Source organism: Amblyraja radiata, chromosome 7 (assembly GCF_010909765.2).
Source record: "Amblyraja radiata isolate CabotCenter1 chromosome 7, sAmbRad1.1.pri, whole genome shotgun sequence".
Taxonomy (NCBI): Eukaryota; Metazoa; Chordata; class Chondrichthyes; order Rajiformes; family Rajidae; genus Amblyraja; species Amblyraja radiata.
The window spans coordinates 19,516,905-19,588,993 of NC_045962.1; the positions used below are offsets into that span (position 1 = coordinate 19,516,905).

The window sequence follows — 72,089 nt, forward strand, 5'->3', positions numbered from 1 at the left end:
TAATTCCTTTACAAATACCGTGCCTGTGAATGTAGGACGTCTTTTCATTTGATGTAAAACTGTGATTTGGATTTTTCGGAATGGCACTCAAAAGATCTCAGTGAAAATCAAGTTTCTTTTCAAAGAAACTATGCAAATATAAATTGTCAGAACAACACGTTAGACCAAAATTCGCTTTTAATTGTTCGTTTGTGCGGCCAACCTCTCAAAAGAATGGCAATTTCATCTAAGGTAATTAGACAGCAAGAAATAAAATCATATCATGCTTTAAGATTTTGTTAAAGTCTTTGGTAACAACCCCCTGTGTTGAAGCATACTCCCTGCAATGTGCCTAGCTGTGGGAAACATTTAGTGATTACTCCGTGTACATTTAAATATCACATATATCATTTTAAATTTAATTCTAGATTTATTGGCAATGAATTGTCGAACCAAGGGGCCAGATATGCCAATCTGTGCATGGAGTTTGAAGTCTACCATTTATCCTCTACCTCCTAACCACTGTAACTGGCATTTTCAGAGCAATATTATGTATGGGAGAATACAGAGTGCTACATTTCAGATGCTTGAAACGGTATTTTTTAGAATGTAATTTTAGGAAGGTATCGCAGATGCTGATTTACATCGAAGATAGACACAAAATGCTGGAGTAACTCAGCGGGACAGGCAGCATCTCTGGATAGAAGGAATGGGTGACATTTCGGGTATGAAGAATGGCCTTGACTCGAAAGGTCACCCATTCCTTCTCGCCAGAGATGCAATACAATACAATACAATTTATTGTCATTTGAGCCTCAGTGAGGCTCAAACGAAATTCTGTTTCCACAGCCATACAAACAAAGACAAATCCTAGACATACACACAATTTAATTCACACAAACATCCATCACAGTGGACCCACTGTGATGGAAGGCAAAGTCTTTTCTCTCCACTGTTCTCCATGTCTCTCCCGATGTCGAAGCCCCAGGCGGGCGATGATAAGTCCCACGGCCATTTTAGGCTGTGCCGGGCGATTTACGGCCCCGCTCCCGGTCTAAAAGTCTCGAAGTTGGAGCCCCCGGCGGGCGCTGGAATGTCCCACGGCCATGAAGCCGTGCCGGGCAATGTATGACCCCGCTCCGGGTCGTTCCAACCCCGCGACACGGGCTGGAGAAGTCGCGTTGCGGGAGCTCCGGGCAGCGGTCTCTCTCTCCCCCCCGGACCCGCGAGCTCCCGATGTCCCAGTCCACCGGACCTGCGGCTGCGTTGCTGGAGCCTCCGAGCCCCAGGAGTCGAGTCGCAGCAGCGAGTCACCACCGCTCCCCACGCTCCGAGGCCGGCCAGCCCCATGATGGTGAGTAGTCCGCAGCTCCGCAGCTCCGCAGCTCCGCAGCTCCGCAGCTCCGCAACTCCGCAGCTCCGCAGTCTCCCGAGCCCCCGGGTCGTTCAGGTTGGAGGCTGCTCCACGGTGCTAGGCCCCAACGACAACGGAGACCCGACAGGGAAAAGGTCGGGTCTCCCAGACAGGGAAGAGATTTTAAACGGTTTCCCCCCTGCCCCCCCCCCCCGCCCCCCCCATATACACATTTAAAACCAGTGTTAAAAAACACCAAACACTACATTTAACTAGACAAAAAATAAAAAAAAGACAGACAGGCTGTAGGGACCGCTGCAACGGGTGAGTCGTGCCGCTGCCGATGCCGCCGCTGCCGATGCTGCCTGTCCCGCTGAGTTACTCCAGCATTTTGTGTCTATCTTTTTTTAGAATGTAGTTGTTTATGACAAGAGTGGTTATATGTCATTTCTGGGAGAGGCTTTTAAAAATTGGAGCTATGTCTTCCTTTTTTAGGTTAGCTATTTTTAGTCCCACAAGGTACCTTGATTGTTTGTTTACGTTGGCACTGTATTATCCTTTTCCCATTTCCTATTGCTGAATTCAGACTTCATTTTGAAGCAGAAATAGCTCATGTTTATACCGAAAGGGTGCAATGTAATTATAGCATAGATAAAAATAGTTTCAATAATATGTTCACCGTAGAATCCTTAAAAAAAAAAAAAAATTCACTCAAGGGATATGAGGGACACTGCCAAGGTTGGCATTTAATGATGATCCTTATATTGCCCATGAGACGCAGTTTCATGACGGTACTCCCACAGATCTGCTCGGCAGTCAATTCCAGAGCTTTAAGCCAGCGATGCTGAATGATTAGCAATGATATTTCCAAGCCAGGATGTGTGAGAGTCAGAGGGGAACTTAAAATGTGCATTGAAATAAATAGCTTCGGTGCCTTGAGTAAATACAAAGGCAGATTGATTTGCTAGAAACACGTTTTAATTACTGGTCCACATCTTATTGGATCACATTCAGAACTGCCAGCAGCAAGTATCGGAGAAAAACTGCGAGCAATTTACATTAATAATAATAATTTTTAAATGCCTCTAAATGTCAGAAGCATTTAAAAATATTGTTAAAAACCATCACATCTTTCATAACAGGCACATTTGAGGGATGGGCTTTGCATTTCGCAAAGACTCTTGGGGGTGATTTGGGAGAGGGCTTTGTCCCTGATGCAGGGACTAGATCTCTGGTATCTGGAGACACAAGGAACGGCAGATGCAGAAATCCTAAGCAAAATACAAAGTGCTTGAGCAACTCAGAGGGCCAGTCAGCATTCATGTGACCCGCTGAGTTACTCCAGTACTTTGTGTTTAGCCCCTGTTATCTGGGGTTGCTTTGGCCCAGCAAGTTTGGCTCTCTACACTTGAACCAACTCTTTGTGAACAGGAGGAAAACAGGCACCATTTCCAGGGCGGGATGATCTTATCAGCAGTATCTGCCCCCCTATGTCATTGCAGAGAAGGACTTTTTTAGAATTATTATTTAATTTCTAAATATACCAAAGAGATTCATCTGCAATTTAAGTTGCAACCTGGTCACACCACTTCCTCTTCTCCACTCTCCTATGTGAAAACGCATACCTCCACATTCAGGGACTGTTTCTTCCCAGCTGTTATCAGGCAACTGAACCATCCTGTCAACAACTAGAGATTGGTCCTGAGCTACTATCTGCCTCATTGGAGACCCTCGGACTACCTTTAATCGAACTCAACTGGACTTCATCATGTACCAGTACACTGTGGATGGCTCAATTGTAATCATGTGTAGTCTTTCCGCTGACTGGTTAGCACACAATTAAAGCTTTTCACTGTACCTCCGTACATGACCATATACTAAACTAAACTAAGTTATTTTGCTTTTGTTTGCTCAGTTGCTACTTCAAACTAAGGCAGGATCAAAAAAATTGTCTAAAACTCAGGTGCAAGACCACAAACATTTATCCTTGATACATGACGCAAACTGTTGGAGTAACTCAGCTGGCCAGGCAGCATCTGTGAAGAACAAAGATTGGTGATGTTTTGGGTCAGGTGACAGGTTGCTGCCTGACCCACTGGGTTACTCCAGCACTTTGTGTCTTGTTTTGTAAACCTGTATCTGCAGTTCCTTGCATCCTTGAATCATGATGGGTTAATATTTATTATGTTACTACAATGAGTGTTTGACACAGATTATTTATTCTCAGGGACCCTCTGGCAGTTTTGTAAACTGAAGACATGGAGAGGGATTTCAGTGCCTCCACTGGGCAGCAGCAGGGTGGTTAGGGATTAAAATGAAAGGATTGAATATGTTTATTTTCTGGCACACATTTATTGGGCTCTTTTATTGGGTGGCTTAGGCATTCTACCTGCATTTTCTATCATGAATCCAAGTCTCTGTGACAAACTTACAACCGTGACCAAGTTTCTTTTGTTCTACCGGATCGACATTGTGAAACTTGACAGCATCTTATTGAGGTAGATCTTGTTATTACTGGTGGCCTATCCATTGTCTATGCATTTTCCTGCAGAATAGTGTCGTGCACGGATCGCCTCTCTTAACCCAACTGATGAGTTAAAGCACCTGCTTCTTTGCTGTTACTCTAAACTAAAACTCATGCATATTCAAATGTCTACTACACACTCACTTAAAAATAGCCAAATACATTTAAACTGGTTTAATTTGTATCATAGAAACATAGAAACATAGAAAATAGGTGCATGAGTAGGCCATTCGGCCCTTCGATCCTGCACCGCCATTCAATATGATCATGGCTGATCATCCAACTCAGTTTCCCGTATATGCCTTCTCTCCATACCCTCTGATACCCTTAGCCACAAGGGCCACATCTAACTCCCTCTTAAATATAGCCAATGAACAGGCCTCAACTACCTTCTGTAGCAGAGAATTCCAGAGATTCATCACTCTCTGTGTGAAAAATGTTTTTCTCATCTCGAGACATCAAATGTAAATATTTATTTACCATTCTCTACCATTCTCCCATCCATTTCAATCAGCCTTCTGTGTGTCTCGGGATAACCTGTCCAGACTCTGCAAGCAGAATTGGCAGCTGTGGGCTGGGAAATCTAAGAAATTTACACTCCATGTCGGTCTATTGGAGGTTGACCATTGTAGCACAGGTAACCTTTTGAGCATATGGTTCTCCTTCGTAACAGCCCAGTTCAAAGCTCATCTGCCAGCTAATCCAGATGGATCTCAGTGGAAGATCTGCCCCCTGACATTCAGATAAGGAGCAGAATGCTGGGATCCACAAGAGTAAAAGGAGGGATTGTAGTCGTGGGGCTCCCCATTCCAACCATAGCCTTCCGCAAACTCCTTGATGCCTTCCAGTGGTGAACGTGCAGCATGCTGTTCTTTCTTTTATCAACATACTTTTCTCCATGTGTAGGAACAAACTGCAGATGCTGGTTTAAAGTCTGAAGAAGGGTCTCGACCCGAAACATCACCCGTTCCTTCTCTTCAGAGTTCAGTCTAAAGAAGGGTCTCTACCCGAAACGTCACCCGTTCCTTCTCTCCAGAGATGCTGTAATGTCCCGCTGAGTTACTCCAGCATTTTGTGTCTACTTTTCTCCATCCCGTTTGTCTATCCCTAATGGGATTAGGGCAAATTTTCCTTGCAAGTTCAAAGTTGGATAAAAACTTGGACACATTCCACTCGAAAAATCAAATGCCAATAGGATTCAATTTTCTGGTGTAGGCTTATCTGGATAATTATTCACAATGCCAATGATGCCCACAGCCTCGAAAATATAACGTTTCCTGACAGGGCCATGGTAGACTTTGTTTGAGCAGAGGGGAAGATTGCATTCATGTCAAATTTATAGAGAAAGAACAAGAGTGAAACCGTAGGTACACAAAATTGCTGGAGGAACTCAGCGGGTGCAGCAGCATCTATGGAGCGAAGGAAATAGGCGACGTTTCGGGCCGAAACCCTTCTTCAGAGTGAAACCGTCTTGGATGAGGAGAGCCAGCTGTGACAGGTCTCCTGCTATTGCTACACCAAGTGCCATTGTAGATGTCTGTCAGGAATGCTGCTGCTTGGCACACTGCAAGCTGTGGGAGTCCATGCTAAGAGATGCACTGAAGCATGGATAGACACAAAATGCTGGAGTAACTCAGCGGATCAGGCGGCATCTCTGGAGAAAAGGAATAGACGACGTCTCGGGTCGAAACCCTTCTTCAGACTGAGAGTCAGTGGGGATAGAAGCTAGAGGTATGGAAAGGTTCAGAATAAATCAGAGCCAGTGCCGATAGCCGAGGAAAGGTGGAGCCCACAATGGTCCATTGTTGCTGTGGAAGAGGTGATAACAAAGGGATATTTGGATGCAAACTAGCAGATTATTAGGGTGGGTGAGGGGCAGAGAGAGAGGGAGTGCAGGGGTTACTAGAAATTAAAGAAATCAACATTCATACCGCTGAGCGAGACCAGGCGCAGATTGGGCAAACTTTTCGTTAAACCACCTGCGCTTTGTGATTTTCACATTTTAACTCCCCTCCCTGTTCCCATACTTACCTTTCTGTAAATTGGAGGAACAGCACTTTATATTGCCCTTGGGCAGCTTACATACCTCTAGTTTCCCTCTCCCCTGACTCTCAGTCTGAAGAAGGTTCCTCCAGAGATGATGCCTTACCCATTGAGTTACTCCAGCATTTTGTGTCTATATCTTCAGTATCAGTCCGTAGAAGTATGAAAAGTATGAACAAATCAGAGCCGGCACCAGTCCATTGTTGGCTGTGGAAGTGGTGAAAGTGAATGGATACAAACAGCAAGATGACGTGTGGGGGAGGGATGGAGAGAGAGGGAATGAACATGGATAGGAAAGGATTAGTGGGATATTGCAGGCAAATGGGACTAGCTTATTTGTGACACCTTGGTAGGCATGGAATAGTTGGGCTGAAGGCCTATTTCTGTGCTGTATGGTTCTATGAATCTAATGTATTGACTTGATGGACTTGACATTGAATGTAAAGAAAAACATACTTTTTTAATTGTATTTTTTGTACATATTTTTATGAATAATATTTATTTTTGTACAGATAAAAAATGAAAAGGATAGTTGGAAAAGGATGCAAAGATCTTTGTCAAGTTTGCCCCAAGTCGCTACAGAACTGAAGACTATAACTATGTTATTTCTGCCTTCGTGCCATACTCAGTTATTCATGTGGATTAGTGTCATGCAGGAAAGAGTGCACCTATTCTTGTCTGACATTCAAGCAGGAGATTCTTAATGACTTGATCATGTGGGAGCACAGAGGCTGATGTGATGTCCAAGCATGGATTGGTATTGAAGGATATGTCCTTTGCTTCCAGCTGGAGGAGAGGAAATTAAGGGGCTGGTGCCCATGTTAACTGCGTTAAAGGAAAAATAATGTCCTTCTGTGATCTCCTGGGCTCTGATGCCCATTTGTTCAGAATGTTTGTCGGCACTGGGCTTCTACTCGTTGGCGTTTAGAAGGTTGAGGGGGGGGACCTCATTGAAATTTGCAGAATAATGGAAGGCATAGATAGAGTGGTTGTGGAAAGGATGTTTCCACTGGTGGGAAAGTATAGGACCAGAGGTCATAGCCTCAGAATTAAAGGGCGCTCTTTTAGAAAGAAGGTGAGGAGGAACTTCTTTAGTCAGAGGGTAGTTAATCTGTGCAACTCATTTCCACAGAGGACTGTGGAAGCCAAGTCAGTGGATATTTTTAAGGCAGAGATAGACAAATTCTTGATAAGAACGGGTGTCAAGGGTTATGGGGAGAAGGCAGGAAAATGGGATTAGGAGGCAGAGATCAGTCACATTGAATGGCGGAGTGACCTCGATGGGCCGTACGGCCTAATTCTACTCCTATAACTTGTGAATGTGAATTTTAGTGGTGACGATGTTGGATTGTTCAGTTGCCATGGAAGCAGAGGCATGAAGAGTAATGCAACATCTTACCTGTTGTAAGTCAGGTTTTCAGGCAGGAGTATTTGGACTTTAGACATTAGACTTTAGAGATACAGCGTTGAAACAGACTGTTGGCGCATGGAGTCCATGACAATTTACAATTTTGCAGAAGCCAATTAACCTACAAACCTGCACGTTTCTGGAGTGTGAGATGAAACTGGAGCACTCTGCAAAAACTCATGCGGTCACAGGGAAAACATACAAACTCCATACAGACAGCACCCGTAGTCAGGATTGAATCCGAGTCTCTGCCTGTGACAAGCAGGAACACTAACACTGTACCACTGAACCCTTTACATATCTTCAATGCAATATATTTGTAATAGAACATAGATCGATTGCTCACATTTCAATGCCATCACTATAGCAAGTAATACTTTAAACAAGCATTATGCACATTGAAATAATTTCTGTGGAGTAGGGTCATATTTGTGCTGCTTGCAGGAAATTCCTGATTTAAGCCGAGAACTGTTCTCATAATGCAGGAACAATCACAGGAGAAATCCCCCTGCAGTCTCAGACACTGTTTCAGAACTGAAATGAGCAGCTAAAGAACTACTGCAGTCAGCATTTGTGGAGAGGGAAAATATAGTTCAACATTTTTATTTGAGGACACTCATTAAATTACTAAATCAGTCTGAAGAATGGTTAAGACCCAAAAATTCCCCTATTCCCTTTCTCCAGAGATGCTGCCTGATCCGCTGAGTTACTCCAGCATCTTGTGTCCATCTTCGGTGTAAACCAGCATCTGCAGTTCCTTCCCTCACTCATTAAATTACCAACTCCCTGAATAAGAGCAGTATAGTCCTATCCTTAATGAAGAACCTTCTCTCAGCAGTGACAAAGCTGAGATTTATTCATTTATTGGTTCAAAAACTTTGTCTGAACTGGGGGTAATGAACACAGAAAAACTCATTAACGCATGTTAGTGGAACATAATCTGTAAATTAAAAGATAATGTAATTCCTCCCCATTTTTGACAGCGCAAGGTGGCGAGCAAAGTATGAGTACTTTCATCTTGACCTCACTTAATCAGCAATACCGGTCATTTCTTTTCCATACAGGAGCTGCCTGCTGAGGAGGTGGAGCCATCAAAGCTGTAGGCGTCTGTTTTACTGCACAGCTTATTGATTGCCTCCATGATCACCAATTCCAGTTGCGGCCAGCAGAGACATAACACAACTGCATCTGTATTGTGCTGCCGTCTGCATGCTTCTCATGACTAAAATATTCCTTTTAAGTTAGGTTTCTCTTCTTTAAAATTGATGATAATTATACCATAAATCGAATGAATAGGTCCCCAGATGATACAGATTCTCCTCCTGCAGAGATTCTATCTCAAAATCCCATGTGTGAGAGGCCGCTGAGGCCTTCAATGCCTTGCCTTGCATTGCCTTGCTTTGTCTTCAAAGCCGTGCCTTGCTTCCAATACGGAAGCAATACTATATTTAAGAGGGAGTTAGATGTGGCCCTTGTGGCTAAAGGGATCAGGGGGTATGGAGAGAAGGCAGGTACGGGATACTGAGTTGGATGATCAGCCATGATCATATTGAATGGCGGTGCAGGCTCGAAGGGCCGAATGGCCTACTCCTGCACCTATTTTCTATGTTTCTATGTAATACCTTGTCTTGCCTTCAATGCCTTGTCTTGACTTCAATGCCTTGCCTTGACTTCAATGACTTGAATTGCCTTTGCCTTCAATTCCTTGCCTTCAATCTGAGAGCGAGGAGTGAGACCTGCACCACCAAGAACGAGGTGGACCACCGAGAGCAATCTAACGGGAGGCCGCCAAGAATGAAAGGGGACCCAGTGGTGGGCTGCCGAGAACAAAGAGGGACCCGGCAGGGGGCCGCCTGTGGCCACATGTGGAGGCTAGCCTGACTCTCCACTGCGAGAAGAAAACAAGACTGTTCCATGAACCTTTTGTAACTTAGTCAGCGCCAGAATCATTGCGACTCTGTGGTCTGCCTAGGTGACATCTGTTGTATGATTTGACTGGATTGTATGTAAAAAACAATGCATTTTACTGTACCTAGGTACATGTGTCAATAAAGTATCATTGAATAATGTATTTCCTTGACTTCAAGATATGTGAACCAATGGACAGCAGCAAGTTTCAATGTATCTGGATCCCTCTGAATTGTACAGAGATGCACATCATGATGAAGTATCATTCAACCTCCATTCACAGATTCGCATGACTGGTGACTATTGATATTCATCACAACCGGCTCGGAACCTGCAATGGAAATAATCCAATATCACACACCTATGGTGCTGAAAAATCATTCAGAAGGCGAAGCTGTGGCCAAGTTTCTTCTTCATAAGTCAGGGGTCTGAGACCATGTCAAGTGCTGCCAGAGGCACTCCACTGAGATGAACAGGTTCAGGGCAAAGATTTTGTTTGACTTGTCTACATGTATATTTGATCAAAGGTATTTGTTTGTGAAATTCCATAGCTAATGATCACCATCTGTTGTATAGTTAGGTGCTACATTAGTATTTCTATGCTACTGCTCTATATTACGGTTCTTCACTCTTTCTAATGAGTGCTAGCCTCTAGCTGCTATGAGACCTCTCTATAGCATGCACTATGGATGGGGAGGTATTGTGTAGGGTCTGGGCCAGGCCCATTGGAGGAATCTGTCAAAGTCAAAAGATGCTCTTTGTGAAACTCTATGTTAGGCTGGAAGTCCTGATCTCCTAGTGTCCTATTAAAGCCTCTGCTACTTACTCCCAACCTTTCCATTCCCATACTGACCTTTCTGTCCTGGGCCTCCTTCACTGTCAGAGTGAGGACAAATGCAAATTGGAGGAACAGTACCTCATATTTTGCTTGGGAAGCTTACAATATATGAATATTGATTTCTCTAATTTCAAATAACTCCTGCATTCCCTCTCTCTCCTTCTCTCCATCACCCTAGTCATACTGCTTAGTTTCACTGTTCATATCCCTTCATTATCACCTATCCCACAGCCAACAATGGGCCTTTGTAGGCTCACCTTTCCATGATCATTGGTGCTGGCTCTGATCTATTCTTTGCATGTCTTTCATTCATTTGTATCTTTTCATACCTCTCCCCTGAATCTCAGTCTGAAGAAGGGTCTTGACCCGAAACATCACCTATTCTTCTCCAGAGATGCTGCCTAACCTGCTGAGTTACTCCAGGATATTGTATCTATCCTACCTCATGACCAACCGTGTTACTCCATCTAGTAAAAACCAAACCAACACATATCTTATAACATGTCCAACTGATTCATTTTTCCACGTGCCAAAAATGTCAATGCACGTCTAGTTTTTGAATTGTGTGTCTTCTATTCTGACTGCACAATGAAACAGTTAGATAAGCTGCTAGCAAGTGCATAATTAGAAAATGAACCAACTATACTTTGTGACGGCTTAATACACCATTTAAAGAATTATAGGTGAGATAAAAATAGTAAGGAGAACCAGAAGATATAGCGGCCCATACATAATGAATAATCTTGATTTTATTTTAAAATGCTATTGGAGAAGACATGTTCAAATAATTAAACATATTTTTCTGTCCTGTCGAACACAAATCTTTAAACTCCATCGTTGCATTAATTCCTTAATGCAAGAGTGCAATTGATGTGTGAACAGAACAAGGATTACCATACAGTGCACATTCATGTGTAAAATGAAGTTTCTGTCTCATTGAAGCAATGCACTGTAATGAGCTTTTATGTTTTCTCCAGGGAGGTGCTTGCTGATTTCTGACACAACCTGCCTTGAAAGTTGCACTTTCCACTTTATATGTTCATACTCACTTTAGCAAAGTCTTGTGTTGTTTTCTGCCCAGCTGCTGCTCCCCCCCCCCCCCCACCCCCGCCTTGAGCTTTAATAAAGGTCACTCCAGTATTTTGTGTCTATCTTCGGTGCACCTGCAGTTCCCTCCTTACACTTGCCTGTTGATGTATTTCTGATTTTTTTTTTTAGCATGCAAAAATGCACAGCTTAGCAACAGGGCAGAGAAATATTTTCAGTTAGCTTTATCAGCAGAAATAGCAGAGCTGAAACATCATATGGTAAGGCTTAGTAACTGTAAGGAACAGAAGGGCTACCTCTATAAGGCTTGGAGGCAGTATTAAAGGAAGATTGTGAATGAATCATAATGACATAAATGTAAATGAGCTCATTAGAACAGTTACATTTCCCGCGATGCTTTAACTTCAGGTAAGTTTGAAAGAAATGTCAGTTATTCCAAGTGTCAAAATATTTTGCAAGTATATCTTTGTTTGCAAATAACAGAAGCTTTCTTTCGGGGCTGCATGGGATGTACCTTCATGGCGTTGGAGAAGGATCTCTATCAGAAGGCGTTTGAACTGGTTGTGGGTCAGTCTCTAGTTTATTCTCGGAGGTAGCGTGTGGAGAACGAGGGATATAAAAGTAACACAGGTAAAGACAAAAAGTGTAGAAAGGAACTGCAGATGCTGGTTTACACCAAATATAGACACAAAATGATGAAGTAACTCAGCAGGACAGGCAGCATCTCTGGAGAGAAGGAATGGGTCATGTTTTGGGTCAAGACCTTTCTTCAGACTGCACGGTCTTGAATGAGACTGAACAAGGGTCTTGGCCCGAAATATCGCCCACTCCTTCTCTCCAGAGATGCTGCCTGGAAAGATGCTGGAGTGACTCCAGTTTAGTATTTTCTTGTCCAGTGTACATGATATAACATGACAACACATATTATACTAAGACACAATGTTTAAGAAAGAACTGCAGATGCTGGAAAAATCAAAGGTGGACAAAAATGCTGGAGAAACTCAGCAGGTAAGGCAGCATCTATGGAGCGAAGGAATAGACAACATTTCGGGTTGAGAACCTTCATCAGACGGATGTGGGGGGTGAGGTGGTGGCGGGAAAAAGAAAAGAAGAGGTGGTGACAGTAGGCTGTGGGAGAGCTGGAAAGAGGAGGGGAAGGAGGGAGAAAGCAAGGACTACCTGAAATTGGAGTAGTCAATGTTCATTGGCTTGTTCATGGGGTGTAAACTACCCAAGCGAAATATGAGGTGTTGCTCCTCCAATTTGCGGTGGGACTCACTCTGGCCATGGAGGAGGCCTAGGACAGAAAGGTTGGATTCGGAATTGGAGGGGGGAGTTGAAGTGCTGAGCCACCGGTAGATCAGGTTGGTTAATGCGAACTGAGCAGAGGTGTTGGGCCTGCGCTTGGTCTCACCGATGTAAAGCAGTTGACACCTGGAATGGCGGATGCAATAGATGAGGTTGGAGGAGGTGCAGATGAACCTCGACAAAGTGCTGGAGTAACTCAGCGGGTCAGGCAGCATCTCCGGAGCAAAAGGATGAGACACCGATTCTTTTTGTCCAGAGATGCTGCCTGATCCACTGAGTTACTCCAGCACTTTGCGTCTATCTTCGGTGTAAACCATTCTCAAGAAAAGTCTTGACCCGAAACGTCCCCATTCCATTTCTCCAGAGATGTTGCCTGTCCCGCCGAGTTAGTTCAGCATTTTGTGTCTATCTGGAGTCCTTCCTTATTACAAACCTTATTATACAGTAAGTGCTGAAAATATGTTTTTCTTTTATTAAGGAAATATGAACCTTTCTTATATTAAAGCACCTTCCTGACCTTAGGACATCCCAAAGCAATTTGCAGCAAATGAATTCCCTTCCTGAGGTCAGGAATGCAGCAGCCAATTTGAATGCCTGAAAATAGATTTTGCGCTCAAGTAACTGAAATGGGAACAGCACTAACACAAAGCAAACAAATGGTGAGCCGAGCTTGATTGCAGACAGCTCCTTACAGCTGATTATTTAATAAAAGCTTGATAAAATGCTGACAATACTCGTGCTCTGAAGTCACAATGTTGCATACAGTGTAGTGGTGTGAAATTAATTCTCTTTTACACTTTCAGCCTTGGTTCACTGGCTGTAGTTTAGCAGAGGGGGCCTAAGGCAATGTAAATCCCCTGCGCAGTCACATAATTCAGGCTGAAGCTGGAAGGAATTTAAGTATTTGCATCTGTCCATTTGTAAATTTCACAGAGTGTTAATAAGTGAGCAGGCTTCATGAATTGCTCTCCATCAGTTTGCATTGAATAACTCTGGTACCCTGAGAAGTAAATTGAAAACATTTAAATCCTGAAACTGAACTATCGCAGCCAGGATGCCCGTTTGATTCACGCTGTTGTGTGGTTAAAGATAAATGCTAAGTCTGAGGAAGGGTCTCGTCCCGAAACATCACCTATTCCTTTTCTCCAGTGATGCAGCCTGATCCACTGAGTTACTCGAGCATTTTGTGTCTATCAACAAATGCTGTTGCCCTGTTTAATTAATAGGTGAAAGTTATAGCCAGATTTACATTTTGTTTTAATGCTTAAAATGATGTGATCCTTCTCCACCCCAAGAGTCGGTCGGGGAAGTGACATGTTTCTCGCAATCTTTAATCTTTTCCGCTGTCCACCAACTAAATGTTATTACAAATTTACGATGATAAAATTGTGACACAACATTGTGAATTTTGCTTCTTGTAAACACCAGGGGAATGACAAAGGTCTAGCTGAGATGAGAAGAGTAGACAGGTTTGGCACATGTACATATTCTGATCAGCTTGAAGCAAAATGATAAATCCATGCTCTATGGAGCCAGTTTATTTCCCATGTGGATGTACCGGTTGTCTATGTAGTTCCTCCAGAATTCCTCGCACATCCTTAATCAGCCTTGTGGAATTCTCCCCTGCTGGCACGCGTCTAAGCAATATATATCTCTCTTGGAAATGTGTACAGCAAACTTTCACTGCAGTTTTGTGTGTTGTGAGGTAACTGATGGGACCAATGTGAGACTCATTCACTGATGGTAAGTAAGTAAGTAAGTAAGTAAGGAAGTTTTATTTATATAGCACGTTTTAAGTCAACTCACATTGACACCAAAGTGCTTTACATAAAATAAATAATAAGTTTCCATACAAACCATAGAAAAAGGTTAAAACAATAAAGACAATGGACACAACACATTATAGAGTTCAACACAAACGTCCCCCCACAGCAGAATCAAAAATTTCCACTGTGGGGAAAGGCACCAGAAAGTTAAGTCCTCTTCCTCTGTGAAACACCCGAGGTCGGGGCCCATTTGTGGCCTTGAGGCCAGTCCGATGATTTTCAGGGCCCTCTTGCCGTGAAGATGGAACTCCGGCGTCAGGTGAGACATTCCTCAGCGGCTTGGAAAGTCTGGAGCAGCTGCCTCCTCCCCGGAGACCGGGGCACTCGTAGCCCTCAGGCCGCGCCGGTTGGAGCTCCGACCCCGGCGAACTCGATCCCAGGCTCCGCGGCGCTCCAAATCCAGCGCCGCCTGCGGCCGGACGCCCGCAGCCACAGCTCCGCGATGTTGGGAGTTGGCGGCCACAGCGCTCCGGAGCTTACCGCACGGCGACCCGGTAAGGCATCACCCGTCCGTATTGGTATCCCAGCGCTGCGCCGCCGCAGCCGAAGCTGTAGTCCCGGCTGGTCCCGACAGGAAACGCCGCTCCATTCTCGATGGTAGGCCGCGAGGACGAGGCGAAGAAGCAGTTCGGAGGGATGCTGCCTCTCCAACCAGGTAGGGGATTAAGAAATAAAGTTTCCCCCTTCCCCCCCCCCCCCCCACCCACCACATAAAAGACCTCCAACTAACATTTTATGACATTTTATGACAGGACTTAAAATTAAAAAAAAGTGAAGAGACGGACTGCGGGCAGGCTGCCATACACAGACGGCGCCCACTCCTGCACATCCGCCATCTTGCTGGGAGTGGCTGAAGGGATGGAAGGGTGAGTAATTTTGAGATGGTGCACTCCTTCTGCTATTGTAATTGTAACAGTGAAAACCTTTTGCTGCTTGCGAACCAGTCAATGGAAAGACTGCACATGATTACAATCAAGCCATCCACAGTGGACAAATATGTGATAAACATAATAACCTTTAGTGCAAGATAAAGTTCAGTAAAGTCTAATTAAAGATAGTCCGGAGGTCTCCAATGAAGTTGGTAGTAGCTCAGGATGGTTCAGTTGCCTGATAACAGCTGGGAAGAAACTGTCTCTCAATCTGGAGGTGTGTGTTTTGTACATATCACATAGAAACATAGAAACATAGAAATTAGGTGCAGGAGTAGGCCATTCGGCCCTTCGAGCCTGCACCGCCATTCAATATGATCATGGCTGATCATCCAACTCAGTATCCCGTACCTGCCTTCTCTCCATACCCTCTGATCCCCTTAGCCACAAGGGCCACATCTAACTCCCTCTTAAATATAGCCAATGAACTGGCCTCGACTACCCTCTGTGGCAGGGAGTTCCAGAGATTCACCACTCTCTGTGTGAAAAAAGTTCTTCTCATCTCGGTTTTAAAGGATTTCCCCCTTATCCTTAAGCTGTGACCCCTTGTCCTGGACTTCACACTTCTGTAGCTCTTGCCTGATGGGAAAAGAGATAAGAGGGAGGACCAGGCTGAGACTTGTGAACCCTTGTGAACCTTTTGCATCAGGATGGGGGAACGGGTGGCGTTGTGTGGTGGGGGCAGATGTAAAGGTTTTGTGGATGTTGGGTGTAAGGCCTATTCTGTCGTATGCTTCAATTAACAAGTTGAGAATGGCATGCTCAGCCTCTAGGTATGTGCAAACCCAGAGGCATACTACAGCTCTGCTACTCCAGAGGTCCATGTGAACTTGCTTCACAATGGCATGCAAGCCACAAATCTCACCAGTAGATCCACAAGAGAGCTCATTTCGGTCTCAGACACAAAATGCTAGAGTAACTCAGCGGATCAGGCAGCATCTCAGGAGAAACATGATGGGTGATATTTCGGAATGAGATGTTTTGGATCGCGTTGGGTCAGAGATGCTGCCTGACCCACTGAGTTACTCCAGCACTTGGTATCTATCTTTGGTATAAACCAGCATCTGCAGTTTCTACAATCTCGGTGAACGCTGGTGTTAAACAAAGCTGCATCATTGTACTGACATTTTCTTCAATCTCCCCTTCATTTTGATGCACTTCACTCTCTTAACTCTGTGGGAGTGGAGCTAATCTTCTGAAGTAATATAAATGAACTGGGTGTCATGTTGCTTATTTACCGATCACACCATTGCTGCACAGAGGCTGTGGGAATGAAACATAACTATGGAATATCTCAGCATCAAGCCTCTAGAATTGTACTTCAATAATAAGTCTTCTTTTCTCAGCTGAATAACAGAATATAAATGATGTAACTTATTACTGTGCTGTGAAAAGTTACACTTTGCAATATAATTTATTTTTGTAGAACCTAGCGGCTGACAAATAGCAGCCTTCTATACATGTGACCTTTCAGAGGTTGTTGAGGGACCAAATCCTGAAAATTCATCAGTTCTGTGGAAATAGAACGCACATATCAGCTTATCAACATGCAATAGAGCTATGAAAAATGGGGGGGAGATGCATCACTACCAGAATGTAGTTTACCCTTGGTGTGCCAGACTAATGTGCTGGAGTAACTCAACGGGTCAGGCAGCATCTCTGAAATTTTATACCTCTTCACTATTTTGACAGTCACAACTTTTGGACACTTGGATGCAAGCCATTGCACCAGCAAACTAATCAGCCCACAGCCCAATTAGTTTGTCTAATAACACTGTCTTGTGATTGTAGACACAAAATGCGGGCTTAACTCAGAGGGTCAGGCAGCATGTCTGGAGAAAAGGAATAGGTGATATTTTAGTTCGAGATCTTTCTTCAGACCGTCTCGCAGTCTTGTGATGGTGATGGTAATTAATTATTTCTTAGCATTATTCAGTATCAATGGAATATTATTGGTATCTTCTCCTGTAAAACTTGATGGACACTATCTGTTTAACTCCCCCAAATGTTTACCTCCACCCAAATGGATTCAACATCTTCCGAGTCTTTGTAAATCAGAAGAACTGCGGACGTTGTAAATCGGAAATAAAAACAGAAAATGTTGGAAACACTCAGGCAACAAGTCAGGCAACATCCATGTAGAGATAAGATGTGTTACCATTTCAGGTCAAATGCTGTTTGTCAGGTCTGAGAAAGAGAAAAAACTTAAGGAACAGTGGCTCATCTTACACCTGGGCATGTGGTAGCCTTCTGGATTTGGTGAAACAAGGAACTGCAGATGTGGTTTGCAAATAAACCCCACAGTGCTAGAGTAGCTTAACGGGACAGGCAGTATCTAGGTTTAGTTTTAGCTTTGGAGATTCAGCACGGAAACAGTCCCATCAGCTCACTGAGTCTGCGCCGACCAGTGATCACCCCATATACTAGAGCTATCCTACATACGAGCGACAATTTACAATTTTACCAAAGCCAATTAACCTACAAACCTGCACGTCTTTGGAGAGTTGCAAGAAACGGAGCACCCGGAGAAAACCCACGCGATCACAGCGAGAAACTCCGTACAAACAGCACCTGTAGTCAGCTTCGAACCCGCGTCTCTGGTCCTGTAAGGCAGCAACTCTACCACTGCCCCACCATGCCAACCCCCACAAAAATGGAATGCTTCACGAACTTGTGTATCATCCTTGTGCAGCGGCTATGCTAATCTTCTTTGTATCATTCAATTTTTTTTTCTCAGGAGGACATGGATATGTTGAGTTTCAGGTTGGGGCCCTTCTTCAGACTGATCTGGATTTGGTATCCATATTACTAAAACTAAGATCTGGCCACTTTCAAACTTTCTGTTTCGTGATTTCTGAAAGAACGTCGCCACTTATGGCTGTCATTTTTGGTCACCTCGCTCAGAGTCCCCCTCCGCTGAGCTGGACTAGAGGACTTTTCCCATCAATGAAACATAAAAGAGTTATTAATGTTTTAAAAATGTTGACATTCTCTCTGCTGCCCCTGCTGTTGGGAGGGGGGAGGGACTATAAAACCCTGAAGTGTTGTGCCTCAGTCAGTCTCTGCAAGATGGGGGGAAGTGAGAGGGTCACGTCTCTCAGTCTGAGCTGTGAATAACACTGAACACATGTCTACTAAACTGTGAGTGTGGTTTTACTGACCTTGAGTGCCCTTAATGTGGTTTGAAAATGAAAATATGGTTGGTTTGAAGAAAAACACTGCAAATGGTTGTTTAGGGGTTTTGGGTTGAAGTAAAAGGTACTGCAAATGGTTGTTTGGGGGTTTTGGGTGGAAGTAAAAGTCACTGCAAATGGTTGTTTGGGGGGTTTGGGTTGAAGTAACAGGCACTGCAATGGTTGTTGGTCTAAACTTCACAACTTCCTGTTTGCACTGTATATTGATTGAAGTGTAGTTGTGGCTCAGTCTCTGCATGATGGGGGAGGGAGAGGTCACGACTCTGTCTGGTCTGTGAATCAACAGAACGCACTGAATGTCTAGTGAGTGTGGTGTTTTGTGTGGTTTTATGGTGGTTTCACCCTGCTTGAAATGGTATGAAACTGCATTTTAATGTAGTGGCCTTGTACCTTGCATGAAATGGTATGAAACTGCATTTGAATGTGGTGGCGTTGCACCCTGCTTGAAGTGATAGGAAATTGCACTTGAATTTGGTGGCCTTGCACCCTGCTTGAAGTGGTAGAAAACTGCACTTGAATTTGGTGGCCTTGAATCCTGCTTGAAGTGGTAGGAAACTGAACCTGAATTTGGTGGCCTTGCACCCTGCTTGAAGTGGTACGAAACTGCACTTGAATTTGGTGGCCTTGCACCCTGCTTGAAATGGTAGGAAAATTGATTTGAATTTGGTGACCTTGCACCCTGCTTGAAATGAATTTCAAGGAATAGCTGTGTGAGCTGCCAGCACATCAGGCTGGAGGGACTGAGCTGCCAGCCCAAGAATCCATTTAGCCCACAATGTCCATACTAGCCCTCTGGAGACCAGTCCCTTCAGCCCACAACACCCATACCAGCACTCCAGAAAGCCCCCCCCCCCCCCACCACTGGCCACCAATATTGGAATTGGTGGAGAGGTGGAATATTGTATCGGGGGACCAGCCCTCCCGTGTGAACATGGGACCCAACGGGTCCCACTTAGTCTAGTTGAGTTCTAAACTCAAGTAATTCATTTTCTCCCTGGTCAGTTCTGCTGTAAGTCATCTATCTGTAACATTGGTTCAGCTCTACTCTCTCCATTAATGCAGCCTGTCCTGCTGGTAATGTCCTATAGCCTTCCATTTCACACTTTTTATATCCCTTTTTTCAATTCTCACACTCTAAATAGCCTCATTGTTATAGCTTTTGCTCATTTGCTCTCTTCCAAACTGCCCCTTTTGAGCTCATGACCAAATGACCCCAAATTAATTTGTTCTGAACTACAGTTTAAATGTCCAATGATGCACTTAATGGTCTGTAGCCATTCACAGTACCCACAAAACTGCTGACATTCGCTGATATAACTGACAGCAGTCTCTGGATATTTGCACCATTATAGTAGTTGACTTCATCTGTTCATGGTATTTTTCATGCATGCCCTTTTCTGCAGATAAGCCCCACCTGGATAGACCTGACATACGGGAGTGGGGGGAAACAAGGGCTCAACAAGGTGATAAAGTAATGATGCTTGGATCTTCTTTGCCTGAGAACATTAACGGTGTGAATACTTGACACCAAAAAGACAGCAGACTTAAAACATCGCACATCTCCCTACTGGTTCACACCGCACTTACCCTGTGGGAGGGAATTGGCGGATAAAGTAATAAATTAGACTCTTTTTTAATTAGTGATTTTTAAACTTTTATTTTTTTTAAGTAATATCTTAAAGTTTTTGAATGTGAAAAACATTCCATGTATCGGAAAACAAATAAAACTGCAGACACTGAAATCTGAAACAGAAACACAAATGCTGGAAGAATTCAGCCAGTCAAGCAGCAAATGTGGAGAGAGAAACCAGTGAATGTTTCAGGTCACGGTCTAGAATAGAGGAACACAGGGACATTCAATGTGTTTGACAGTCATGGCAGCCAACTAAAGTTAGACACAAGGCTGGAGTAGCTCAGCGGGACACGCACCATCTCCAGAGTGAAGGAATGGGTGACGTTTCGGGTCGAGACCCTTCTTCAGACTGGTTAGGGATAAGGGAAACGAGAGATATAGGCAATGATGTCGAGAGATACAGAACAATGAGTGAAAGATAAGCAAAAAAGTCACAGAGGGGGAGCAGCGAGAGAGGGTGTTGCAGAACTCTCGTCGGAGAGAGGAGGAGAACTTCTTCAAAGTAGACATACCTTGAGGAGATTTTGCAGTGGAGCGGACAAAATGTGTAGGAAGGAACTGCAGATTCTGTTTAAACCGAAGATAGATGCAAAATGCTGGAGTAACTCTGGGGTCATATCTCAACCACATGAAAGTTTCCTCAGCCACACTTGTGGGCAGCATTTAGTCTATTAGCACATAATCTAATTTAAACAGTGCAAGGGTCTTTTAATAAACGGTTCCTTCAGATCCCTGACATGCAAAACCCAGCTGCAACACATATCTAGAAACATAGAAAAATATGTGGATGAGTATACCATTCAGCCCTTCGAGCCAGCACCGCCATTCACCATGGCTGATCACCTAAGATCAGTACCCAGTTCCTACTTTTTCCCCATATCCCTTGATTCCTTTAGCCCTAAGAGTTAAATCTAACTCTTTCTTGAAATCATCCAGTGAATTGGCCTCCACTGCCTTCTGTGGCAGAGAATTCCACAGATTCACAACTCTCTGGATGGAGAAGTTTTTTCTCATCACAGTCCTAAATGGCCGACACATTATTCTTAAACTGTGACCCCTGGTTCTGGACTCCTCCAACATCGGGAACAATTTTCCTGCATCTAGCCTGTCCAATCCTTTAAGAATGTTATGTTTCTATAAGATCCCCACTCATCCTTCTAAATTCCAGTGAATACCAGCCCAGTCGACCCATTCTTTCATCATATGTTAGTCCTGCCATCCCGATAATTAACCTGGTGAACCTACGCTGCACTTCCTCAATAGCAATAATGCCCTTCCTCAAATTAGGAGACGAAGGTTGCACACAATATGCCAGGTGCGGTCTCTCCAGGGCCCTGTACAACTGCAGGAGGACCTCCTTGCTCCTAAACTCAAATCCTCTCGCAATGAAGGCCAACAAGCCATTGGCTTTCTTCACAGCCTACTGTACCTGCATGGTTACTTTCAGTGACTGATGTACAAGAACACCCAGGTCTCGTTGCACCTCCCCTTTTCCTAACCTGACACCATTCAGATAATAATCTGCCTTCCTGGTCTTGCCACCAAAGTGGATAACCTCACATTTATCCACATTATGCTGCATCTGCCATGCATCTGCCCACGCACCCAACCTGTCCAAGTCACCCTGCTGCCTCATGGTATCCTCATCGCAGCTCACACTGCCACCGAGTTTTGTGTCATCTGCGAACTTGGACATGTCAGATTTAATTCCCTCATCTAAATCGTTAATACGTATAGTAAATAACTGGGGTCCCAGCACCGAGCCTTGTGGCATCCCACTAGTAACTGCCTGCCATTCTGAAAATAACATGTTAATTCCTACTCTTTGCTTCCTGTCTGCCAACCAGTTCTCTATTCATGTCAATACCCTACTACCATGTGCCCTAATTTTGCACACTAATCTCTTGTGTGGGACCTTGTCAATGGCTTTTTGAAAGTCCAGATACACCACATCCACTGGCTCTCCCTTATCCATTCTACTTGTTACATCCTCAAAAAATTCCAGATTAGTCAAGCATGATTTCCCCTTCATAAATCCATGCTGACTTTGACCAAGCCTGTCACTGCTTTACAAATGCGCTGCTATAACATCTCTAACAATGGACTCGAGCATCTTCCCCACTACTGATGTAAGGCTAACTGGTCTATAATTCCCTGTTTTCTCTCTCCCTCCTTTCTGAAAAAGTGGTGTTACATTGGCTACCCTCCAGTCCACATGAGCTGATCCAGAGTTGAGAGAACATTGGAAAATGATCACCATTGCATCCACGATTTCTAGGGCCACCTCCTTGAGTACTCTGGGATGCAGACCATCAGGCCCTGGGCATCTGCCTTCAGTCCCAACAGTTTACCTAACACCATTTCCTGACTAATGTGGATTCCATTCAGTTCCTCCCTCCCAATAGATCCTCGGTCCCCTGGTATTTCTGGGAGATTGTTTGTGTCTTCCTTGGAGGAGACAGAACCAAAGTACTTGTTTAACTGTTCTGCCATTTTCTTGTTTTCCATTATAAATTCACCTGTCTCTGATTGTAAGGGATCGACATTTGTCTTCACTAATCTTTTCTTTTTTACATATCTAAAGTAGCTTTTAGAGTCAGTTTTTATATTCCCTGCAAGCTTTCTTTCATGCTCTTTTTTCCCTCTCTTAATTAACCCCTTTGTCCTTCTCTGTTGAATTCTAAATTTCTCCCAGTTCTCCGGTTTGCTGCGTCCTCCGGCCAATTTATATGCCTTTTCCTTGGATTTAACACTATCCTTGATTTCCCTCGGTAGCCACGGTTGAGCCTCCTTCCCTGTTTTATTTTTTCGCCAGACAGGGATGAACAATTTTTGGAGTTCATCCATGCGGTCTTTAGATCTTTGCCATTGCATCTCCAACGTTAACCCTTTGAGTATAATTTGCCAGTCTATCCTAGCCAATTCCCGTCTCATACCTTCAGTCTTCTTTCCCCAGTCTCTGAATTACCGTGTCACTTTCCATCCTAATGCAGAATTCCACCATACTATGGTCACTGTTGCCCAAGGGGCTTTGCACAACAAGGTTGCTTACTAATCCTTCCTCATTACACAATACCCGGTCTAGAATGGCCTGTTCTCATAATCAAAATCATAATCATAATCAAAATCATAATCATAATCATAATCATACTTTATTAGACAAGTATGTTTTGCAACATATAAGGAATTTGATTTGCCATACAGTCATACCATTAAAAAGCAACATAACACACAAAATACATTTTAACATAAACATCCACCACAGTGACTCCTCCACATTCCTCACTGACCGAAGGCAAAAAAAAATTTCAATCTCTCCCTTCTTTGTCCTCCAGTGGTCGGGGGCCTCTGACCTTCCATTGACAGGACGATCTTACTCCTGTAGCTGGTGGCGGGCCTCCTCGTCGGGGCGATAAAGCTCCTGCATCGGGGCGGGGGGGATCTCAGCTCCACCACGCCGGGCGAACTACCCCAGGTCGGGCTATTGGATCTTCCTGACGTCGGTCCCTTACCTGAGAATGCGAGCTCCTTGATGTTAAAGTCTGCAGGCGGCATATCGATCCCAGGCAAGCAATCGGCTCCGATGGTAAGTCCACGCCCCGCGGTGGGGCTCAAAGTCAGTCCCGAGCAAGGCCTCCAGCTCCACGATGTTAGGCCGCAGAGCGACCGGAGATATGATCCGGAAAACAATCGCATCTCTGGCAAGGGAAGAGATTGAAAAAAAAAGTTTACCCCGACCCTCCCGGCCACCCCCCACATAAAACAAACCAGAGAACATTAATACATACATTTTAAACACATTACAAATAACAAAAAACAGATGAAAAGGACAGATGGACTGTTGGCAAGGCTGCCATCGAAGCGCCACCCGGTGGAATTCCAGGATATCCTCAACCTCAGCGTTGCTACCAATTTGGTTGGGCCAATCTATATGTAGATTAAAGTCACCCACAATAACTGCTGTACCTTTGCTGCACGCATCCCTAATTTTCTGCTTGATGCTGTCCCCAAACTCCCTACTGCTATTTGCTGGTCTGTATACAACTCCAATAAATGTTTTCTGCCCTTGGCTATTGCAGTTCTACCCATACCGATTCTACAGCATCCAAGCTAATGTCTCTCCTTGCTATTGCATTAATCTCCTCTTTAACCAGCAATGCCACCCCACCTTCACTTCCTTTCTGTCTATCCTTCCTGAATATGCCCCTGCCTGTTTAGTTCCCAGCCTTGGGCACCCTGGAGCCATGTATCGTAATTCCAACTATATCATATTCCTCACCTACTAACTGCACATTCAATTCATCCACCGTATTACAAATGCTCCACGCATTAAGGCACAAAGCTTTCAGGTTTGTTTTTCTTATCTCCCTTCTACGTTTTGCTTCTGTCCTCCCTTTATGGACCTCTGTCTCCTTGCATTGATTCACACTCCCCTGTCCTGTTAGTTTAAATGTGACCTTTCCTACACTCTCTTTCCCGTTAACTACACGCATACGCTTCTACGTTGTTGACTCCACCCCCCACTGTTTAGCTTAAACCCACACGTGTAGCACTAGCAAACCTGCCTGCCAGAATGTTGGTCCCCCTCCAATTAAGGTGCAACCCGTCCCTTTTGTACGGGTCACCCCTGCCACAGAAGGGATCCCAGTGATCTAGAAATCTAAATCCCTGCCCCCTGCACCAACTCCTCAGACACACATTCAGATCACCTATCTACCTCTTCCTACCCTCACTAGCACGAGGTACTGGAAGCAACCCAGAGATAGCTTCTTCTGCAGTTGTATAGGGCTCTGGTGAGACCACATCTAGAGTATTTTGTACAGTTTTAGTCTCCTAATTTGAGGAAGGACATCCTTGTGATTGAGGCAGTGCAGCGTAGGTTCACGAGATTGATCCCTGGGATGGCGGGACTGTCATATGAAGAAAGATGGAAAAGGCTAGGCTTGTATTCACTGGAGTTTAGAAGGATGAGGGGGATCTCATAGAAACATATAAAATTACTAGACTAAGTGGGACCCGTTGGGTCCCAGGATCACACGGGAGGGCTGGTCACCAACGCAATATTCCACCTATCCACCAATTCCAATATTGCTCGCCAGTGGGGGGGGGGGGGGGGGGGGGGGGCTGTCTGTTGCGCTAGTATGGGTGTTGCGGGCCGAAGGTACTGGTTTTCAGGGGGCTAATATAGACATTGTGGGCCGAATGGATTCTTGGGCTGGCATCCAACTGTTGCAACAATTTTAAAAGCTATGCCAAGGCAAACAATTGGGCTGCAGCCACCTGACAACCAAAATTCATTTTGTGAACACAAACTTTTTAAAAAGGCGAGGCAAACAATTGGGCTGCAGCCACTTTACAGCTGCATCGAGGGGACTCACCGTGGAGTAGACATGCGTTCAGTGTTATTCGCAGCTCAGAGAGCCTTGACCCTCTCGCTTCCTGGGTCTGGCAGAGACTGAGTGAGGCACTACACTTCCGGGTTTTATAGTCCCTCCCCCTGCCGCCAGCGGGGGCAGCAGAGAAAATGGGGAATTTAAAAAAAAACATTAATATCTCTCTGATTTTTCATCGATGGGAAAAATCCTCTGGTCCAGGAAGGCTCTGAGCGAGGTGACCAAAAATGATGGCCATAGGTGACGGCGTTCTGTTGGAAATCGCAGCACAGTGGGCCAAAAGCGGTCAAGATCAGAGTTTTAGTAATATAGATAGATATAGATAGATAGGTAGATAGATAGATAGATAAAAGGACTGGACAAGCTAGATGCAGGAAAAATGTTCCCAATGTTGGGCGAGTCCAGAACCAGGGGCCACAGTCTTAGAATAAAGGGGAGGTCATTTAAGACTGAGGTGAGAAAAAACTTTTTCACCCAGAGAGTTGAGATTTTATGGAATTCCCTGCCACAGAGGGCAGTGGAGGCCAAGTCACTGGATGGATTTAAGAGAGAGTTGGATAGAGCTCTAGAGGCTAGTGGAGTTAAGGGATATGGGGAGAAGGCAGGCACGGGTTATTGATAGGGGATGATCAGCCATGATCACAATGAATGGTGGTGCTGGCTCGATGGGCCGAATGGTCTCCTCCGGCACCTATTTTCTATGTTTCTATGTTTCTATAACCTCCCTAGAAGTCCTGCTTATCAGCCTCCTACCTAGTTCTCTATACTCACGTTGCAGAACCTCCTCCCTCTTCTTACCCACGTCATTTGTGCCTACATGCACAACTACTTCCGGCTGTTCACCTTCCCTCACGAGGATGTTCTTAAGTCGGCCCGAGACATCTTGCACCCTGGCACCAGGGAGGCAACACACCTTCCTCGAGTCTCGCCTGTCACCACAGAATCTCCTGTCCGCACCTCTGACAATAGAGTCGCCCACCACTGTGGCTCTGTCTGACGTCGGTCTCGCTGGTCGTGCCACAGCGGCAGGTTTCGAGTCGTATACCCGTCCGTGAACATTGGCAACAATAATGGGGGAGCTAACAAGCATAATTAAACTGATGGGTAGTATCAGGGCAGCAGTCCATTGCCATTTTAAGTCTGCTGTGATTTTGAACAGCCATGAAGCAGGTGCCACTGGGTTTAAGTGATAGACCCTTGGGAATGCATCAAAGGCCATTTTATGCTGACAACTATTTCAAGCCAATGTATATGTTACTTAATAACTGCAGTCAAATAATTCAATTTTCAAATGGATTAATAATTGCAGATGTGCCTCAATCAGGTTCTATGTTTCCACTGAACTAATGAAGTCATATTTTCTGGAATAGTACAGTTGAAAGATATGTATTGCCATAATTGTTATAATTTGTAATTTATTATCATGAAAAATTGGCACCTTTCCATAGGACTAGGAGTGGAAATCCAACCTTTGTTTTGAAATTATTGATAGCTTTATGTTGCTGAGCCAGGCTCAAGCAAGAACCTGGTATAGAGATAGAACACCATCATTCAAGGACCCATTCACAACTGGAACTTCCACTGAATGAAAGCTTACAGCTCACTCCCTTTGAACCATAATTGTAACTTTCCTCTGGTTCATATAGGCCTAATAAATATGTACAGTGGCATGGCAGAATACCTTTGATGTGTTACTTTTTTTAATCAGCTCCGTGCTGTTGAGAAATTTACCTAATTTGTGCAATTTCTATCAATGTTAGAACAGGGAAGTTCAGAGAAGAAAAAAAACAATATATCCAAGAACAATAAATGTTGTAAAAGAATATAAATGTTGTTTCTCATTCCTATCGAATTATTTCTCCTAATTGTATTCACATAAAGCAACCTCATAGTTCACATCTTGATGATAATGATATATTGCTTCAGGAAATGAAAAGATACAGGACCAATTTGGACTCTTTCCAATATGTATAATAGTGACGAAAGGTGGAGGTTGATGCTTCAGTGAAACACAAAGTACTGGACAAACTCAGCTTTTCAGGTAAATTCTGTGGCGGGAATGGACAGGCAATGTTGCGGGTCGGAATCCTTCTTCAGAAACAGGTTGAAGGTGACCAGAATGATCCCATCTCAATCTATTTCCATATAACGAGTACTTGCATTAGCATGTTAATGAGTGCTTCAAAGAGGGGTAAAACTGAGACCCTCTGCCATATTTGATGGCCAAAACACTGTAATTCTCACCCATTCAAGAGGTTCATCGCTTCAACAGATGCTGGAGCTGAGAAACTAAGACAACTATTAATTTCCTTTTCTCTATTGATCTCCATTGGCTCTCTGAGATCAACATGCTTTGTATGTTATTAAAATAGCTGCAGCGTTTTAACTTGTAATCACTTTGTGTTAAATCTGAAGGCTTAAAGATCTGAGGAAGCGAAATTAATTTTGTAATAACCGTTTCTAGTGAGATAAGTACAAAGATTCAATTCCTCCATCCATTGCTATGAAGAACCTGGGAATTTAGACTAGACCCAATGGGCTCAATTGCAGAAGAGCCAATTTGTAATGCCAAATGATATTCTTTGACACCTCAATGCCTAGTCATACTTCAGACAACTCTGCTTTCCAATTTTAGCATGTACAAAATTAATAGAGTAAAAGTAATATATAAAAAAGAAATTCTAAATGTACAGGTTTGCAGTTATTAAAGTCATATTAAAAGTACTGGGAAAAAATTATTTATTAAAATCAGAATTAAATTATTAAGTTATATGCTGTTACAATCTTGCTAACCTCACAGAATCAAACAGCTCAGAGATATAATTCTCAGATGACTTACAGCATGAATGATTACGTGCCTTCTTGTCAATGACCAGTTTAACAATTTTATCCGTCTTCAAAAGGCATCACATTCAATATTGGACAACTACATTTTGGTGAGGAAGAGAATATTATCGCAAATAAGCCATATTTTGGGATTTATCTTTAGTTTTAATTTTTCAGCTTGAAAAGGTGACGCTGAAGATACACCATGAAAACTTCAAATGAAACTTTTGTAAATCGACATTAGGACACTATATAATTCTTCACGTTATACGGCCATCCCCTCCTGCGGATGAACCACATTAGAAAGCTCAAATTTCAGATACCGGCGATTTGTATTTTCGTTATGATTACTTTCTAGCTAATATTACAAACAAAATTATAAACTTGGAATGCACCATTGTATGGTACAGATTCTTAACAGCTGTATATATTCTCCTTCCATTCTTCAAAGGCATCTACCATTGCAAGGATTTAATCTTGGATTTTAAAAAAAAGATTAAATATAGTGATGCACGCAGTTTCTGGTTGGAGATAAAATAAATTGATTCTGTTGTAAGAATTGAACTTCTGGACAGGTAAGGAACAGTTTTGAATGGCTTCTTTCTATCCAGTTAATTTCAAGACACTCTTGAAACTGGTCACGTTGAATTTGTATTTTATACACTTTGCTGTCTGAGTGCTAAGTTGCCCTGCTCAAGTGGTGCACTGCGTAAAAGAAAAATAATATCCATGGTAACAAATGTCACATTCTTGTACAATTTCTGCCTTACTGCAGGCAGATTAAAACACAAATATTGACGTGGTAGATAGTCGAAATCTTATCAAGGACGAGAGGGCATTGCTTTAAGGTGAAATGGACAAAGTTTAAAGGAGATGTACGGGACAAGTTTTTTAACACTGAGGATGGTGGGTGCCTGGAATGCACTGCCAGGGATGATGGTGGGGCAGATATCAGAGTGGTATTTAAGCAGCTTTTAGATAGGCACATGAATATGCAGGGAATGTAAGGATCTGGAACAGGTTAGTTTATCTTGGCATTATGTTTAGGGTCTCGACCTGAAACGTCACCCATTCCTTCTCTCTGCCTGTCCCGCTGAGTTACTCCAGCATTTTGTGTCTACCTTGGCATTATGTTTGGTACATAAATTGTGGGCCAAAGGGCCTGTTCCTATGCTGTACTTTACATCCTATGGATGAATATCTTGCAGTTCTGATTTACTAATATTCCATAGGCAATTCCAACATTATATAAAACAATTCAAGCCAAGTGTTTGAGATGTCCATGCATTATGCTGCTTTGTTTAAGCCAACTATCTTTTTACTAATTATTGCATATGTTACTGTTGAGTTGCTAGATTTGACCTCTGCCAACTTTCGGTAACGAAATATCAGCATTAGCTCAATATAAATATTCAAGAAGGTCCAGTTTTAGGATCGTTTGAATAAATAGACCTGCTGGAGACTATGAGGCAAATGACAGGGAAACATATATTACCACCAATCTACTCATCCTTCTGTTCTTTCCTCTGTACATTTACAAGAGAGGATAGGTTTAGCAATAGAAGAAGGAGTTTTAAAAGGGATTTGAGGGGCAGGTGTTTTTAGAGAGTGGTTAATCTCTGGAATGCACTGCAAGGGGAGATGGTGGAATCAGAAACAATTACTAGGTTTAGACAATATTTAGACAGACAATAGGCAAGGCTTAGGATATGGCCATAATGCCGGGCAAATGGAATTAATATAGTTGAGCAAAAAGGTTGGTGTGGATGTGAAGGGTCAAAGGGTTAATTTCTGTGCTGCACCAATCTGTGACTATGACACTATGACCTTCCTTCTAATGGATCTGGTGGAAACAGTAATGATCCTTTATCTCCACAGCATTGCTGTTGGCTACTGATGGACAACTGTTGGTCACCTCAAGCACACACATCCTTCTCTGGATTTAGTCATGGGTCACGAACTGGAAGACCTTCTTTATCTTCATTCCTGACCTGAAACAAGCTAGCTCTGTCCTGACAATCTACACTTTGATGCCAAAACAATATTTTGCATTGCTGTAAAAACTGACCATGTTAAAAGTGAAAAAGCAAAGATATTGCATTGATGTAAGTATGCCTATAACTATAATTTGCAAATTTCAAATATTCTGTCTGCATAAAATCTGTCCTAATTTATGTAGAAAATCAGCAATGCTAGAAGCAGCTGCGGCAGAGAACCAATTGGAATCCTATTTATTTAAATATGGAATAGGCTCAGGCATCTTAAATATATTTTAAGATGGGTGGCATGGTGGCATAGCAGTAGAGCTACTGCCTTACAGAGCCAGAGACCCGGGTTGGATCTGACTACAGGTGCTTGCCTGTACAGAGTTTGTACATTCTCCCCGTGACCTGCATGAGTTTCCTCCGAGATCTTCAGTTTCCTCCCACACTCCAAAGATGTACAGGTTTGTAGGTTAATTGGCTTGGTGTAAATGTAAAATTGTTCCTGGTGTATAGGGTAGTGTTAATGTGCGGGGATCGTTGGTCAGTGCGGACTCGGTGGGCCACAGGACCTGTTTCCGCATTGTATCTGTAAACTAAACATAAAATGTGACTGATGGAATCTGTATTCAATGTACTGGAATATACACACAAGCAAATCAGCTATTGCAAGACAAAGGATTCTATCACAATTAAAATGACAATGACAATATCATGTCTATTAGTATATAACAAATACGATTATTTGTAAACCAGCATCTGCAGTTCCTTCCTACATAAATAGAATTATTGGTGTCTTCAGAGAATCCTAATGCCAAACTAATTAATTTGAATTAAAAAAAATGAAATCCTCAGTCTTAATAATGGCAATGGAATCATTTTTAATTACGCTCAGAGCTCTTTAATAATCTTGTGTGAGGTCAGTTCACGCTACGTACAGTAATCCAGTGAATTTCAACCATCTTACATGTGTGGTTCATTGTTAACTTTAAATCCGTATCTAATACAGATTGATTCTTAAAAATCCATTGGACATCCTTTCAGGAAAATGTTTTAATCTCAATGACAACATTTCTACCTTTTGGAAATAATCTTAGTGGTTTAAAAAATTGAGCTTGATCTGTGACTGCAACCAGACATCATTGTTCCTTTTGCATTCAACCTCCAGGAGATAGCGGCAAGATTTGTGACAATGCTCAGGAAAACATATCTTCACGCTTGCCTTCCAGCATCGCTTCATATACACAGCGTTGCAGACTTTGTAGCTCAGATGTGCATTAAGTTAAAAACTAACTTTGAAATGTCAGATCATTCCACTTTCTCTGTGGATTTTCTTTCAAGTGCAAATGGTGAGCTCATAAATAATCTCTCCAAACTAATCTCTCTGCAACTGGGTGGAAATAACTTGGCTGTGCTTATATCAGTGTTGCTGAAGGTCACAATGATTAACAGGGCAGCCAAGTACATCCATAACCAACGTACATGCTACTAAAACTAAGGCAAGATAAGCAATGAAGATTAGAAAATTGTTTTTCCATGGGTAGATAAGAAGACAGCTTATTTATAATTGTTTGGTTTAAAGTCTGCATGTAACATTGAGAAGCTTACATCAATTTTGAGGAAAATGTCTGAACATTAATTATGTTTAAAAAAAACCTATTTGTGTTCATAGAGAATATTTGGAGCCTACCAAATTAATGCTAAGTTCTACTGTTCAGAAATTTCAATGGACCTTAAAGCACTTGCTGAGATGATCTTGTTGTGGTTCATCCTTGACTTTTCTAGTTTTTGTCTCACACTGTTAAAATTCAGTTGCAACCAGGGCAATCGGATGGGAATTACACATGGATGGGGATTACACATTTTCGGATTTAGAAGAGTGTGGCCAAATCTTCCACTCCTGAGACTACATTTGAAAGGTTTGTGACAGAAAGGACTGAATTGGTAGCAGTTGGGTGGGTTGGGTTGGGTTGACCTTGCAGTAAATAATATCTGGTATTGGTAGCAATCTAGGACAGGCTGTTTATGTTGGGTGATTAGAAGGAATAGACAAACTGGCACACGTTGTAGTAGGAAGGCAAGGATTCCACTCATGTTGCCAATTTCAGGGCACTCCCTGAAAATGGCAACACAAGTGGAAAGTGTGGTAAAGAAGGGATGTGGTAAGCTTGCCTTCAATGATCAGGGCAATTACTGTAATAGTCAGAAAGTCATGAGGCAACTTTACAGGACTTTGGTTAGGCCACATATACGGAGGAGTATTGTATGCAGTTCTGGTTGACCCATTACAGGAAGGATGTGGAAGTTTAGGAAAGGGTGCAGAGGAGGTATTACCAGGTCTCGACCCAAAACGTCACCCATTCCTTCTCTCCAGAGATGCTGCCTGTCCCGCTGAGTTACTCCAGCATTTTGTGACTGTTTTACCAGAATGATACCTGGATTAGGGGTATTAACCACAGAGAGAAGTTGGACAAGCATGGATTGTTTTTTGGGAATGCTGGAGGATGCCGGGAAACCTGATAGAAGTATATAAAATTATGCAATCAATCAATCAACCAATCAATCAACCTTTATTGTCATCTTGCAAAGCAACAGTTGTACAGTGCAAAATGAGAAGATGTTTCCCAGGGAATACCGGAGCATCGCACATAAAACTTAAACATTTCACACATAAATAAAAACAATAAAAACAATCCAGTCCCTGATAAAAACAATATGAATAGTTAAAAAGAGATAGATAGGGTAGATAGTCAGGATCTTTATCCCAGGATGGAAAAAAACAATACTGGAAGGCATAGCGTTAAGTGATAGCGGCGAAGTTTAAAGGAGATGTGAAGGGCAGGTTTTTTTATACAGAGGGTGGCGATTGCCTGGAACCTGCTGCGGGTTAGTCAGATATCCCAGTGGCATTTAAGACACTTTTAGATAGGCATATGGATATGCAGGGAATGAAGGGATATGAATAATTTTCAGGTAGGCAAGGGTAGATCTTGGCACTATGTAACATAGACATTGCGAGCCACATTGTGATCTGGCGCTCCCATACTCCAAAGTTGCACAGGTTTGTGGGTTAATTGCCTTCCGTAAATTGTAAATTGTCCCTAAAATGTCGGATAGTACTAGTGTACGGGGTGATCGCTGGCTGGTGTGCCCTCAGTGGGCCGAAGGGAATGTTTCCACGCCATATCTCTAGTCTAAAGTCCAAAGGAAACTTGGAGTACACGTTACTGCGGGTGGTTTATTGGCATGGACTGAAGACTGGCTAATGGACAGAGAGCAGAGAGGAGGTTCAAGCAGGTCAATATCAGGTGGGGAGACGTCAAGCTTGGGGTGCAGGGATTATCTCTGGGACTCATAATTGCTCACAATCTGCACTGATGATTTGGAATGGGGAACAAGTATAACATATTGAAGTCTTCTGATGACACAAAGTTAGATGACAATCCAGACTGTGAGGAGGGTATTGACTTTCTTTGCACATTGTGGGTCAAGTGAATAGACATCACATTATCTATTCAATGTGCGTCATCCACTTTGGTGGAAACATTTTTTAGGGTGGAATATTTTGTTAAATCATGAAAGATTGTTGCTGTTCAGAGGGATAAGCATATTATTGTACATAAATCATTGAAAGATGCTGGAACAGCAATCAGTTAGGAAGGCAATTGTATGTTGGTCTTAGTCGCAAGAGGATCTGAATATATGAGGAGACATATCTTGTTTTAATTATACATGGCACCTGATGGTTATGCATTTAGAATATTAGGTACAGTTCTGGTATCCCTATCTGAGGAAGGCAATACTAGCAACAGAAGGAATGAACATAGAACATGGAAGGGTATAGCACAGGAACTGGTCCTTCAGCCCACTATGTTTGTGCAAAACATGATGTCTAGCTGAACTCTCATCTGCCTGTACATGATCCATATCCCTCCATTCCTTGCACTTCCATGTGCCTATCCAAAAGCCACTTAAACACCACTATCCCATCTGCCTCCACCACCACGTTACAATGCGTTCCAGACCTCCACCACTCTCTGTATAAAAAACTTGCCCCACACATCTCCATAATGGAGGAACTGAAATAAATTTTCATTAGGTGAGAAATAGTATTGGGTAGGCTAATGGGACTGATAAATCCCATGGACCTGATGGTCTGCATCCCAGGGTACTCCGGGAGGTGGCTCTACAAATAGTGGACGCATTGGTGATCATTTTCCAATGTTCAATAGATTCAGGATCAGTTCCTGTGGATTGGAGGATAGCTAATGTTATCCCACTTTTCAAGAAAGGAGCGAGAGAGAAAACAGGGAATTACAGACCAGTTAGCCTGACTTCGGTGGTGGGAAAGAAGTTGGAGTCAATTATTAAAGAGGTAATAATGGGGCATTTGGATAGCAGTAAAAGGATTAGTCCAAGTCAACATGGATTTATGAAAGGGAAATCATGCTTGACTAATCTTCTGGAATTTTTTGAGGATGTGACAAGTAAAATGGATGAAGGGGTGCCAGTGGATGTAGTGTATCTAGACTTTCAGAAAGCCTTTGATAAGGTCCCGCACAGGAGACTGGTGACTAAAATTAGAGCACATGGTATTGGGGGTAAGGTGTTGACATGGATAGAAAATTGGTTGGCAGACCGGAAGCAAAGAGTAGGAGTGAACGGGTCCTTTTCAGAATGGCAGGCAGTGGCGAGCGGAGTGCTGCAAGGCTCGGTTGGGGCCGCAACTGTTTACCACATATATTATTGATTTGGAAGAGGGAATTAGGAGCAACACTAGCAAGTTTGCGGATGACACAAAGCTGGGTGGCAGTGTGAACTGTGGAGAGGATGTTAGGAGGTTGCAGGGTGACCTGGACAGGTTGAGTGAGTGAGCAGATGCGTGGCAGATGCAGTGTAATATAAATAAATGTGAGGTTATCCACTTTGGCGGTAAAAACAAGGGGGCAGATTATTATCTCAATGGGGTTAGGTTAGGTAAGGGGGAGGTGCAGCAAGACCTGGGCGTCCATATACACCGGTCACTGAAAGTTGGCGTGCAGGTACAGCAGGCACTGAAGAAAGCTAATGGAATGTTGGCCTTCATAACAAGAGGATTTCAGTATAGGAGTAAAGAGGTTATTCTGCATTTGCATAGGGCTCTGGTGAGACCACAACTGGAGTATTGTGTACAGTTTTGGTCTCCTAATTTGAGGAAGGATATCCTTGTTATTGAAGCAGTGCAGCGTAGGTTCACGAGATTGATCCCTGGGATGGCGGGACTGTCATATGAGGAAAGATTGAAAAGACTAGGCTTGTATTCACTTAAGTTTAGAAGGATGAGGGGGTTCTTACAGAAACATATAAAATTATAAAAGGACTGGTCAAGCTATATGCAGGAAAAATGTTCCCAATGTTGGGCGAGTCCAGAACCAGGGGCCACAGTCTTAGCATAAAGTGGAGGTCATTTAAGACTGAAGTGAGAAAAATATTTTTCACCCAGAGAGTTGTGAATTTATGGAATTCCCTGCCACAGAGGGCAGTGGAGGCCAAGTCACTGGATGAATTTAAGAGAGAGTTAGATAGAGCTCTAGGGGCTAGTGGAGTCAAGGGATATGGGGAAAAGGCAGGCACGGGCTATTGATAGGGGACGATCAGCCATGATCACAATGAAGGGCGGTGCTGGCTCGAAGGGCCGAATGGCCTCCTCCTGCACCTATTTTCTATGTTTCTATGTAATCATCCCCCCACTCACCATATACCCATGCCCTCTAGTGCTGGACATTTCCACTGGATTCTGTCTGTCTAACCTCTCACAATCTCTCACAATTGTATGCATGAAGTAGTTAGCTTCACCAGAATTATTCATTTTGGAATGCAAGTTTGTCCATTGCGGGGAGAGTTAAGCAGTTGGCTTCTATATTCTCTTGACTTTAGGGGAATGAGAAGTGATCTCATTGAAATTCACAATTTTTTAAATCAGAATCTGTCTGCAGCAGTGACCTTCCACTTTAAGTTTCAATCCCACTCCCACTACCAATCCCACTCGGGGAGAGGTGGGGGCATAGAGAGCAGGACCTGGATGAAAACTAATCACTCTGAAGTGAGGGCAGAGCTAAATACATCTCAGTGCTATCAGTGTATTAAAAATGGCAGGTTGAGTGGAGACTGCTGCTTGTTTTATCAAACTGCTTTATCAGTAATATGTCAGAGAAACGATAGATCAGAGGTGCTTTTTGCGGCAAAATGTAATTAAATTGCAAAATCAGATTTGTTCAGGTGAGTTTGAAAAGAGACCCATGAATACGTTTCAGGACAGAATTACAAACTCGGCAGAGAATGTTGGCTTTAGTTAGTAAGCCTTGTGGCGGAAAGGTTCCCCGATGATCCCGGGATATATTAATGCATCTTTTCCCAGGTGTCAGAAAAAGTAGTTCAGTTGCCTCTGAAAAATATGATTGGGCTACGACATGCAATCAGGTTGGAAGTGCCACTTTCAATATCAAATCTCACTCTCGTTTGGGTTTCAATTTTGTGCAGTCCAATGGGAGCAGCCATGAGGAATTTTGCTGAATCTACTTGAGATCCCTCGGGGGAACGAGCGCGGGAGATGTCTGTCTTGTGTTTCGGGCCGGCTTATTATGAACCCATCTCAGCAGCATGAAGGTCAAGTTAGCCTGAGACAAATACTTTAATCAACACTTTGATAGCGAAAAGTGATTCTATTCCATAAGTGGCTTCCTGACAAATATGAGAGCTAAACAGCGGACCGACGGGGCCCGCAATACAACATCCAATGTCCACACTGGGGCTCTCAGCAGAGGTGCGGCAGATGGACTTTCTGGATCTGACCATTGATAATGGCAGAATTTATGAGTCAGTCATGGGTGAAAGTAAGCAGTTTCCTGTAGGAGCATGGTTAGTTTTAGTATAGTTTAGAGATACAGAGCAGAAACAGGCTCTTCGGCCCACTGACTCCATGCCGACCAGCGACCCCTGTACACCAGCACTATCCTACACACTAAGGACAATTTACAATTGTTTTACCAAAGCAAATTAACCTACAAACCTGTACATCTTTGGAATGTGGGAGTAAACTGGAGTACCTGGGGAAAAAATGGTCACAGGGACAATGTATAAACTCCAGTCAGACTGCACCCATTGTCAGGATCGAACCCGGGTCTCTGGCGCTGTAAGGATGTTTTTCAAGGCAGAGGTTGAGAGATTTTTGATTAGTAAGGGTGTCAGGGGTTATGGGGAGAAGGCAGGAGAATGGGATTGAGAAGGAAAGACCCAATTTTACTTCGGAGTCACGTGAGTGACTACGTGAAGAACCCCGCCAGGACGCATGCGTGTCATATCGCTACACGCATTGCAACGAGTCACAGCAGGGGGAACGACGTTCCCCTTAGCGGCAAAATTTGAAAGCCGGGAACAGCAGGTAAGGAGACTCTGCGTTCCAGAATTTGAAAGTCGGGAACAGCAGGTAAGGAGACTCTACGTTTCATCCACTTACCTTACAGGTGGAGACATGGACCAGATCCACGAAGGCTGCGGAAAAGCTGGCAGGGGAGAACCGCGGAGTTGCGGGCAGCCGGCAGCAGCAGCCAACGGCACGCCAATCTCCCATAATGGGAACAACTGTGCCCGACTTCGCTCCCGCACCGGCCACGGCCGGCGGTAGAGCGAAGCAAAAAACTAACAGAGTCGTTGACTCCGATGAGTCCGACTCTGAATAGCCGCGAGCGGCCAGTGCCCGTGCGCATTGGAGCCGGTTGGAGCAGCTGGGAGCGGGGAACAAAAGCAGCCGCGACGGCCAGTGCCTGTGAGCATTGGAGCCGGTTGGAGCGGCTGCAGGAGGAAATACTCCAAAGTGGCAGGCTCCGGGAGCTGGAGGCTAGCCACAGTGGGCAGTTAGTAAGCCCCACAGCAGTACCTCTTGTGGGGCTGCACAGTGTTTCTCCCTCATCAGAGGAGAGCACGGAGGGTCAATCCTGGGCTGACTGCAGGTGCTGGAGCAGGAGCGGCTTCAGGAGCAGCCGCGACGGCCAGTGCCCGTGAGCATTGGAGCCGGTTGGAGCGGCTGCAGGAACTGGAGCAGGAGCGGCTTCAGGAGTAGCGGCTTCAGGAGCAGCCGCGACGGCCAGTGACCATGAGCATTGGAGCCGGTTGGAGCGGCTGCAGGAACTGAAGCAGCAGCGAGTGGCCAGTGCCCGAGAGCATCGGAGCCGGCTGGAGCGGCTGTTGGAGCAGGTAAGTGGCAGGCTCCGGGAGATGGAGACTAGTCACAGGGGGCAGCTAGTAAGTCCTACAGCAGTACCTCTTGTAGGGCTGCACAGTGTTCTCCCTCATCAGAGAGGAGTATAGGGGGTCAATTCTGGGCTGGACCTGAAGAGGGGTGCAGAACATACCCCTAGTGCGCATGGGGTGCAAGAAAACCTATTGGAAGACACTTACCATCAGGGAACTGCAAAACACTGATTGTTCCCAGTATCAACCAGTGTATTTGAAAACATGGCAGAGCCAGGGACTTGAAACAACAGAAAGTTCTGAAAGTCCTAACAGCGGGAATTACGGGTTTCGCCCGCACAATAAACAAAAAAGACATGACACAAGATCACCAGGATGCACTGGCTTTATTTTGCAACTACCAATACGAGTAAACAGCATTAGGAAGAAGTGCCATCCAACCGGCTTTAGACCCTAATTTGCAGGCCTATGCAAACCTGGAACCTCCAAACCACCAATATTACTATTTGGAGGCAACTTATCAAAACAGGTAACTTATCAAAACACCTACCACCATGGAGGTAGGTGGGTCTGGTTCCTTACGAGGTTGGTGGGAGGTTACAATTTTATCTGGATGCATGGAATAAATTAACTACCGACACTTATATTTTCAGAAGTATAGGGTTATACCATAGAATTTATACAAAACATAATCCTCCAGTTCAGCATGTACCGAACCGAATGTTCGTGCTTACAGGCAAAGAAAAAATCAAAAGCGCATGCTGAACTACAGTGCCCATATAAAAAAGGAGTAATGGAGGATATCCAACACGAATCACAGGAATTCGTGTCCAAAATCTTTATCATAAACTAGATGGTGGTTGCCACATCATCATAGATTTGACTAATTTGAATACTTTCGTACTATCTATTCATTACTAGATGGGAACCTTTGTTACTGCTAAGCAATTGATTCCTAGGTTACTACATGGCAAGCATCGTATTAAAAGATGCTTACTATACAGTACCCATTAGAGGTGACCACAGATGTTATTTAACACAATGGATCATCTGCGGTTCACCCTTAACACAGTTCACATGTCAGTGACTTTGCCGAAAGAAAAGGTTACAGCCTTAATGGAGGCTTGCAGCAAAACAAAGCCATCCATCAGACTGGTAGCAAGAATATTTGGCATTATAGTGGCTGCGTTTCCAGCCACACAAATCGGACCTTTACATTATCAAAAATTACAGAGGGCAAACATACGTGCACTCAAAAATTATGGGGGTCATTCTGACAGACCAATGAAGCTACCAACAGAGGCCACAATGGAACTAAAATGGTGGAAACATAACATTAGGCATTGTTCCGATCCAAACATTATCAGCTACCCGTCTATGGAACTACATACTGATGGGCACTTGGATGGGATGCTACCAATTCCATCTCCAGCTGTGGGGGAGATGGAATGCACAGGAGGCATCATTATTACAAACACTGGGCATAAACTACCTGGGAATGTTGAGTGCATTCCATGGCTTTAAGTCATATTGTTCTGGGTTATATCACCAGCATGTTAGACTACAAATTGACAACGCCACCGTGGTAGCATATATCAACCATATGGGTGGAAACATATCGACATCATGTGACAATCTGGCCAACACAATTTGGCAATAGTGTATCCAGAGAGATATTTGGATATCAGCTACCTACTTACCAGGTAAACTGAATTTAGTGGCAGACAACAGGTCAAATTCTATGAAAACACTGAATGGATGTTGGATAAAAAATGAATTGCTGAAATTACAGCATGGTATGGAACACCAGATATCGACCTATTGGCATCCATGCTCTCACCAGTTATCGAATTATGTTCATGGGAACCAGAACCTGGGGCAGTGGCAACAGATGCATTTTCGCTGCATTGGGGGATTGTTTATTTATGCATTCCCTCCTTCTGCCTCATCAGTCGGGTATTTAGGGCATTCCGTTGGGACACACCCTGGTAACCAAACTCATGAGGGCCATTTTAATGTTAATCCCCCAAGAACCAGGTACTCCCAAATATGGGATGTGAGCATTGTACTGACCATGTTAAGAAACTGGTCTCCAGCTACAGCTCTGTCCCTACAGAAACTGACTATGAAAACAGTCATGCTGATGGCCTTGGTCACGGCACAAAGGGTCCAGTCACTACAGAAACTAAGGCTGGACAACATGATTATTTCATCTGGAAATTTAACTTTTCACATCAATGAAATAGTCAAACAGAACAGACAGGGGTCAGCAGGCCTAAAAACAGAATTCAGGGCCTACCCGACAGATGGTCGTCTCTGTATTGTAACACACTTACTATTATATATGGAGTATACTAAGATCATCAGAAGGAAAGAAATGTCACTTTAATCAGCTACAAACAGCCACTCAAAACAGTGACAGTCCAGACCATCTCTAGATGGCTAAAACAGGTCCTAATAAAGGCTGGAGTAGACACTAGCATTTTTAAATCTCACTCCACCAGGGCTGCAGCTACATCGGCAGCTATGAAGTTGGACGTTCCTATGGACCAAATCCTCAAGACAGCAGGATGGTCAACGGAGGAAACTTTCCAACGACTTTATAACAAACCAGTCATTGAACCTGGAACATTTGCAGAAACAAATTTAAGTTCTGTAATATAATTTACCCCATAAATAGGGGCAATAATTGGTGTTAATATATTTATCGTTGGGTTTCAATATCGTATTGATGTCTAATGATGTTAACTCTATTCTCCCCATAATCAAGGCAGATGTGATGCATGGACTCGTTTCCACGGCATGAAATCACAGAACTTTAAAATCTTCACGTAGTCACTCACGTGACTCCGAACTAAAATAGTAAGATTAAATGAGAACTTACCAATTTGAAGTTTGATCGTTATTTTATGAGGAGTAACGTTGAGGGAATACGTGCCCTCCGCTCCCACCCTTGATCATATACTCAACTGGTATCTCTTCTCTAGTCTTACTATGTTTAGTCATTACAGTTATCTGTGATTTCACACCGCTGCTTTGAAGAATGACACGCATGCGTCCTGGCGGGGTTCTTCACGTATTCCCTCACCGTTACTCCTCATAAAATAACGATCAAACTTCAAACTGGTAAGTTCTCGTTTAATCTTACTATTTTATACTAATCCTACCAGAACCCATTTTATTCTTCCAACAATAGGTTTAAGGTGAGGGGGGGAAGATTTAATAGGAACCTGAGCGGTAACTTTTTTTGCACAAAGGATGGTGGATGTATGGAATGAGCTGCCAGAGGAGGTAGTTGACGCAGGTATTATCACAACGTTTAACAAACATTTAGACAGGTACATGGAGAGGATAGTTTTAGAGGGATATGGGCCAAATGCAGGCAAGTGGGATTAGTGTGGAAGGGGCATGTTGGTCGGTGTGGGCAAATTGGGCCAAAGGGACTGTTCCCAAGCTGTGTAATTCAATGGATTGTATGACCAGGTGCAGATTCAAAATAAAAAAAGAAACAGAAAGAACAAGGCCATGGATTACGCATTCTGGATAAAGACGTACAGTCAATAGTTAATCTCTGGTTATCTTGGGATATTTTACAGTGGAGCTGCATGCTTGTAGTGAGATAAATCTAAAGCAGCTGCACACAGTTGACATCTCACCTGCATTATAAATGATCACGGATGCACCCAATGCATTCTATTTAAAGAACATTTGCCAAGCCGCTGAGTGTCACTGTTAGTTTTGCTGTGTCTGTACACTTTAGTTTAGTTTAGTTTTGAGATACAGCGCGGAAACAGGCCCTTCGGTCCACTGAGTCCGCGCCGACCAGCGATCCCCGCACACTAGAACTATCCTACACACACTATGCACAATTTCCAATTTTATCAAGCCATTTAACTTACAAAGCTGTATGTCTTTGGAGTGGGGGAGGAAACCGGAGATCCTGGGGAAAACCCACGTGGGTCATGAGGAGAACGTACAACTCCGTACAGACAGCACCCATAGTCGGGATTGAACCCGGGTCTCTGGCGCAGTAAGGCAGCAACTCTACTGCTGCGCCGCTGTACCGACCATCAAGGGTACATCAGTCCCAGTAACCTGATGTGCTGAGAAAGAATCATGTGTATGCATACGAATCGTGTGTATGTTTTGAAGGGAAAGACAGCCCGTAATGTAGGAGATAAAATGACCAAGGGCTGAATGAGAGCTCATATGCAGACACTCAATCTTATCTGGGAAGACGTTTTCAACACAATATCTCATGTGGCGATTGACTGTTGAGAGATGTAGGATGGCCTGCAAGTAGGAACATATTAAACTCAAAGAAAACTGACATTAAAGGGGTCAGGCAGTGTACTGCAAAGATCTTCACATGTAAAAATTTATCAGGCTTCATATGTCAGCATCTGGGAGGGTGACATATGAAGGATGAACATAAAAATGGTGTGTGTAACACTGGATTTACTCATGCTGAGGCACAAACATAATAGATTTTATAGTAATCTCAGCAGCCGGATCTCGCAATGGCATGTGTTTTAGTTTACTTTAGAGATACAGTGCGGAAACAGGTCCTTTGGCCTTCCGTGTCCGCACCAACCAGCGATCCCCGTACAATAACACTATCCCACACACGAAGGACAATCTACCCAAGCCGATTAACCTACAAACCTGTACTTCTTTGGAGTGCGGCAGGCAGATGGGACTAGTGTTGCTGGGACAGGTTGGCCAATGTGGGCAAGTTGGGCTGAAGCCGGGGCCAATCTTACACTGTATCACTCTATGACTCTATAACCTACTAAATGAACATTTGAGTTGAAGACGCAAGGAATTGCAGATGCTGGAATCTTGAGCAATCACAAAGTGCTGGAGTAACTCGGTGGGTCAGGCGGCATTTGTGGAAGGAAGGGATAGGCGACGTTTCAGGTCGGCACCCTTCCTCAGACTCTTGAGCCTTGAGCAATGATACCCCATCTAGACAGGTACAGGTCAAATCGGGCAAGTATTGTTCGAAAGGGGGTCATATACCTGCAGAAACTGGTACAAAGAACAACCAGGATGTGTGTATGAATGATTTAATTCTATTATTTTTAGTCTTTTATAATAATTACTCAGCAATTCAAAGTATAGTTATGAAGGAGAGCATATTTGTAAAGACTTTATAAAAAAGACAGAATAAAACATGGTGATTTCCAAGGCACTTAACATTAAGGTACAGATTCTTTTCTTTTTGTACTATGTTGTGAGGATGGAATTTCTCTCCATTATCTTGATGCGCTGGCAATGAATGCAGTTCATTGTGAAGTGAAAATTGATGATTTAAACTGGCAGTGTTACTATTAAATTTCAACATTGTGTTGTTACACATCGTGAATGGCCAAATGGAATGATGCTTTTACAAACATTCATGATAAACTGTTCATCGCTGTGCTGAGGGAGGAGATAAGAAGCAGTGAAGACCAGGCAGGATGGTTGAGTTTCTGGGAACTAATAGGCCCAAGGTATGGATTGGAGAAAGAGGAGAATATTTGTGGGTCTGCACTGATCTGTGTGTATGGGGATGGCACGGTGGCATAGCGGTAGAGTTGTTGTCTTAAAGTACCAAAGACCTGTGTTCGAATCCGGGTACGGGTGCTGTATGTATGTAATTTATACATTCTCCCTGTGACAGCGTGAGTTTTCTCCGGGTGCTCCGGTTTCTTTCCACATTCCATCAATTATAGCTTAATTGGCCTCAGTAAAATTGTAAATTGTCACCGGTGTGTAGGATAGTGCTAGTGTATGGGTTGATCGCTGGTCGGCACGGACTTGGTGGGCAGAAGGGCCTGTTTTTGCATTGTGTCTCTAAAGTCTAAATTACTTAGTGTTAGAATACTGCTGAGAAATCCTGTAATAAAGAGAACTATAACTTCTGTATCCTTGAAACATGTTTTGTAGTGACTGTGATCTTCTGCCATACATTTACTTGAATAAAGATCTTTATATACACTGCTGTCTTGAGAGTGGCCTTTGTCCAACAATATTCTTTTGAATCTTTGGATCAAAATATTCTTTTGCCCTAGTCTGAATAAATCCAGCACTGTCTCACATTGAAAACAAATATTCAGTGCTTTAGTCATTTATTCATGAATCAGTGTGTAACATGTGTTATTTCTTGGAGGCATGAATGTAAGTAGTATTTGTTTAGCTTGATTGAATTCATGTATAGTATTATCAGAGTTGATTGGATAGCATGCATAGAAATACTTTCCACTGCACCTCAGAACACCTAACAATAATAAACCAAAGGTCTCATAAATAATTTTAAAAGAAAATTGGGCATGGACTTGAAGATGAAGGACTATGAACAAACAGTAAAAAAGCAAGGTTGATGGACTAAGCAGAAATTCCTTTCAAGCAGAACCTGTAACTACCCTTAAAACACGAGAGGATTAAAATGTACTAAGTCAACCGAACAAGAAGCAAGGAACATCAAATATCATCTCTATTCATTCACAAAAAACATTAGCTCTGAATTTGCTGCCATAATTACCCAATTGTTGTAATTTATTAACCGAGCACAGGCAACACATCCAATGTCAAATAGGATCGACAATGTAGGAAATGTGATGCATGATATTTGCTGTGCCCACCTTCATTATTATTGGCCAAATTGCCTGGGGTGCTGTGTTGTCCAACAGGGAGAATAGAGAAAGGTTGATGGATGATCAGAAGAGCATATTCAGTCACCACACCAATGTTTGCTGCCATGATGGTAATTGGCGAACAGGCAGCATCCAAAATACTCTAACAAATTCCCCTCAAGGCTTGATTCCTTGGAAACCATCATGACTCTCAATTTCAATCCTTTCATAACATATCATTAGAGTCAAAGAGCCATACAGTACAGAAATAAGATCTTTGGCTCAACTCATCCATGTCGATCAAGATGCCTCATCTAAGTGAGTTCAATTTGCTTGCATTTGACCTATATCTCCCCAAACCTTTATTATCTATATACCTGTGTATATTTATTTTAAATGCTGTTATAATACCTGCCTCAACTACTTCCTCTGGTTGTTCTTTCCATATACCCACCAGCCTCTGAATGGTGTGTATGGAACCACCCTATGTGTGTAGCTAATAAGAACTCTTCACAATGCTGGGCTCAAGTCTGTAAGGCAAGACCTGACGGCCAACGATTCCTTTGCAAATCTCCAAAGAAATCATGCAGTACTGTGGGGAAATTGGTTTTCGGTGGCACAGTGGTGCAGCAGTAGAGTTGCTGCCTTATAGCATCAGAGACCCGGGTTCGATCCTGACTATGGGTGTTGTTTGTATGATGTTTGTACGTTTTCCCTGTGACTGTGGGGGTTATCTCTGGGTGCTCCGGTTTCCTCCCACATTCCAAAGACGTGCAGGTTTGTAGGTTAATTGGACTCTATAAATTGTCCCTATGCGTAGGATAGAACTAGTGTACAGGGGATCATTGGTCAGTATGGACTCGGTGGGCAAAGGGCCTGTTTCCACGCTGTATCTCTAAACTAAACTAACCATAACAAAATGCTTAGGTATTTGCTAGGAAATTCAATTTTTGACATTTCCGTGGGATTTTTGTTTGCCCAGGTACATTTATTTCTTGTCAAAAACTCCCCAGTAATCTAAACCATTGTGCAACATGCAACATGCAAAGTTTTTCTTGACTCTGGTGATATGTTCTTTCAGGTTTTTGGATCTTCTGTCCAACCAGAGACGGGAGAAAAGAGAAGGACATTGATTATGTTGACTATGTGAGTGTTCCTTGATTATGTTGTCTGCTTTCCCCAGGCAGGATACATATATATGGAATTGCTGGGAGGGGGAGATTGGATTGTATAATGGTCTACGATTTCATGTGGTCTTGGATAGAGCTGTTGCCATACCAAGCTGTGATGCATCTGGATGGAACGCCTTCTTTGATGCACCTGCAGAAATGGGTAAATGTCATTGGAGATATGCTGAATACACTGAGCGTTCTGTGAAATTAGAGGGATTGATATGGCTTCTTGTCAATGTGGTTCGTCGAGTCAAAAGTGTTGGTGATATTTACACCTGGGAATGTGAAACCCTCGACCATCATTAATTTGGCACCTGTGATACAGACTGGTATGTGCACTCTGCCCTGCCGCTTGAAGTCGACGACCAGATCTGTCATTTTACTGATATTTAGGGTGAGTTTGTTGCTACTAAGCTTTCGACCTCCTTCCTGTACTTAATTGTTGCCATTATTTGAGATCCACCATGATGGTTTCAACTTTAAATGGAGATAGAGTAGAAGTTAGTTGCACAGTATTGTGGTAGAGGGAGTTTCGTAAGGGAACTGATGGCGCACCCTTGCCAAGGGCATCAGTTGAGATCGAGATCTATTCTGGAGGATGTTTTTGTTGCCTATGATAACAGTTTGCAGTCTACAGTATCCCCAATGACCCAGCTGGGATGTTGGCTGATCTGGCAGTCTATTTTGAATATCCAGTGTATTCTACATATGCCTTGCATCCAAAAAGGTTGCTCCAAATTAATAGGGAGTACTAGACTAAGTGGGACCCGTTGGGTCCCATGTTCACACGGGAGGGCTGGTCCCCCGACGCAATATTCCACCTCTCCACCAATTCCAATATTGGTGGCCAGTGGGGGGGCTTTCTGGATTGCTGGTATGGGTTCTTGGTGTGGCAGCTCAGTCCCTCAAGCCTGATGTGCTGGCAGCTCACTCACGGCTGGTGGGCTGGCAGTTGACTCATGGCTATTCCTTGAAATTCCATTTCAAGCAGGGTGCAAGGCCACCAAATTCGTGCAGTTTCTTACCACTTCGAGCAGGGTGCAAGGCCACCAAATTCAAGTGCAGTTTCCTACCACTTCAAGCAGGGTGCATGGCCACCGAATTCAATTGCAGTTTCCTACCACTTCAAGCAGGGTGCAAGGTCATCGAATTCAAGTGCAGTTTCCAACCACTTCAAGCAGGGTGCAAGGCCACCGAATTCAAGTGCAGTTTCATACCACTTCAAGCTGGATCCAAGGCCACCAAATTCAAGTGCAGTTTCATACCACTTCAAGCAGGGTGCAGGGTGAAAATTATTGTTTTAAGTTCCCTTTGTAAATTATTTGAGGTTTTCAATGATTGAGGTCTTCATTGATTTCAATGAAGCTGATTAATAATGCTACATTGCAAAATGAAAAGTGGGAGCTTTATAATATAACTGAATAACCTCCATATAAACACTTTCCTAGTTAACATTCCCACAACATACGTACACAGATTAAATTTATTGAGAGAATCACCTTGCACAGAAACACAAGCTTTTCCAAAAGATCACGAAACAAGATATAAAATCAAACTATAATCTGTAATTGTTTTTCAGCTTTTGCAACAATCTCATTTGCAGCTTATGTCATAAATTGTACCCATTGTAAAAGCCTTTGAACTGATAAAAAATGTAATGACCATTTTAACAATTTCATTGCTTGATGTTACTATCAGGAATGTAGTGAAGATCAGGAAGATCTGGTAAATAAATAGAATCTAATGATTTAAAAGTCAAACTATTAAACCAGAACTCCAAATTTACTGAATTTGGAGTTTGAAGGCGAGTCCTGACCAGAAATGCCACCTATCCATTTTCCCCAGAGATGCAGCCTGACGCTGAGTTACTCCAGCATTTTGTGTTCATCTCCAAATTTACTTATGGCTTGCAATATAAATGTTCAATCTTTCTTATTTTTAGTTTGTCTGAGAAAACGATTATTTGGTCAGAAGGCTCAATTTGTCAGAAACGGAAGCATCAATAGTTAATAATAATATATAATATTTGATCATGTTTTCGCTACACTGCCACCTGTTGCAAGTTAAGATCTACATCTCCGAACAATGATCACTGCAGTAATTGGTGAGAGCTAGTGGTAAGCCTGAGAGCAACACTCGAAGAACTGAATGGTGTGATATGAAATTGACCTGATGTCGATGATTGAGCACTTTGGTGGTATCTCTTCCTGTCCCTGTTAATCATCCATTGCCTGCAAGTATATCCATCACTGTTCTGCGTCCCACAGTATCTCTGGCAAAAGAAGCCGATAAGGACTCGGGATTGAGAAATGAGACTTTTAACAAGGTCAGCAGCTGATAGGTTTATTAGTTCACTTCCAGGACTGCAGGTGCCACGGGAAACCTGAAGCTCTTTTTAGATTAATCACTTGTGAATGACATGGGATGAGTATGCAGTAAAAAAAACAAGAATAGGGGCAAAAAAAATACTTTTTAGACTATTGGAAGATTTAGCTCAGCTGAATAATAGGCAGCCATGTATATCTGATGGACTGTGTGTAGATGGACTGTGCTGCACCTATACAGGTTCCCCGCTGTCTCTTGTCACACACTTAGCTGCAATGTGCCAGCCCTGCGCATATATGAGGGATGGCGTCTGCTAAAGAGACTTTGGGACTAGTCTCCTTCGCAGCATAACTGAACGTGGCTAATTAACAACTACCAGTTGATTGATTTACTCTCATAGAAATCTCAGGCCACCTTTTTGTTTAAAAAGGTACATCAAATTATACTCCATTGCAAGTTCCAGACACAGAGGTTGCCGAACGGGAACTGTGCCAATTTTGTGATGTTTGGCAATACGCGCAAGTGATTGTTAAATTATGCCGGCGTTTAACTTTAGAGGAAGAGAGACACTGAAGAGCAACTTACTGTTCAGTTCCCGTGCACAGAAACATTCTGACAGCGTAGCTGTAATTCACTAAGTTGCTTTAGGAGCTGAAACCTGATACATTTTAAAATTGCACTTCAGTTTTCTTGCGTTGGAGCACAAATCTGACAACACCCAGATTGTTCAGCAAGAGTAAAGAGAGCAAAAATCAGGTGTTTAATTGTCATGTATATAGACAATGAAACAATGAAATTCTTACTTGCAGCAGCTACACACAGAAAATATATAATAATTTTTTAAAATGCAATAAATCAATAACTGAAATTAATTAGTGAATATTCATGCAAAAAAATATCCGTAGTGCAACCAAAGACAGTCCATAGAAGTTCATGATTTCTGTGTAGTGTTCAAGAGCCTGATTGTTGGGAAGAAGCTGTTCTTGAACTTGGTGGTGAAAGCTTTTAGTCTCCTGTAACATCTTCATGATGGCAGGAGCTAAATGAGAGTGTGGATTTAGGAGTGTGAGTCTTTCATGATATTAGCTCCCATTTTGAGCCAGTATCTCCTTTAGATCCCTTCGATGGTGGGGAGGTCAGCGCCTGAGATGGACCAGGCAGTGTCCACCACTCTCTGGTGTCTCCTTTGGGTTCCGGTTTGAGTTGTCAATCCAGGCTGTGATGCAACCAGTCAGAATACTCTCTCCCATACACCTGCAGAAGTTCAATAGAGTATTTACCGACATACCAAATCTCCTCATTCCTCTTAGGAGATCTTCTATTTTTCGAAGGATCTTCACAAGAATCTCAGCAGAGACCTTACCAATAATCGGAATACTGAAGTTAGACACAAAATGCTGGAGTAACTAAGCAGGACAGACTTCAGAAATGCAGTCTGAAAAAGGGTTCCGACTACTGGAGTGGTTCAATTAGAGGACCACTTAATATTTTAATCTTTTCAAGTCAGCTCTGAATCTCCTGTTCTTCACCAACATCTTTTCTGCATCTTTACCACGGGATGATTTCTGTGTTCAAGATGCCAGTTATTGTTTCAACAGTTTCCACTGCAATCGCAAAAGTCACTGCACTTTCTAGAACCTTTACTGTTACAGTTTTTGGTTTGTCCCAGCCAAGGAAACTGTTAGTCAAACCAGCCAATGAAACTGTTTTCAACTATTGTAATGTAACATTAGAAAAACAGCCACCAATTTGCACACAGAGGTTTCTCCAAAATGGAAATATGATAGGAACAAGCTAATCTATTTTGTAGGTGTTAATTGACAATAAATGTTAGTGGGGTCATGGGGCGGGATCACTGGTGTTTAACACTATAGATAACCCTCATTATAATGGACCTTAGAGGATGGAACAGGTAAGGGGGAGCTTTTGATAGGCAGATGGTTGGATAAAGGCCAAATGAAAAGACAAAAGGAGTGAGACAAAAGGATTGAAGAGTTACGAATTGTGAAGCTAGAGGAGGGAATGTTGGTGGAAGGGAGGAGGAGGAGAGATATAGGTTCAAGTCAAGCAGGGGCACAGGGAAGAGGGGACAAGTGGGGGTTGGGGAAGGTTATGGGGAAGAAGGGAGAGGGGGAGAATTTAATATTGATCTAAAATTGGAGAATTCATTGTCCGTACTGTGTAGGAAAGAACTGCAGATGCTGGTTTAAATAGAAGGTAGACACAAAATGCTGGAGTAACTCAGCGGGACAGGCAGCATCTCTGGGGAAAAGGAATGGTTGACATTTCGGGTCAAGTCCCGTCTTCAGACTGACTGACAGATCCTTCTGCTACCGAGCCCCAGCTGATAATCGATCACCCGTTCACACTAGCTTATGTTAGCCCACTTGCGCATCCACCCCCTACACACGAAGGGCAACTTTACAGAGGCATATTTACCTCCACAGTACACCTACATATTTTTGGGGTGTGAGGGGAAACGAGGGCACCCGAAGGAAACCCAGGTCACAAGGAGAACTTGCAAACTCCACACGGCCATCCCCCGTAGTCAGGACCGCACCCGGGCCTCTGATGCTGTGAGGCAGTGGCTCTACCAGCTGTGCCACTGTGCCGCCCTCATGATTGCTGTGCCTGGGCTCCTTTTGTTCCTGTTGCCATGGCAACAACCAGCTCTGCCGTTGACTCAGAGGCCTTGGATGCCATCGGAGCTGCCCCTAAAATGAGCCCATTATCTCTTGTTTCCCTACAGTTTGTTATGCTTCCTTCCAGCCTGTGTTGACTGTCTCTCGCCCCCGCCAATTTATAGCTGCTGCTGCTGCTGCTGCTGCTGTTGCTGCTACTGCTGAGACTGGACCTTATTGGGGAAACCAAGCGGTTGGAACTCACAGTGGGAGCATTGTCTCTTAACCTGCAGCTGAGCTGCTGGGACCAGTATGTAGAGCAGTGTCTGACTTCAGGCTGTGGAGAAGGCAGCTGAATAGTATATACCAGGTAAACGTAACCATTGACTGACCCTGATTGAATTGAATGATACAGCATGGAAACAAGCCCTTCAGCCCACCGAGTCCACATCGGCCATTGATCTCACTAGTTTCTATGTTGTCCCACATTCTCATCCACTCACTGCACATCGCGGGCAAATTACAGACAGCAAATCACCTACAAACCTGAACATCTTTGGGATGCAGGAGGTAACTGGAGCAGCTGGAGGAAACCCACACTATCACAGGGAGAACGTGCAAACTCTACACAGACAGCACCTGAGGTCAGAATCAAACCAGAGTCTCTGACGTCGTGAGGCAACTGCTCTACCAGCTGCGCCACTGTGCAACCCTATGCTGATAATGTCCCCTTAGAAAATGTTCCAAAATAGAGCTAACTTTTGGGCTCCATGGAGTGAGTGGTAAAAACGGAGGTGGTGCTGATTGCTGTGGTCGGCCAGAAACTTAAAGGGTCTATCTGATTGATGTCTACAGACAGAAAAGAAAGAGTAGGGATTAACGGGTCCCTTTCAGAATGGCAGACCGTGACTAGTGGGTGCCGTAAGGCTTGGTGCTGGGACCGCAGCTATTTACAATACACTTTAATGATTTAGATGAAGGAATTAAAAGTAACGTGAGCAAATTTGCAGACGACACAAAGCTGGGTGGCAGTGTGAACTATGAGGAGGATGCTATGAGGATGGGAGGTTGGGAAAGTGGGCAGATGCATGGCAGATGCAGTATAATGTGGATAAATGTGAGGTTATCCACTTTGGTGGCAAGAACGGGAAGGCAGATTATTATCTGAATGGTGTCAGGTTAGTATAAGGGGAAGTACAATGAGACCCTGGTGTCCTAGTGCATCAGTAACTGAAAGTAAGCATGCAGGTAAAACAGGCAGTGAAGAAAACTCATGGCATGTTGGCCTTCATAACGAGAGAAGTTGAATATTGGAGCAAAGAGGTCCTTCTGCAATTGTACAGGGACCTGGTGAGACCACACCTGGTGCAGTTTTGTGTGCAGTTTTGTTCTCCTAATTGGAGGAAGGACATTCTTGCTATTAAGGGAGTGCAGCGTAGGTTCACAAGGTTAATTCCCGGGATGGTGGGACCGCCATATAATGAAAGAATGGAGCAACTGGGCTTGTATTCACTGAAATTTAGAACGATGTGAGGGGATCTTATCGAAACATATAAAATTATTAAGGGATTGTATATGCTAGATGCAGGAAAAATGTTCCCGATATTGGGGGAGTCCAGAACCAGGGGCCACAGTTTAACAATAAGGGGTAGGTAGTCCACTTAGAACTGAGATGAGGAAAAACTTTTTCACCAAGAGAGTTGTGAATTTGTGGAATTCTCTGCCTCAGAAGGCGTGGAGGCCGATTCACTGGATGCATTCAAAAGAGAGTTAGATAGAGTTATTTGGGCTAGCGGAATCAAGGGGTATGGGGAGAAGGTAGGATGGGGAGAATGTGATCATGGCTGATCATCCACAATCAGTACCAATTACGGGGTACTGATTGTGGATGATCAACCATGATCACATTGAATGGCGGTGCTGGCTCGAAGGGCTGAATGGCCTACTCCTGCACCTATTGTCTATGTATCTATTTATGTAGATGAACACACTGAAAAGCAGTTTAATAGTAAGATTAAACGAGAACTTACCAGTTTGAAGTTTGATCTGTATTTTATGAGGAGTTACGATGAGGGATTACGTGAAGAACCCCGCCAGGACGCATGCGTATCATTCTTCAAAGCAGCGGTGTGAAATCACAGATAACTGTAATGACTAAACATAGTAAGATTAGAGAAGAGATACCAGTTAAGTATATGATCAGGGTGGGAGCGGAGGGCACGTAATCCCTCATCGTAACTCCTCATAAAATACAGATCAAACTTCAAACTGGTAAATTCTCGTTTAATCTTACTATTTTACTTCGGAGTCACGTGAGTGACTACGTGAAGATTTTAAAGCTCTGATTTCATGCCGTGGAAACGAGTCCATGCATCACGTCTGCCTTGACTGTGGGAGGAATTGTGTTAACATAATTTGGACATGAATTCGACATTGAAATCATAAAATTTGTTAACACAAATTTATAACCCTTTTTATGGGTTTAAATTAATTTACAGAACTTAAAATTGTTTCTGCAAACGTTCCAGGTTTCATTACTGGTTTATTATAAAATAATTGGAATGTTTTCCCCTCCAGACCATCCTGCTGACTTGAGGATTTGGTCCATTGGTACATCCAACTGTATTGCTGCCGATGTAGCTGCAGCCCTGGTGGAAAGAGATTTTAAAATATTAGTATCCACCCCAGCCTGTGTTAGCACCTGTTTCAGCCATCTTGAGATGGTCTGGACCGTCACTCTTGGTGTGGTTGCTAGTGGCTGACCAAAATGTGCCTTTTCATTGCCTCTTAGGATATTCGTTTTCTCCATGTATAACGACAGGTGTCTTACTATACACAGACCGTCATCTGTTGGGTATGACCTAATTGTATATTGAGGCCTGCTGATCCCTTTCTGTTCTGCTTACTAACTCATAAATATGAAACGTAATATTTTCTGTTGAGGAAGTCATGTTGTCCAGTCTAGTTTTTGCAGTGACTGTATCCTCTGTGCCGTGACCAATACCATTAGCATGACTGTTTTAATGTCAGTCTGTGTAGGGACAGAACTGTTGCTGGAGACCAATTCCTGAGCATCTTCAGGATTATTCTTACATCCCATATTTGGAAGTATCTGGTTCTTGGGGATAGTATTAAAAATTCCCCTCATAAGTTTTGTACGAGTGGGTGAGTCCCAACAGTGTAATGCTCTGTCCCCTGCCATAGGTAAGTCGATAGGGCACTTCTGGCGCAGTTGATGGCACTGTAACTGAGCCCCTCATTATAGTGGAGGCCTGCCAGATATTCCAGAACAGACGGGATGTTCATGTCTCTGATACCATGTTTGATACCACTGGGAACCATGGTTGTGTAGGCCAATCGGGTACTACCAATACCAGATGCAGAGTCTTGTTGTATTTCCTTAATACCCGACTGATGAGGCAGGAAAAGGAGGGAATGCGTAAATAAACAATTTCCCCCCCACCCCCAATGCAGCGAAAATGCATCTGTCGCCGCTGCCCCAGGGTCTGGTTCCCATGAAACATAATTTGATAACTGGTGGTTAAGTCTGGATGCGAATAAATCGATATCTGGTGTTCCATATTTGCTGTGATATCAGCAAATACTATTTTATTCAACATCCATTTGGTGTTTTCATTAAATTTGCGTGACCTGGTGTCTGCCACTGAATTTAGTCTTCCTGGTAGGTAAGTGGCTGATATCCAAATATCTCTCTGGATACACCATTGCCAAATTGTATAGCCAGATTGTCACATGTTGTCAATTTGTTTCCACCCTGTGGTCAATGTATGCTACCACGGTGGTATTGGTATTGGTGGCTCCCCACCCAAGTGCACTGGCATCAGTTTGTAGTACCAAGGAAGGGTTACTGACAATGATTGGATTGGAACAAAGCCAGATGTTATCTATCCACCATTTTAGTTCCATTTTAGCTTGATTGGTAGTTTCACAGATCTGTCAAAGTGACCTGCATAATTTAGAGTGCTTGTATTTTGCTCTCTGTATGTTTTGGTAATGTAGAGGTCCAAATTGTGTGGCTGGAAAGGCAGCCATCATTATGCCAATTACTTTTGCTACCAATCTGATGGATGGTTTGCTGATGTCAGTGAGGTTATTGCAAGCCTCTATTAAATCTCTAGCCTTTCCCTTAGGCAGAGTCACCAACATGTGAACTGAGTCAATGGTGAAACCCCAGATAGTCCATAGTAGTGGAAGGCGTTAGTTTGGATTTAACTGGATGAAAAATGAATCCCAGTTTTCCAAATAACTTTTTTGTGGCTGTTACAGTTTGTTTGGCCAATTCCAAAGTTTTGCCCACAATGAGTATGTCATCTAAATATGCCATGACCATGTGTGTACGTTTCCGTAGAAACGCTAGGGCTGGTTTCAACATTTTTGTGAAACAGCCTGGGGCTGATGATAACCCATTTGGCAGTGCTTCACACTGTCAGAGTTGTCCCATCCAGTTGAATTTTAAGTAACATCTGTGGTCACCTCGTATAGGCACTGAATAGTAAGCATCTTTTAAATCGATGCTGGCCATTGAAGTAACCTTTGGAAATTAATTGTTAAGCAGTAACAAAGGTATCTATTTTGTCAGATCTATGATGATGCGATAACCATCATCTTTTTTGTTTTTGATAAATATATAGGACACGAATTCTAATGGTTCGTGTTGAGTTTTCTCATTTACACCTTTTATGTAAAGCCGCTTCAGTTCAGCTTGCGCTTTTGATTTTCCTTTATCAGAAGGCACGAACATTCGGTTCAGTATATGTTGAACTGGAGGGCTGTACTTGTGTATAAACTCTATTGTATATTCCTGGATACTGCTTTAGATGTAAGTATCGGTTGTTATCATGCTCCATGCATTCAGAAAAGAGTGTAATCTACACCCAATCTCCGTGCTCCCTGTATATTGTAGGGAACCAGACCCACCTACCTCCATAGTTACCAGTGGCAGGTTTACTTTTTGTAGGTTCTTCGCTGCTGTTGTCGCGCTGGGTCTGGATTTTTGGTTTGGTTGGCGTTGGAGGTCGCCGCATCTTCCTAGAAGGCCGGCCTGGGCCATGGCCTAAAAAGACTCATGTTTTGGGTACCGGACCTTCGAGCTTTCACCAGTTCTGTTGGTGGGTGCGTGGGGGTGCTGTCTTTGGCCGTAGTGGGTTCCAGTAGGTTCTCCTGTTCCTGCACCCCCTGCACACTTGTCTTTCCTTCTGCGGACCCCTCTTCCAGGTCAGCCCAGAACTGACCCGCAGTGCTCCCCTCTGATGAGGTAGAAGCACTGTGCAGCCCTTCAAGAGGTACTGCTGTGGGTTTATCATAGGGCCCACAGTGACCCGACTCCATCTCCCGGAGTCTGTCATGTTGGAGCAAAGCTCCATACACCGCTCCATCCGGCTCCAGCGCTCTCGGGCTGTTGTTCAAAGTCGGACTCCTCCGAGTCCACGACCTTGTTTGTTTTGTGTCTAGCCTTTCCGCCCGGCTGCGTGGATCTGGCCGGTGTGGAGGCGACATCGGGCACAGCTGTCCCACTATCGGTGATCCGAGTGCCGCTGGCTGCTGCTGGCTGCCCGCTGCTCCGCGGTCCTCCTTCTCCAGCTTTGTCCTTACTGCCCTTCCGTGGAGTGGATATGGCCGGTGTGGAGGCGACATTGGGCACAGCTGATCCCTTCTAGCCCACCAGCTTTGTCGCAGCCCGTTGGTTTCTCCACCTGCAATCAGCATGGTAAAAAGACAAAAAGACCGCAGCTCTTACCTGCAGGCCCAGGTTAAAATTGTCGCTACGGGTGAACGTCGTTCCACCCCGTCTGCTGCCGTTATTGACTTGTCCAAAAGTCAACGGCCCCATTTATATAGTCTCCCGCCCGGCCGTGGTGTTCTGGCCGGCGCGGGACCAAAAGTCGGCACAGCTGATCCCTTACGGGGCTTGTGCCTTCAGCTGCTGCTGGCTCCCGCAACTTCGCTGTCTTCCCCAGCCAGCTTCCTAGCAGCACTTGTGGACACTATTTTGTCCAGCTTCCCCCCCTGTGAAACCAGCGCGGGGAACATTAGATTTGCTTCCCTCTCCCTGCCCGGCCCGATGCGGGAGTGAGTCGGGAGCGAAAGTCGGGCACAGCTGTTCCCATTACGGGAGATTAGCGTGCCTTTGGCTGCTGCTGCCGGCTGCCCGCGACTCCGCGGTTCTCCCCAGCCAGCTTCACTCGCAGCACTTGTGGACACTACTTTGTCCAGCTTCCCCTCCTGTGAAAAACCCAGCGCGGGGAACATTAGTTTTTGCTTCCCTCTCCCGCCCGGCCGGGCCCGGTGCGGGAGCAAGTCGGGAGCGAAAGTCGGGCACAGCTGTTCCCATTACGGGAGATTAGCGTGCCTTTGGCTGCTGCTGCCGGCTGCCCGCAACTCCGCGGTTCTCCCCCGCCAGCTTTCCCGCAGCCTTCATGGGTCCGGTCCATGTCTCCACCTAAAAGGTAAGTGGAAGGAACGCAGAGTCTTCTTACCTGCTGTTCCCGACTTTCAAATTCTGGAACGCAGAGACTCCTTACCTGCTGTTCCTGGCTTTCAAATTTTGCCGCTAGGGGAACGTCGTTCCCCCTGCTGTGACTTGTTGCAATGCGTGTAGCGATATGACACGCATGCGTCCTGGCGGGGTTCTTCACGTAGTCACTCACGTGACTCCGAAGTAAAATTTACAGTTTAGACAAGCATTCGTGGCTTATTCTAACAGGGTATTGCATTCTAGCTTTTACACATGATTTATTTCAAAAGGAGGATTATCAAAGATGACACAAAAGAATGAATGTTTAGTTCCGATTATTCTTCAAATAAAAGGAGCTTTCTGATCAATTGTTGGTAAATGGAAAAAATCTGCTAAACATCCTTCAATATTGACTCTATGTACCCACTCAAGCTGAGATCTTTGATATAAACACATAATTTCGGTAATTGGGATGGAGAGGAACTGTGGTCGTTCATTGTCGAAGCTATAAACACCGCAATCAATGTGCAAATGGTATTTTCTTCTGCGATGGAAATTGATTGAAAAATTATTGTGAATCTTTACAAACAATATGTGAGATTGTAGGCCTGGAAAATGTTTTCATCAAGAATCACATTGCACTTGCAACATTAGGATGCCAGCTGTAGTTTGGAGGCAGGAGAGGAGAACAGGCCAAATTAGCCTTTGGGGCTTAATTACCTCAAGGCGACTCTCGAGGAGCCTGAATCAATATGGCATTAGCTATGTTACTGTCACTATTCAGAATGGAGGTTTGGTCAGCTGAATTGGACACTATGCTAGAACCCTATCATTGTGGTAATTGTTTATTTATTCAGCAACTTGATAGCAAAACCAGAACATTTTAATTCTTTAACTGAATTGTCTTTGAATTTCTTATGCCAACTTTCAGATCTCTTTTCTGTATCTCCTTTAATAAAACATATAACATTTCAGTGTAAACAATTATTATTTAAACTAAGTATGTTATTGTTTTGCTGTGTCTAATTCTACTGTTTGGGTTAGATTAGTTTAGGGATACAGCACGGAAACAGGCCCTTCTGCCCACCGAGTCCGCACTGACCAGCGATCCCAGCATATTAACACTATCCTACACACAGTAGGACAATTTACAATTATACCAAGCCAATTAACATACAAGCCTGTATGTCTTTGGAGTGTGGGAGGAAAACAAAGATCTCGGAGAAAACCTATGCGATCACAGGGAGAACGTACAAACTCCATACAGACAAGCACCTGTAGTTGGGATCGAACCCGGGTCTATGGCCTGGAAGCGCTGTAAGGCAGCAACTCTACCACTGTGCCACCGTGCCGCCCTGATCGCTTGGTGGTCTCCTCCTCTCGAATTCTTCATCTTCTTGGCTATTTTAAACAATATATTCAGTGCCACCATATTTTGCATATTCATTGGGAACTCAGTCCCCCTATCTGTCAAAACAAGTAGGTCCTGGTTTCAGCTCAATGCATCTTAGGTCAGAGAAGCCTAATATTTTCAATACTATTTCCTTTATCCCACAAATTGCATCAATATTTTTGCATTGGTATTGCATTCAATAATATTTCAAATTAGGTTTTATTTATTTATTTAATTAAAAAAAAAATTTTATTAGAAGTAGACATATTATAAAATGTAGTTACATATTACAGTAAAAAAAAAACTTTTCATATACATCAGTCATACATTATTAAAATTTTCCATTATCAATTACTTCTGCTTCTAGTACTTTTATTTTTTATAGAAAGCGAGAAAAAGAGAGGGTAGAAAGTTACAAATAAAAAAGAAAGCAAAAAGAAAAAAAACACAACAGAAAAACAGAGGAGGTGGAATGGGTTACCTGTAATACATCAATGGAGATAGGTTCGTAGGTTATAAAATATAGCTTTTCATCTGTTCCTGAGGTCAAGTTTCAGCTGGGTCCTCGTGTTGTGCCAATCTACCCCTTCAGATAGTTAATGAATGGAGCCCAAATTTTATGGAAAAGATCTTGTTTGTCCATTAAGCCAAGTCTAATTCTTTCTAAGTATAGGGTCTCCGACATTTCCGTAATCCACATTTTAATTGTGGGGGTTGTAGGGCCTTTCCAAAATTTTAATATTAATTTTTTTCCGGTTATTATACTGTAATTGAGGAAGTTTCTTTGGTTTGTTGTGAGTGTTAAGCTTTGTTCTGATATTCCAAGTATTATTAATTTTGTGTCTGGGTCCAGTTTTGTATTAATAACTTCTGAAGTTATTTCAAAAATATCTGTCCAGAAATGTTTAAGTTTTATACAGTTTGCAAACGTATGTGTTAAATTAGCCTCTAAATGTAGACATTTATCACAAATAGGAGAGATTTGTGGGAAGATTCTATTTAGTTTTATTTTAGAGAAGTGTAGTCTATGTAAGACCTTGAATTGTATTAAAGTATGTCTGGCATTTAATGAACATTGATGTATTTGTTGTAAACTTTCGTCCCACATATCTTTCGTGATAGGATGACCTATTTCATTTTCCCATTTGTATCTATATGGTTCGGTCGGTGGTACCTCGTTATTTAGTAGGGTGTTATAAATATAAGCTATTAGTTTTTCAGTATTAGGATGCTTGTTCAGACATTCATCAAGAATTTCTGATTCCCTATTCCTGTAAACTTGTGTATTAGATTTAACATAATCTCTAATTTGTAGATATCTGAAGAAATTATTTGAGTGCAGTCCATAATTCAGTTGTAACTCTTGAAATGAAAGAAAAGTACCTTTCCCATAAAGATGTCCTATATTTTTGATTCCATGATTTTTCCATTGTGTGAAACCTTTGTCCATAAAGGATGATTTGAATAAAGGATTATTTACAATGGGAAGGCAGAGTGGTATATTATTCAATTTTAAATCTTTTTTTATTTGTTTCCAAATTCGTATTCCACTATGTATTATGGGGTTTTCTTTATAGGTTTTTTTGTGCAGTTTTGTGGGGGCAAATATGATCGGTCCAATTTCAAAAGGTAGACAGTCTTCCTTTTCCATCATTAGCCAATCTGGTTGTTGATCCATTTCTTCCAGCCAAAAATTCATGTTTTTAATATGGACTGCCCAAAAATAAAATAAGAAATTTTGCAAAGCCAGACCTCCATTTATCTTTGATTTACATAAATGTTTTTTACTTATTCTATGATTCTTATAATCCCAGACAAAACTTGTAACAATGGAATCGACTTTTTTGAAAAAAGTTTTTGGGATATATATCGGAATTAATTGAAGTAGGTACAGCAGTTGCGGTAAAAAAAATCATTTTTATAGCATTAATTCTCCCAAGCATTGAAATGGGGAGTGTTTTCCAGTATTGAATATTCTTATGTAGTTTATTCAGTAAGGGTGGGAAATTTAGTTTAAATAAAGAGGTATATGTCTTAGTTACATAGATTCCTAAGTATTTAAATTTATCTTTAACTATTTTAAAAGGGGATTGTTGTATTGTATGTAAATTGAATTTTGTTATTGGCATGATTTCTCTTTTATTCCAATTGATTCTATATCCCGAAAACTGACCAAATTGAGTTATTAGATTTAATAGGTTTGGAATACTAGTTTCTAATTTTGTAATATATATTAGTATATCATCTGCATATAAGGAGATTTTATTCCTTGTGTCTCTAGTATTGTATCCAAATATTCCTGGATGGTTTCTAACGCTTTCTGCTAGGGGTTCGATTGCAAGAGCAAATAATAGTGGGGATAGTGAGCATCCTTGTCTACAGCCTCTAGAGAGATTAAATTTAGTTGATAACATTTTGTTTGTTAATATTCTAGCTGTTGGGTTAGAATATAACAATTTAACCCATGTACAGTACTTCTCTCCTAGTTGAAATTTTTCCATCACCGAAAATAAATATGGCCATTCTACCTGGTCAAATGCTTTTTCAGCATCTAACGAGATAATTGCTAGCTCTGCGTTAGGGATTCTATTGGAGTATATAATATTAAATAATCTTCTCAGATTAAAAAATGAATACCGTTTGGGGATAAACCCTGTTTGGTCGGGATGTATTAATTTGCTGATCACTAAACTCAATCTATTAGATAGAATCTTAGTTAATATTTTCTGATCAGTATTTAAGAGGGCTATAGCTCTGTACGAACCTGGGTCTTCAAGATCCTTGTCCGTTTTTGGTACAAGTATGATTGTAGATTCATTTAGAGTTTCTGGGAGTTTCTGTTGAGTATAGCGTATTTGTACGTTGTCTGTAGGCGTGGGGAAAGCAAATCATAAAATCTTTTATAAAATTCCGAATTTAGACCATCGGGTCCTGCCGACTTTCCGTTTTTTAAGGACTTTATTGATTCTTCAATGTCTTTTATCGTAATTTCAGCCCCTAGCAATTCTCTCTCTTTCTGATCTAGACCCGCAAACTTACAATTCTGTAAAAATGTTTCCATTCCCGTTGATTGTTCTGTTATTTTAGATGAATACAATTTTTGGTAGTATTGTAGAAATCTATCATTAATATCTTTAGGCAGTGTTAATGTTTCTCCCTTTTTAGGTTTTAAGATAGAGAATTTTCAAAGTGGTTCTCATTTCTTCAGCTGGAACTAAATTCACAAAAGCAATCAAATTACAGTCACTGTTAAGCTAATACAGGCCAATTCCAATTCAAGGGTAGTATGGGATTTAATGTACTTGGTATCGGTATTGGTATTGGCTATTTGTTGCATGTACCGAGATGCAATGCAAAATATCGTTAGTGTGCTCTCCAGTCAAATCATATTATCCATGAGCCTAATCAAGCCATACACAAGTACAACATGTAGAGTAAAATGAGAAAAATACTAGAGTGCAAAATAAAGCGACTACAGGCGACTAGGCTGTCCCAACATGTGACGCCTGTATGGTTGTGAATAGTCTCCTCAAGTCGCCTAAATAGTCGTAACGTTTTTCTGGTCGCTGCTGGATTTTGAAATGCTCAAAACATTTCAGCGACTGTGGGCTTGACATAGCTTGTCTTCTCCTGTTGAAGGTGCTGTCGTAGGTTGTTGCCAGGATAACGCAGGTTGTCGCCAGGTGACGTTGGTTGTCGCCGGGTGCTGACTTCGGTGAATTCCATTGGTGATTACCTACGTCAACCTACGTCAACCGGTGACAGGTACCGGCGACTGAATTGTCTTCAGTCACCTTCAGTTGTCGTCGACAGGGTCGTTGTTTGTCGTAGCTTGTCGCAGGTGGACGAAGGTTGACTTTGGTTGCCGTAGGTTGTTGCTTGTGTGGTCATAGGTGTGGTCGCAGGTGGACGTCATAATGGGTCGCCGGTTGTCGGTAGCTTGCCGTAGCTTGACGTTGACTAGGTGGTAGGTTGGCGTAGCTTGTCAAAGACATTGTCGTGTGGGGGGGGGGTCCAGTCATCGATTTTTCGGCGACCTGCTAAGACTGTGACAGTCGCCGAAAAAAATCGCCTAAGTGGGACAGGCCCGCCCCTTTATAGTGTTACAGCCATAAACTAAAAAGATGTAAACTAAAAAAAGAATGCATGGACCACAATGATGTATTATTCAGATGTTCCAGTGACGAGTGTATCTTCTGCCCAATGGGAGAGGGTTGAAGAGAGAATAACTAGGGTAAGAAAGGTCCTTGATTATGTTGGTTGCTCTCACGAACAATAGTAACATATTGTGTAGATGAAGTCGATGTTGGAGAGCCTCTTCTGTGTGACAGATTGGGCTACATCCACAGTTCTGCAAATCTTTGTGGTCTTGGGGAGAGTTGTTGCCAAGCCAAGCTGTGATACATTGCTGTAAGGATGCTTTCTATGGTGCATCTGTTGAAGTTAGTCAGAGTCATTTGAGACATGCCAAACACTTAGGCTCCCGAGGAAGTATGGGCTGAAGATAAACACAAAAGCTGAAGTGACTCAGCAGGCCCGAAACATCACATATTCCTTTTCTCCAGAGATGCTGTCTGACCCGTTGAGTTACTCCAGTTTTTTGTGTCTATCCAGTTTGAAGTTTGATCTGTATTTTATGAGGAGTTACGATGAGGGATTACGTGAAGAAGCCCGCCAGGACGCATGCGTGTCATTCTTCAAAGCAGCGGTGTGAAATCACAGATAACTGTAATGACTAAACATAGTAAGATTAGAGAAGAGGTACCAGTTAAGTATATGATCAGGGTGGGAGCGGAGGGCACGTAATCCCTCATCGTAACTCCTCATAAAATACAGATCAAACTTCAAACTGGTAAGTTCTCGTTTAATCTTACTATTTTACTTCGGAGTCACGTGAGTGACTACGTGAAGATTTTAAAGCTCTGTGATTTCATGCCGTGGAACGAGTCCATGCATCACGTCTGCCTTGACTGTGGGAGGAATTGTGTTAACATAATTTGGACATGAATTCGACATTGAAATCATAAAAATGTTTAACACAAGTTTATAACCCCTTTTTATGGGTTTAAATTAATTTACAGAACTTAAATTGTTTCTGCAAACGTTCCAGGTTTCATTACTGGTTTATTACAAAATAATTGGAATGTTTCCCCTCCAGACCATCCTGCTGCCTTGAGGATTTGGTCCATTGGTACATCCAACTGTATGCTGCCGATGTAGCTGCAGCCCTGGTGGAAAGAGATTTTAAAAATTTAGTATCCACCTCAGCCTGTGTTAGCAACTGTTTCAGCCATCTTGAGATGGTCTGGACCGTCACTCTTGGTGTGGTTGCTAGTGGCTGACCAAAAGTGCCTTTTCATTGCCTCTTAGGATATTTGTTTTCTTCATGTATAACGACAAATGTCTTATTATACACAGACGGTCATCTGTTGGGTATGACATAATTGTATATTGAGGCCTGCTGATCCCTTTTCTGTTCTGCTTACTATCTCATAAATATGAAACTTAATATTTTCTGTTGAGAAAGTCATGTTGTCCAGTCTAGTGTTTGCAGTGACTGTATCCTCTGTGCCGTGACCAATACCATTAGCATGACTGTTTAATGTCAGTCTGTGTAGGGACAGAACTGTTGCTGGAGACCAATTCCTGAGCATCTTCAGGATTATTCTCACATCCCATATTAGGGAGTATCTGGTTCCCCTCATAGGTTTTGTACAAGTGGGTGAGTCCCAACAGTGTAATGGTCTGTCCCCTGCCATAGGTAAGTCGATAGGGCACTTCTGGCGCAGTTGATGGCACTGTAAATGAGCTCCTCATCATAGTGGAGGCCTGCCAGATATTGCAGAACAGATTGGATGTTCATGTCTCTGATTCCATGTTTGATACCACTGGGAACCATGGTTGTGTAGGCTAATCGGGTACTACCAATACCAGATGCAGAGTCTTGTTGTATTTCCTTAATACCCGACTGATGAGGCAGGAAAAGGAGGGAATGCATAAAATAACTTGATAACTGGTGATTAAGTCTGGATGCGAATAAATCGATGTCGGGTGTTCCATGTTTTGCTGTGATATCAGCAAATACTATTTTATTCAACATCCATTTGGTGTTTTTCATAAAATTTGCGTGACCTGGTGTTTGTCACTGAATTTAGTCTTCCTGGTAGGTAAGTGGCTGATATCCAAATGTCTCTCTGGATGCACCATTGCCAATTTGTATAGCCAGATTGTCACATGATGTTGATTTGTTTCCACCCTGTGGTAAATGTATGCTACCACGGTGGTATGGTATTGGTGGCTCCGCACCCAAGTGCACTGGCATCAGTTTGTAGTACCATGGAAAGGTTACTGACAATGCTTGGATAGGAACAAGGCCAGATGTTGTCTATCCACCATTTTAGTTCCATTTTAGCTTGATTGGTAGTTTCACAGATCTGTCTAAGTGCCCTGCATAATTTAGAGTGCTTGTATTTTGCTCTCTGTATGTTTTGGTAATGTAGAGGTCCAAATTGTGTGGCTGGAAAGGCAGCCATCATTATGCCAATTACTTTAGCTACCAATCTGATGGATGGTTTGCTGATGTCAGTGAGGTTATTGCAAGTCTCTATTAAATCTCTAGCCTTTCCCTTAGGCAGAGTCACCGACATGTGAACTGAGTCAATAGTGAAACCCCAGGTAGTCCATAGTAGTGGAAGACGTTAGTTTAGATTTAACTGGATGAAAAATGAATCCCAGTTTTCCAAATAACTTTTTTGTGGCTGTTACAGTTTGTTTGGCCAATTCCAAAGTTTTGCCCATAATGAGTATGTCATCTAAATATGCCATGACCATGTGTATACGTTTCCGTAGAAACACTTGGGCTGGTTTCAAATTTTTGTGAACAGCCTGGGCTGATGATAACCCATTTGGCAGTACTTTATACTGTCAGAGTTGTCCCATCCAGTTAAATTTTGAGTAACATCTGTGGTCACCTCGTATAGGCACTGAATGGTAAGCATCTTTTAAATCGGTGCTGGCCATTGAAGTAACCTTAGGGAATTAATTGTTAAGCAGTAACAAAGGTATCTATTTTGTCAGATCTATGATGATGCGATGACCATCATCTTTTTTGTTTTTGATAAATATATTGGACACGAATTCCAATGGTTCGTGTTGAGTTTTCTCAATTACACCTTTTATGTGACGCCGCTTCAGTTCAGCTTGCGCTTTTGATTTCCCTTTATCAGAAAGCACGAACATTCGGTTCAGTATATGTTGAACTGGAGGGCTGTACTTGTGTATAAACTCTGTTGTATATCCCTGGATACTGCTTAATCATGCTTCATGCATTCAGAAAAGAGTGTAATCTCCACCCAATCTCCATGCCCACTGTATATTGTAGGGAACCAGACCCACCTACCTCTATAGCTACCAGTGGCAGGTTTACTTTTTGTAGGTTCTTCGCTGTTGTTGTAGCGCTGGGGTCTGGATTTTCGGTTTGGTTGGCGTTGGAGGTCCCGCATCTTCCAAGAAGGCCGGCCTGGGCCATGGCCTAAAAGACTCATGTTTTTGGGTACCGGTCCTTCGAGCTTTCACCAGTTCTGCTGGTGGGTGCGTGGGGGTGCTGGGTTCCAGTAGGTTCTCTTGTTCCTGCACCCCTTGCACACTTGTCTTTTCTTCTGCGGACCCCTCTTCCAGGTCAGCCCAGAACTGACCCGCAGTGCTCCCCTCTGATGAGGTAGAAGCACTGTGCAGCCCTCAAAGAGGTACTGCTGTGGGTTTATCATAGGGCCCACAGTGACCCGACTCCATGTCCCGGAGTCTGTCACGTTGGAGCAAAGCTCCATACACCGCTTCTTCCCGCTCCAGCGCTCTCGGGTGCTGGCCGCCGGCGGTTATTCAAAGTCGGACTCCTCTGAGTCCACGACCTTGTTTGTTTTGTGTCTAGCCTTTCCGCCCGGCCGCGTGGATCTGGCCGGTGCGGAGGCGACATTGGGCACAGCTGATCCCACTATCGGTGATCCGAGTGCCGCTGGCTGCTGCTGGCTGCCCGCTGCTCCGCGGTCCTCCTTCTCCAGCTTTGTCCTTACTGCCCTTCCGTGGAGTGGATATGGCCGGTGTGGAGGACATCTGGCACAGCTGATTCCATCTAGCCACCAGCTTTGTCGCAGCCCGTTGTTTCTGCACCTGCAATCAGCATGGAAATACAAAAAAGACCACAGCGCTTCCCTGCAGGTCCAGGTTAAAATCATTGCTACGGGTGAGCGTCGTTCCACCCCGTCTGCTGCCGTTATTGACTGGTCAAAAGTCAACGGCCCCATTTGAATGGTCTCCCGCCCGGCCATGGTGTTCTGGCCGGCGCGGGACCAAAAGTCGGCACTGCTCTTCCCATTACGGGAGATAAACGTGCCTTCAGCTGCTGCCGGTTGCCTGTGACTCCGCTGTCTTCCCCAGCCAGCTTCACTAGCAGCACTTGTGGACACCCCTTTGTCCAGCTTCCCCTCCTGTACAGACCCAGCGCGGGGAAACATTAGTTTTGCTCCCTCTCCCGCCCGGCCCGGTGCGGGAGCGAGTCGGGAGAGAAAGTCGGGCACAGCTATTCCCCTTTACGGGAGATAGCGTGCCTTAGGTTGCTGCTGCCGGCTGCCTGCGAATCCGCGGTTTATACCATGTCCGTTGGTTCTTGCAGCAGCTTTTCTCCTTTTGTCCCCTAATCTTAAAAAGGGGACAGAGCACAAATACAACCCACTGTCTTTGTGGGTTGTTGGCTCCGATTTCCTCCACCCGTTTGGGGTGAAGTTTGGCACTTGCTCCCGTTATGGGAGACAGTGGTGCCGTCGTCCGTTGCTGGCTGACTGCTGCTGTTCAGCGGCAGCTCGGCAGCCTTTCTGCAATCAAGAAAAAAGGTAAGAAACATTTTTCTTACCTGTTGTTGCTGGTTCTCAACCTGCCGTTCGGGAGGAACGTCTTTCCTCCCGCTGTGATTTCCGCAGCCCCACGGACCCATGTAGCGTAGGTCCTTGGGGCTGTTGTCCGAGTTTGTCGGACTAACGGCTCCGGAGTACTCCCTTGTTGGTGTTTTCTTCCCGGAGCTAAAGTCGCACGAACTCTCGCTAAGGGAGACTGTCGTGCCACCGGCCGTTGCTGGCTGCCTGCTGCTTGCAGACTCCTCCCCCGCCAGCTTTCAACAGCCTTCCTGTAGAAAAAGGCAAGTAAAGAAAACGTTCCCTTACCTACTGTTGCAGGTTCAAAAATCCTGCCATTTGGGAGGAACGTCCTTCCTCCCGACAATGACGAGTTGCAATGCGTATAGCGCAATGACACGCATGCGTCCTGGCGGGCTTCTTCACGTAGTCACTCACGTGACTCCGAAGTGAAATCAGCATCTGCAGTTCCTTCCGACACATTTCGAGGAAGTATGGGCATTGGTGTGCTTTCTTGGTTACATCTTCATTGTGGTTAGTCCAGTGAAAATTGTTGGTAATATTTACAACTGAGAAGTTGCAGATATGCTCAATTTCCTAAATCTTCTGAGGCATTGGTGTGCTTTCTTGTCAATGTTTTTGGACCAGAAAAATTGTTGTTGATATTTACACCTGGGAATTTGAATCTCTCAACCATCCCCACTTTAGCGCCAGTGATACAGTTTGAGGTGTGCACTCAATCCTGCTTCCTGAAGTCGATGATCAGCTCATTCATTTTGCTGTTATTGAGGGAGAGGTTGTTGTCTTGACACCATTTGACCAAGTTCTCTACCTTCGTCCTGTGTCCCGCCTCGTCATTGTTCAAGATCCGGCCAACTACGCTGGTTTTGTCTACGTACTTGTAAATGGAGTTAGAGCAGAATTTGGCCACACAGTGAACAGGGGGTGTAGTACTGAGCTAAGAATGCATCCTTGTGCACTGCTGTCGAGTATTATCATGGAGGTTTTGTTGCCTATCCTCACTAATTGTGGCCTATGGTTCTGCGGTCCCGCTAATGACAGAGGGGGAAACTGACTTCTAGATCCATGTGTTTGGAGTTGTGTTTTGTTGGGATTGTCGGGTTGAAGGCAGAAAAACAGTTGATAAATAAGAGTCTAATTGTACAGTAGCTGTCCTTATTATTCAGATGTTCCATTAACGAGTGTAAGGCCAATGAAATGGTGATGGCAATCCCATCATATAGTAATAACAAGGAACTGCAGATGCTGGGTTATACTAAAGATAGCCACAAAATTCTGGAGTAAAGGGCCTGTCCCACTTAGGCGATTTTTTAGGCATCTGTGCCGACAGTCACTGACGCAGAGTGACGCAGGAAATGCACCCACCCCACGACAATGTGCACGACAAGCTACCACCGAGTCGACGTCAAGCTACGACAAGCTACGTCAACCGGCGACACAATTCCTCGCGACTCATGACGTCCACCTACGACCACACCTACGACAACCTACGACCACACATGCGACAACTTACGACACCCGAAGTCAACCTACCTCCAACCAGCGACAAGCTACGACAAGCGACGACCCAGTCGGCGACAAAGGAAGACAACTGAATACTTCTCTTGACGCCAGAACTGTCGCCGGTTGACGTAGGATGACGTAGGTTGTCGCCAATGGAATTCACCAAGGTCATGACCTGGCGACAACCTATGACAACCTACGACAGCACCTACGACAGGAGAAGACAGGCAACATCAGGCATCGCCAAGCCCACTGTCACCGAGAGGTTTTGAACATTTCCATATCCAGCGGCGACAAGAAATAAATAACGACACTTGAGGAGACCGCTCACGACAACACAGGCGTCACGCCACAACCATGTTGCGATAGACTATTTTTTGTCTGTCACCGAAAAAATCGCCTAAGTTGGACAGGCCCTGGATAGGTGACATAATCCATTTTCTCCATTGATGCTGCTTGACCCGCTGAGTTTCTCCAGCATTTTATGTCTACCATCATGAAATAACATGAGTGCAGTAGTCAAGGGAAATCTCGGTTTTCAGACATTTGAAAACACTGAAGACTCTTGATGGTCAATTTTAACTCAGTGTGGGTGGAGAGGTTTGAGGGTTGAAGGCGTGGGCCAGTGATCAGTGAGTGCGGAGATTACCTGCCTCAGCCTAAACCATCATTAACCCATCTCTACCTCCTTCATACTATTTTCAATGCCTATTTTGCCAATTAGTGGTGGGAAGGGGAGCATGATTGGAGGAGTTGCTGGTGTAGCTTTGAGGGACATCCGGATGGTAGAGATTACTTTGAGATTAATGCGGTATTAGTTCAAGTGATTTCCAATTTGCCTTTCTTGCATGATGAACATGCCCATGTATGTTTCATATTCATTACACATGGTACCACATGACTGGGTTCTGTTTCTTGTCACAATTTTTCTGATAAAGTGCCATTTTTGTTTTCCTGTATGATATTCAAGTCACTGTCAACATGGATGCTATGGAGAAGAAAAGTTTAGAAAGAAGCTCAACAAGATGCCGGAGCTCAGTTTTGAACTATTTTTGTCGCTAGCTGATTACTTTTTAATAATCTGTTCCTCGCTTGTTGCATTTTATTCCATCCAAAGTAGTAGTAACCTTTATCAGCAGTGTTTTCCTTAGCGCTGACACTAATAATAATATATTCTCTGAGTCGTACAATAATTATGGCATTTACTTTCAATTCTTGTTTTTCATTGGGTAGTAATCTCCAGCACAGCCTCTGAGTGTCAATCCAATTGACAACCAATTGTCTTTAATGAATCGGGTGCTATGGACGGAAAGAGGTCATCCATTGCAGTACTTATCTTAGCTTTCAGGCCAAATCTAAACAGGGCCATCTCACAGTGATGGGGGAAAATAAAGGCTCATCAGCCAATTATTGTATTCCCACTGACAGCTGGCTGGCAACAGGCAGTAATATTTCCTTTTCTTTTTTTTACTTGCACAGAAGTTGCATGAATTATCTCGCCTCGCACTGAAAGTCAAAGCCTCGGGCACTTTAATCACAAGAGACAAGCCCTGACTAACCAGTGTCATGACTTGCAGTGTGACTTCAACACTCCTCCTTTTGTTCTTCGACAGCATTCAAAATGAATGTGGATATCAGTGCTCATGTTTCTAGCTCAATGTAGGTGCCCTTACGTAATTACACCAATGTCAGCTAGTCTGTTTGAGATGCATGTAGCAGGACATGAATACATTGGCCAAGGGGGCATGTCAGTCCACTATTCTTTCCAAATCTCACCCGCAAGGACCTCATATTTCGCTTGGACAGCTTGTACCCCACTGGTATGAATATTGATTTCTCTAACTTCAAGTAACCCTTGCTTTCCCTCTCTCTCCGTCCCTCCCCCAGCCTAGCTCTACGACTAGTTTCACTGTCCTCCTGATTAATTTTATTGTTTCTATGCCTTGCTGTCACCTTTCCCTCAGCCAACAGTGAACCATTCTACATCTGCTTTGATCTGTCATTTTCACACCTTACCCGTCCATATTTCTAGCTTCCCTCTCCCCCGATTCTCAGTCTGAAGAAGGGTCTTGACCCAAAATGTCACCCATTCCTTTTCTCCAGAGATGATGCCTGTCCCGCTGAGTTACTCCAGCATTTTGTGTATATCTTCGGTGTACTGATTGTGGATGATCAGCCATGATCAGATTAAATGGCGGTGCTGGCTCGAAGAGCAGAATGGTCTACTCCTGCACCTATTGTCTATTGTCTAAACCAGCATCTGGAATTCCTTCCTACTCATCCACAAGGATGCTGCTTCGCCACTATGAACTTCTTTGGTTGCATTAAAGACTTTTGTCTTTTTGCACTAGAATAGTAAGATTAAATGAGAACTTACCAGTTTGAAGTTTGATCTGTATTTTATGAGGAGTTACGATGAGGGATTACGTGAAGAACCCGCCCAGCACGCATGCGCGACATACTTCAAAGCAGCTGTGTGGAATCACAGGAAAACACAATAATTGAAATAAACACAGTAAAGAAAAGGAGAACTAAGATACCAGTTGATCTCTATAATTGAGGGTGGGAGCGGAGGGCACGTAATCCCTCATCGTAACTCCTCATAAAATACAGATCAAACTTCAAACTGGTAAGTTCT

General features: G+C 43.4%; 1 pseudogene; it reads right to left on the bottom strand.

The window, feature by feature from the left end:
* Nucleotides 1–17,811: 17,811 nt before the first annotated feature.
* On the bottom strand, nt 17,812–17,912 carry LOC116975708 (annotated as a pseudogene).
* Nucleotides 17,913–72,089: the final 54,177 nt, after the last annotated feature.